This window comes from Rosa chinensis, chromosome 5 (genome assembly GCF_002994745.2).
Source record: "Rosa chinensis cultivar Old Blush chromosome 5, RchiOBHm-V2, whole genome shotgun sequence".
Taxonomy (NCBI): Eukaryota; Viridiplantae; Streptophyta; class Magnoliopsida; order Rosales; family Rosaceae; genus Rosa; species Rosa chinensis.
In genome coordinates this window covers 85,328,199-85,399,328 of record NC_037092.1, presented here as the reverse complement: position 1 = coordinate 85,399,328, position 71,130 = coordinate 85,328,199, and the positions used below count along the sequence as shown (strand labels likewise).

General features: G+C 40.3%; 3 protein-coding genes, 1 long non-coding RNA gene and 1 pseudogene across 24 annotated transcripts; 2 read left to right on the top strand and 3 right to left on the bottom strand.

Moving 5' to 3' along the window:
• Nucleotides 1–3,301: 3,301 nt before the first annotated feature.
• LOC112164344 lies at nt 3,302–4,051 on the top strand (annotated as a pseudogene).
• A 23,238-nt stretch (nt 4,052–27,289) lies between these two features.
• LOC112164343 (ATP-dependent DNA helicase PIF2-like) lies at nt 27,290–29,085 on the bottom strand. Its single transcript, XM_024300552.1, has 2 exons — nt 28,248–29,085; nt 27,290–28,137 (listed from the first exon to the last, which is right to left on the bottom strand). The coding sequence occupies exons 1-2, from the start codon at nt 29,083–29,085 to the stop codon at nt 27,290–27,292; spliced, it is 1,686 nt and encodes a 561-aa protein (XP_024156320.1).
• Nucleotides 29,086–31,681: 2,596 nt separating this feature from the next.
• Nucleotides 31,682–38,282, bottom strand: LOC112202304. 2 transcript variants are annotated; one of them, XR_005810927.1, is made up of 6 exons: nt 38,087–38,282; nt 37,676–37,965; nt 36,957–37,021; nt 36,794–36,861; nt 36,571–36,646; nt 31,682–31,928 (listed from the first exon to the last, which is right to left on the bottom strand). It is a non-coding gene; the product is annotated as an uncharacterized LOC112202304 (long non-coding RNA). The 2 variants fall into 2 exon arrangements; XR_002937266.2 differs by lacking the exons at nt 37,676–37,965; nt 38,087–38,282 and adding an exon at nt 37,119–37,180.
• A 501-nt stretch (nt 38,283–38,783) lies between these two features.
• Nucleotides 38,784–54,814, bottom strand: LOC112166925. Of its 16 annotated transcripts, none has more exons than XM_040519739.1 (15): nt 54,577–54,814; nt 54,366–54,455; nt 54,166–54,258; nt 54,035–54,095; nt 53,859–53,926; nt 53,609–53,672; nt 53,365–53,429; nt 53,202–53,269; nt 52,906–53,055; nt 52,312–52,433; nt 41,227–42,630; nt 40,431–41,135; nt 39,546–40,333; nt 39,384–39,461; nt 38,784–39,263 (listed from the first exon to the last, which is right to left on the bottom strand). In XM_040519739.1, exons 11-15 carry the CDS (start codon nt 41,657–41,659, stop codon nt 39,072–39,074), a joined length of 2,196 nt encoding a protein of 731 aa, XP_040375673.1. In that variant the 5' UTR covers nt 41,660–42,630; nt 52,312–52,433; nt 52,906–53,055; nt 53,202–53,269; nt 53,365–53,429; nt 53,609–53,672; nt 53,859–53,926; nt 54,035–54,095; nt 54,166–54,258; nt 54,366–54,455; nt 54,577–54,814; the 3' UTR covers nt 38,784–39,071. The 16 variants fall into 16 exon arrangements, with proteins under 16 accessions (XP_040375673.1, XP_040375671.1, XP_040375670.1 ...); XM_040519737.1 differs by having other exon boundaries at nt 52,312–52,513; nt 52,980–53,055; XM_040519736.1 differs by having other exon boundaries at nt 52,980–53,055.
• Nucleotides 54,815–55,007: 193 nt separating this feature from the next.
• On the top strand, nt 55,008–69,553 carry LOC112202369 (probable disease resistance protein At4g27220). Of its 5 annotated transcripts, none has more exons than XM_040519733.1 (15): nt 55,008–55,305; nt 55,418–55,628; nt 55,767–55,872; nt 58,012–58,069; nt 58,161–58,254; nt 60,209–60,389; nt 60,534–61,802; nt 61,897–64,746; nt 65,513–65,680; nt 65,925–66,102; nt 66,227–66,728; nt 67,619–67,769; nt 68,034–68,208; nt 68,636–68,795; nt 69,135–69,553. In XM_040519733.1, exons 7-9 carry the CDS (start codon nt 60,535–60,537, stop codon nt 65,538–65,540), a joined length of 4,146 nt encoding a protein of 1,381 aa, XP_040375667.1. In that variant the 5' UTR covers nt 55,008–55,305; nt 55,418–55,628; nt 55,767–55,872; nt 58,012–58,069; nt 58,161–58,254; nt 60,209–60,389; nt 60,534; the 3' UTR covers nt 65,541–65,680; nt 65,925–66,102; nt 66,227–66,728; nt 67,619–67,769; nt 68,034–68,208; nt 68,636–68,795; nt 69,135–69,553. The 5 variants fall into 5 exon arrangements, with proteins under 5 accessions (XP_040375667.1, XP_040375668.1, XP_040375669.1 ...); XM_040519734.1 differs by adding an exon at nt 58,536–58,621 and having other exon boundaries at nt 65,513–66,102; XM_040519735.1 differs by adding an exon at nt 57,389–57,466 and having other exon boundaries at nt 65,513–66,102.
• Nucleotides 69,554–71,130: the final 1,577 nt, after the last annotated feature.

The following is a 71,130-nucleotide window of genomic DNA, read 5'->3' as shown; positions in this document are numbered from 1 at the left end:
ACCGGTCCAAGTGGTGCCTAAGAAGAGTGGAGTAACGGTTGTGAAAAATGAACAAAATGAGCTTGTGCCCCAAAGAACCGTAACTGGCCACAGAGTCTGCATTGATTATAGGAAGCTCAACACCACCACAAGGAAAGATCACTTCCCTTTGCCATTCATCGACCAAATGCTTGAGAGGTTAGCTGGTCATTCATTCTATTGTTTTCTTGATGGATATTCTAGTTATAATCAAATTGCAATTGCTCATGAAGATCAAGAGAAAACAACTTTTACTTGTCCTTTTGGCACATTTGCATATCGTAGAATGCCCTTTGGTCTTTGTAATGCCCCTGGTACTTTCCAACGTTGCATGCTTGCTATTTTCTCTGATTATATTGAAAAAATCACTGAAGTTTTCATGGATGATTTTAGTGTTTTTGGAATGAGCTTTGATGATTGCTTGCATAACTTGGATTTGATTTTGAAACGATGCATTGAGACCAACCTTGTTTTGAATTGGGAAAAGTGTCACTTCATGGTGACACAAGGTATAGTGTTAGGTCACATTGTGTCTGCTAGGGGAATAGAGGTTGATAAAGCAAAAGTGGATCTTGTGCGCTGCTTACCCTCTCCTACTTCTGTGAGAGAGGTTCGTTCTTTTCTAGGACATGCAGGGTTCTACAAGCGTTTTATCAAGGATTTCTCAAAGATCTCAAGGCCCTTGTGCACACTTTTGTAAAAGGATGTGGTGTTCAAGTGGACAAAGGAGTGTCAAAAAGCCTTTGACACATTGAAAGCAGCCTTGACATCTGCACCCATCATGATGCCCCCAGATTGGATTCTTCCTTTTGAAATCATGTGTGATGCATCAGACTACGCATTTGGAGTTGTTCTTGGACAAAGGAAGGAAAAGAAGCCTCATGCCATATACTATGCCTCAAGGACATTGAACGACGCCCAACTCAACTACTCAACAACTGAGAAAGAACTCCTTGCCGTGGTCTTTGCCCTAGATAAGTTTCGTTCATACTTACTTCAAACTAAAATTATTGTTTACACTGACCATGCTGCTTTGAAGTATTTGTTGTCAAAGAAAGAGGCGAAACCTAGGTTGATTAGATGGATTCTCTTGCTTCAAGAGTTTGATATCGAAATCAAGGACAAGAAAGGGAGTGAAAACGTGGTTGCTGACCACCTGAGTAGGCTTGTGCATGAGGAGGATGTCCTACCCTTAGAGGAGAAATTTCCGGATGAACAACTCTTCGGAATTGAGGTAAGTATGCCTTGGTATGCTTATATTGTGAATTATCTAGTAACTAGGCAAATCCCAAACACTTTAACTTGTGCTCATCAAGAAAAACTCAAAAGTAGTGCTAAGCAATATGTGTGGGATGATCCTTACTTGTGGAAACATTGTTCTGATGGGTTAATAAGACGTTGTGTGAATGAATCTGAGTTTAATGACATATTAGCGTTTTGCCATTCTGAACATTGTGGAGGACATTTTGGTTCGAAAAAGACTGCTGCTAAAGTGTTAGAATCTGGTTTTTATTGGCCTTCTTTGTTTAAGGATGCTTATGCTTTTTGTATGAATTGTGATAGATGCCAAAGAACCGGAAATCTAGGACCTAGGAATCAAATGCCTTTAACTGGAATACTCATTGTTGAAATTTTTGATGTTTGGGGCATTGATTTTATGGGGCCCTTCCCATGTTCTAATGGTTTCCTTTATATCTTGCTTGCTGTGGATTATGTCTCAAAATGGGTGGAAGCAAAAGCCACCCGGACTAATGATTCTCGAGTTGTTGCAGAATTTCTTAGGTCTAACATCTTTGCTAGGTTTGGAATGCCGAGAGCGATCATAAGTGATGGAGGATCTCACTTCTGCAATAAGTCAATTGAAGCTTTGCTCAAGAAGTATAATGTTACTCACAAGGTTTCCACACCTTATCACCCTCAGACAAGTGGGCAAGCTGAAGTGTCCAACAGACAAATCAAGCAGATTTTGGAGAAAACTGTTGGACCATCTAGGAAGGATTGGAGCCAACGAATTGATGATGCATTATGGGCATGTAGGACAGCATATAAGACGCCTATAGGGATGTCACCCTTTAGGTTGGTGTATGGGAAAGCATGCCATCTACCCGTGGAATTAGAGCATAGGGCGTGGTGGGCGGTTAAAGCCTTCAACATGGACCTAGATGAAGCTGGTTTGCATAGAAAGTTGCAAATTAATGAGTTGGAGGAGATACGGAATGATGCTTATGAGAGTGCACACATTTACAAAGAAAAGACGAAGGCTTTCCACGATAAGATAATTCGTGGGAAATCCTTTGTGGTTGGTCAGAAAGTTTTGTTGTTCCACTCTCGCCTCAAACTCTTCCCAGGTAAGTTACGATCTAGATGGGTTGGACCTTTTGTTGTTACTCATGTTTTTCCCCATGGTGCAGTTCAAATAAAGAGTGAAGTAACAAAGAATGAGTTCAAAGTGAATGGACATCGGCTCAAACCCTATTGTGAAGCATTGGTGGGCAAAAAGGTGGAGGAAGTACCCCTCCAAGATGCACCACCTTCTGAAGCTTAATTGGCGGTACACGTCAGGCTGAAAAGACGTTAAAACAAGCGCTCATTGGGAGGCAACCCAACTTTTTCATTTTTTTATTTTATTAGTTCGCTTTAATGTGTTTTGTGAATATGCAGGTGCAAACATTAAGAAAGGCAAGGAAATTTCCTTCCTTCTCCTCCTTTTTCCCCCATCATCACTTCTTTTGGAGTCCATATTACACAGAGCTTACGTTTTGGAAGTCAAGGCCTTGTGCCTTGAAGTTGGTGTCTAACTTTGGTCTTCTCCATAGGTCGTGAGCATTGGGAGGTCTTCAAGGGGGAGCTTTTCTATAATCTTTCTTATTCTTTCTATTTGCCTTTTGGATTTTCCTTCTCTATGCTTTTCTTGTGCATTGTGAGTTATATTGCCATACATTGAGGACAATGTCTAATTTAAGTGTGGGGGAATTAGGGAAATACAAATTTGTCAAATAGTTACCTCCTCGAAAACCGTTCAGTTTTCCCCACGCGCCAATAATCCATTCTTTTCCTAGATTTAGAGCAACTTTAATCACGTGGTACTGACACTTACTTTGACTCTTCTTTTTGACCGTCCATCCAAGGGTGGATATTTGCATGCCTATATCTTCCTCCACATTATAAACCCGAATTTCCAATCCCAAAATCATTCATCAACTCGAATATTTCTAACATCAATCTTTCTTAATTACTCATCATCATCACTCTTCAATTCTCGCATTCTCTCAATCCATCACCAATGGAACCACAAAGCCGGCATCCAACCAAGGATGGAGGAAGTAACAAAGTAGCCAGGAGTAGTGATAACATGCTTCGCAGGTAGAGCAGTACTCTGTGGATTCCCACTACAGATCATATAAGGATCCTCAAGGAGCTTTTCTACAATAAGGGATTTAGGTCCCCAACTATAGAGCAGATTCAGAGGATCTGTCTCCAGCTGAAATAGTACGGTAAGATCGAGTTCAAGAACGTCTATTATTGGTTCGTGAACCAAAGGGCTCAGGAGAAGCAGAAGAAGAGGTCCACTTCGGATGTTCATGTGCCCATGCAAAGATCAGGGCTTGTTGGTGATGACAATGTTACCAATTGGAAACATGAGGATCAGTATATTAACTTTGGATCTTCTGCACCTGCTTCTACTTCTTCCGCTGGTGTGATGAGTGCTTTTAACGGGCAGATAGGGAACTATAGCGGTTATGGATCCATGAACATGGAGAAGGGTCCTAGGGATTGTTCAATCTCAGCTGGAGGGGGAACTAGTTCTACTTTCTTTGACATGAATGTAGAACAAACTTTCATGGAACAAAGAGGAGAAGATCACCAGGAGATTGAAACCCTTTCACTGTTTCCCGTGCATGGTGAGGACATCTTTGGCAACATGAAGACTACTTCTGATGGAGGTGGCGGTCACGATGGTGGCTCTCACACTTCCCTTGAGCTCAGCTTTTCCTGTGAGGGCAAAGCTAGAAAAAGTTTCCGGAGCCGCTGACTCGGCTTAGTAGCTTCGCTAGTGTAGGAACACTTAGAATTGCCCCCTAAGAGTTGTATTTATGACTCTTTTTTTTTGAAATAAATATGCAACTCTTTATAGACAGTTGAAAGGACATCCTAAGACTCAAAATAAAACAAAAACAAGAACAACACATAAAGTGACGCAACATACAAGAAAAAACATTTTGGACTTAGGGATATTTCTCTTCTCCTTTCGGTAACTCCTTTGGAACATGAACAGGTGAAGAGAGGAACGATTTTGGCGGAGCTCAGCTCACTTGATTGACAGGGGACGAGACCCTTTATCAGCACTTCTCGTATCCAAACTAGACTTAGACATCAAATCCCATTGGATGTGCCTACGATGAAGAAGATATTTACCCAAAATTCATTTTGACTCTAATAATAAACAAACAACCAACGAAATAAAGAACAAAGATAAACAAAAACCGAAATATGAATATAAAACCTAAAACAAAGTTAACGAAAACTTTTTTTGTTTTTTGTTTTTTGTTTTTTAAGCTAAATGGGCTTAGTATTGTATAGTGCTGCCCTCCTAATGTTGCTAGGCATAGCAAAGAAATGATTATGGGCCTCAAAAACAGGCCTTCATGAATGGGCTTTGCGAGTGTAGGAACACTAGAATTATCCCCCATGTCTTATGCGAATAAACTGTCTACGACTCCTCCGAGTCCCAGACATTGGGAAAGTATTTCTTCAAGTATCTCCCATTGATAGGGTTATGATGGACATCTCCATCCAGGTCCTTGAGATGAAAAGCTCCTTTCTCTAAGATTTTATAGATGATGTACGGGCCTTCCCATCTTGGAGTCCATTTGCCGCGACCATCTAATTTTTCACCAAGCAGGAGAACTGCTTTCCAAACCAACTCTCCTTCTCTGTAACTCCATCCCCGCGTCCGCTTGTCATAGGCGCGAGCGACTCATTGCTTTTCCATGACCAAATTATCTAAAGCCTCCAAGCGCTTTTCGCTAAGGTCTTCATGTTCCTGCCACATAGCCTGAACGTAGTCTTCTCTAATGAGATGATGTTGCTCTTGAACTCGTAATGATTGGACGTTGACTTCCATCGGCAGGACTGCATCATGGCCAAGCATCAAAGCATAAGGTGTTGTCGCGGTGGGATTCGGCTTAGAGGTGCGGTAGGCCCAAAGAGTTTCATAAAGTGTCTCATGCCACTGTCGTGGATTAGCTTCCAACATTTTCTTCAGCAAATTGATAATGATCTTGTTGCTGGCCTCCACTTGACCATTAGACTGAGCATAATATGGATTGGTCCCCATTCTCTTGCCAGTTTATCAACATCACCACCCATGAAAGCTGCCCCCCGGTCCGAAACAAAAACTTATGGGATTCCAAATCTGCAGATGATGTTTCTGAATAGGAATTGTCGCAACGTGCCACTAGATGCTTCCTTCAAAGGTTCTGCTTCAACCCACTTTGTAAAGAAATCAGTCGCGATGATGATGAACTTGTGTTGAAGTGATGAATGTGGGTGAATCATCCCAATTAAATCCAGTGCCCATCCTCTTGCGGGCCAAGGCTGTATAATGGGTGCATTGGAATATTAGGAACATGCTGGAACGGCCCATGAGCTTGGCAATCCAAACAACCTTTAGCGGACGCAATACAATCCTTCAAGATACTGGGCCAAAAATATCCATGTCGTCTGAGCAACCATCGCATCTTTAGACCTGCTTGGTAAGCTCCACAAATGCCAGAATGAACTTCGCGCATGAGTTGTTTCACTTCGCGGTAGTAAATGCATCTGAAATCCACGCTATCTTCTCCTCTTCTGCGAAGTTCATCACCTCTGAGAAAGTAGTTGAGGGCAAGATAGCGAATCCTTCTATCTGTGGTCTGATCAGGATGCTTGAAATAATTGATCAAATGGATGCGCCAATCCACGTCAATGGATTCCAGGGTCGAGACTGAGGTTTCGTCTGGAGGATCTCTTCTCGCCATCCATGAAGGAAGCGTGCGATGCTCGACTTTAAGGATTCTCTCCCGTACGCCATATCTCAATGTTACCCCTGTTGCCAGCTGGGCCAACTAGTTCGCAGCAAAATTACTCTCGCGAGGAATGTGCTCAAGATGTACGTTATCAAATTGGTCCAACAGTTCTAATGTCCTGTTCCAATAAGGGACCAACGTGAAGCTATTGCATCTAAACTCATTGCACAACTGATTGATAACCAAGAGAGAATCGCAAAGTATCTGTTCTTGACCCGTCAAAATATAACACCCAGGGCTGGAGTGAGACTGTGGCTTGATACAGCGCAGCGTACTCTGGTAAGCACGCCAAATCTAGGCAATCTAAAGTTGTGGCAGCGACCTCTAAATCTCTAACCACGGGGACATCCAGCATAGGGTGATGTGCCAGAAAGTCCACGATCGCTTGCCCCTTTTCTACTTTCTGTGGGACATACTGTAGTGAGAATTCTGATAAGGCGAGCACCCACTTGCCAATACGGCCTCTCAGGATAGGTCGTGATAGCATATACTTGACTAGATCGGTTTGAGCAATGATGCAAGTAGTAAAGGACAACATGTAATGCCGCAACTTGCATGCTGCAAAGTATAATGAAAGACACAGCTTTTCCATTGGAGTGCACCTTGTTTCGCAATCTGTGAGTGTCCTACTGAGGTAAAAAATGGCATGTTCGACACCCTCTTCATCATTCTGAGCGAGGAGGCTGCCAATGGAAGCCTCAGCCGCTGAAACATACAACTTTAATGGAAATCCAGCTCTGGGAGGAACAAGTACTGGCGGGCTCGCCAGATAGGCCTTGATTTTGTCGAAAGCCGCTTGATGTTTAGGTTCCCACACAAACTCGTTTTGTCCTTGCAACTTCAGCAGTGGGGAAAATGGCTGGATTTTGCCGGCAGAGTTAGAAATGAATCATTGCAAAAAGTTGATCTTACCCAGTAGTCGCTGTAATTCTTTCTTCGTTCGCTGGGGAGATGCTTTGATGACCTCGTTTGCCTTATCCTCAAGGACCTCAATGCCCCTTTGATGGACAATGAATCACAGGAAATCGCCTACTTGAACTCCAAAAACGCACTTGGCCGGATTCATCTTGAGCTTGTGTAGCCGCATGCGCTCGAAAACTTTTTTGAGATCCACGAAGTGATCTCCACTCTTCTTAGACTTCACGATGACATCATCAATGTAAACCTCTAAGATCTTCCCAAGTATGTCATGGAAGATCAGGTTCATGGCTCTCTGATATGTTGCTCCGGCATTCTTCAGTCCAAAAGGCTTGACCACATATTCAAAAACTCCCGTGAACCAAGGGCAGCGGAATGCGGTCTTGTATCTATCTTCTTCAGCTATCGGAATCTGGTGATATCCCGCTATGTCATCCATGAAAGATAACAGTTCTTGCCCTGCAACTACGTCTACCAACATGTCCGCAACAAGCATGGGGTAGACGTCTGTAGGTGTAGCCAAATTAAGGTCTCTGTAATCCACGCAGATCCTCATCTTGCCATTCTTCTTGCGAACAGGCACTATATTGGACAGCCACTGATTGTACTTGGCTACCATGATAATGCCCGACTTGTGCATCTTTTCGACTTCCTCTTTGACCATAACTTGGGTCTTCGATTTCATTCTTCGCGGTTCTTGCTTTAAAGGCCTCTTATCAGGCAGCGTTGGTAGTTGGTGGCATACCAAGTCTGGTGATAGGCCTGGCATGTCCTCGTATTTTTCCGCGAAACAGTCCTTGAATTCCAGCAATAATTCGACGAGCCTCTGTTTCTCGCTAGGCTCTAAGTAAGTGCTGATAGCCACTTCTATAGGCTCATCAGTTGTTCCCAGATTGACCTTTTCAGTAGGGTCCCTAACCTTCGGAGGTGTGTTATCCAATGCCGCTGGAGCAAGCTTAATCTCTACTTCCTCCTCTTCTTGGTCCGTGAACTCTTCATTAACAATTTCTAAGGTCGCGACTTGATCGTAGGCCTCTTTTTCACCAAGTATGAGGATAGCCTCTCGTACAAGGAATGGAAGGCCTCTATCCCTTCCTCTGGAAGGTCGTAATCCATTAATTACCCATTGCGTGGGGCACAGCATGGCCAGGCCTCGCTAGGTCTTCTTTTGCGAGCGTGAGCCCCCACTGTGCCAACTCGGAAGCCGTCACCCCTGTGGAACGGTCCTTATTGTCGATGCTACTGACTTGCAATGGAGTAATTGGCTCCAAATAATACTTGGCATCTACGTAATTCGCGGAAACAGAAAAAGGGCGAGGGTCTGCTTTAATTATCTCAGCCTTATTTGTCACCCTATTCCACATAATAAGCTCTTGGTGGAGTGTTGACGGAACATAATAGCTCCGATGAATCCAATCTCTTCCCAGGATGACACTCTAGGCCGCGTAACAATCCGTAATGAAGAAAGCATAAACGCTTTTAGCGGGACCCACCTTGATTTTTAGGAACAGTAAACCTAACGTCTTAGTTACTGTGCCCGTGAAGTTCTTCAATGTGAGAGAGGTAGACTGGATCTTCTCCTTCTTGATTCCCAAAAGCTGCATGGTCCTTGTAGTAATGACATTTATAGCCGTGCCCGTATCAACCATTATCTTTTTTACCTTAGTCCCATTAACTTCCGCTGTGATATACAAAGGTCACATGTGTTGCACCATAGCAAGTGTGGGTCTTGTGAAGCTCATGAAGAAACCCTTGCTGTTAGCATCTTCAGTCTCAAGGAACACTGCTTCTTTCACTAGCGTTGTTGAGGCTGAAGTGATCTGCAACTGCTGTTCTCCAATGACGTTAGCTTCTACGCATTCCTGCGTAGTGATTGGTAAGGCATACTTAGCAGGGAGCACATAAACCATATTGCAAGAGGTATCCACCATTTCTGTTTCGTCCATGTCATCATCAAGATTGAGCTTGGGTTCATCTGCTGGGATATCGGCATTGAACTGTTTAACCATGAAAGCAACCAATGATTCCTCTACTGGGATCACCGCCTTGGCTTGTTCGTGCTCCTGTACTATAGGAACCTGGTTCAGTGACTCTAAAATTTGTTTCGCCGCTGGCACTTCCTCTGGGAGAGTGACCACCAAGCTTTGAACTTTCGACATAATCGCTGACCGATTGTCTTTGCCCCCTAGCCTGTCAAAGATGGAACGCTCACTATTTCTTCCTTCGCGAGATATTCTCCGCCAAACATTGACTTTACGAGCTGGCGGCGGTTCTTGCCTCGCGGGAAATAGAAACTTCTCCTAAGCACTGCTCTTAGGGGCACATGGCTTTTGCTCTTGGCGCGTTACTTTGGGCTGCGGTTTCTGAACTTGAGGGGAAACGAATCTCTTGGAGGCCAGTGCCTCCAACCGTCTCTGATACTCTTCTGAAGGTTTCAGTATTTACGATGGTTTGATCAATCCTTGATCTAGTGCTTCCAAGGTTCTCTTTGCTTCTCCAAACCTCCGCTAGAGTTTTCTCTTCCTTGAAGAGCTCATCTCCACCGCCTTGCCCTTCTTCTGTGTATACCATCTCCTTTTTTTGATGGAGAATGTCGACACAGGCGGAATGTAAGGTATGGTAAAAACCCCTTGCCGCTTATCTGCTTGCCCTTCTTCCCTCGCCGTCTTCAACTTTTTGAATAAGTTTGAGTCCCTTGGAGAAGGAGTTTCTGAACCACTGTGTACTCTTGGGCTGCATGGTTGGAAGTTTCTAGAGGATGATACTAACGGTATTAGCTGCAGAGATCCAAAGCAGACAGTCTGGGATGTTTCCTCATGCAGGGCTTGAGTGTCACATTCTTCCTTGCACCGCGAGCATAGGACGATAGGTAAACGAGTCTTGGATTCCCGCTTCACAGCTTTGTCTCCAGCCCTTATCAAATCCTTAGCCGCGTGGTCTAGAATTTGATTCTGCTGATCTTTTTCACCCCATGCCACTTCCACCATGTTGATGCCGGTATCTGGGAAGGGATTTAGGTCCACCAATGCTGCTGCTGTTGTTGGCGCCTCTACTTACAAACTACCGTTGTTTAACCAGATTTGGATCTGATCCTTCAGCCTAACACAATTGGCTGTATTATGATTCCACATATTATGGAATTTGTAGTATTTCTTCCCCCTTAGCTGTTCTGGTTTGGGAAATGGGTCGAAGTCGGTTTTCACCATCTTCGCGGCGATCATTTCATCCAAGATTTCATGCGCTTTGTTCGCGTCATAAGTATAACTTGCGAACTCTGGTTTGGTGAAAACCACCGACTTGAGCTTCACCGGCTCTTTGCACAGCTTCAGTTGCTTTAGCGTTGAAGCCTTTTTTCCTGTGAGTTCCAGCGCAGCTATCTCGTCTTTTTCAGACTCGTTAGCCTCTATTGTACTAGATTCCTTACTCTTGTAATAAGGATCAAAGGGATTGGATTGATGGCTGAGCGCAGCCACTATTCGGCGTTTCCCTGAGATGTATGTTCCCTCCGAAGAGTTTTTCATAGCGTCCATGTCCCTGAGCAAGTGCTCTAAACTTACTACTTCTGTGATCAGTTCCCCCATGGAATTGAACATGCTTCCATGCTGTTTTTTCCGTTGGCGGGGCTCTAAGACTTTGATTGCCAACTTCACCAGTTCTTTCTCCGGCAGAATCAAATTCAACTTTCCTTGCTGGATCTGAAAGCGCTGAAGGTACATGACAGCGGATTCAGTTGGCTGCTAAGCCATCTGAGTGAGTGAAGCCAGATCTACTTCCGGCTCGATAGTCCCGAAGGTTTCCTTAAACAGCTTCTCCATCGCGGGCCAACTTGCAACTGATCCCGGTTGCAGCTTAGTGAACCAAGTGAAGGAAGACCCCGATAAAGAAGTAGCGAAGATGTTACACTTCAGATTGTCGTCGTTCTGGTACTGGCCACACTGTACTCGAAACCTAACCAAATGGGCCGTGGCATTTTCGACTTCCTCTCCCGAGAAAATAGAGAACGTAATGTTCTTATATCCCCTAGGATAAGGTGTCTGTGTAATATGTGGTGGGAAGGGCCCCTGGTAGGCCTCCTCCAGGTTTGGCCTCTGGTTCGCTGCCCTGATCATTGCTTCTACCTCCTCTCTCCTTACATATCTTAGATCAGGAGGAGGTGGGTGAACCACTGTATTATCAACTGGCCAGATCAGCGGTGGCACCTATGAAGCCTGATTAACGAAAGATATGCCGCCTCTATGGGTCATTTTGTGTCGGGTTGACGTCTGTGACGTAAAACCCACTGTTGGCTGACCCTTTGTGGCTGCGGCGCTGGACTTTCAACCTAGTCGATACCATAATGGCTTGCTGGAGTTTGATCGTGGTGCACGTATTCAACTCTGTCGCTGTCATATTGGGGAAACAGGCTATGATATGAAAGGGCCCCTTCATTGATTTTCAAAGTCTTGGTCCCTTGCTTGACTGATGACTCGGCGTTGTTCTTCCCACCCATTGCCGGAGTAGTCTCTTTACCTCTGACTGACGCGGCAGTAGCGGATGTGGTCGTACTGCCGCCGCTTGCTTTTTCTCGAGCATTTGGCAGTATGTACTTGCCAGATATGGGGGACTGACCTAGAGAGCCCAGAATGGCGCTAGGATCTCCCAGTGTTTTATGTAGAACCTCTCTGGCCTGATCGAGGTCAGCCTTCTGCATGGCCACCTGGGTCGCGACGTTGGATCCTTCTTTGCGAATCGTCGCAACTTCTGAAGCGATGTGTTTGCTTGCCACCAACAGCTCTTCATGGTTCTTCTGTATTTTTTGGTTCATGCCATCCAATTGCCCTTATGTTTGCTGTGACCCTAGCTCAAGCCTCTTGACCGAGATCGTGAACTCATCAAGACGTCGACTGTCCTCCCCAAGGGCTTTTTCCATCTTCTTATGGTATGCGGCAGAATTCTGTTGAAGGATATTAAGCCACTCTTCTATGGTCACATTTTCTGGAACGAAAATAGGCACAAAGTCAATAGTTGTAACTGCGCTCGCGGCTACCTGGGTGATGCTAGACGTATCGCCAGCCTGATTAGGCTGGGCGGTGGGAACTTTCTCGCCTTCAGTAGTAGGATGTCGATTTCCTCCTCGTTCAGTTGACATCTCTGTTGATGGAGGGTGGGGAGAAAATCTTTGGATTACTTGTTCTTCGGAAAGACCACGATAGTCTGACGCGAGTGCGGTCTGTAACTGGAGGTCTTATGTTTCAGGCAGTTAATGTAAACCTTTTGATAAGGGTTTGTGCTTGACTTCCCAATGGCTTCTGGAAGTCTGAATTGAAAGTAGCTGAATTCAATAAGACACTGTGAATCAAGGTTTAGACTTGCGGCCCAAGTATAATCGCCTAGACACAAACTTTCTTTCAAATCCTTTGGGCAACCTTACTGAAATGGCCAGGTAGGGGAGGGCGAACAAAAGAGGCAGAATCCATTTTGGCATGAACTACTCCCACATAATGGTTTAGGCCCATTTGCATGTACTTTTGGATTCAATAACCTGTTATGAACATTGTCCACTTTCTAGATACCATTTCACATAGGCTATACTTACTAAGATGAGAAAGATCATAAGTGTGAAGACAGTTCAACAAGTGTGAATAAAAACCGTCCTTAACCTTAAAGGACCTGAACTAGGCACCAATAAGGAGTTTAGGTCAATATTAACAAAAGAGACTTCACCTATTCCGTTATGATTCACAACCCCTTACCAACCTTAACTTCTTAATAGTGGTGTGATTTACAGCTCACATTATGTCCCACTCGGCGTGCCAAAATGTTTGGCTCCAGTTTTCCTTGAGCTGGTCAACAGTCTCTTTTCTGCTCGGGCGTGCCAACACCTTTCGGATGCGGTCGTCGGGGGTGTCCCTTGACCTGACTTCTTTCAAGCGATTGTGGACGAGGAGAGCACCAACCTCGTCGTGGGATTCTTTGTGCCTCATGGCGAGGACTTTTGCTGAGCTTCTTCAAAATCACAATCGATACTCGATGTTGTAGATCGAGCAGAGCGAGAACTACTAGGAAGTGAGGAAAACTTGCTAAAGCGTGACTTTAGCTTGGCTGGAAGGTTTGGTAGCACTAACAGTTGGCTCTTGAGGAGACTAGGACTGGAGTATGACTACCAGTAAGAGAAGGAGAGGGTTGCTCTAGAGAGGCTTGGATAATCTTAGAGATTGTTGTTGTGAATTGTGTGTTAAAGTGTTTCATTGTAACCTCTATTTATAGGCTACCATGCCAAAGTGTTTATTCTTAAACAAATGATAGTAGAGATAAGGAATGATGAGTTTTAGAGATAAGGAAGCATAATTGGAGATAAAGAATGATGAATTTCGGAGATAATGAGATAAGGAAGCATAATTGGAGATAAGGAATGACGAATTTTGGAGATAAGGATGCACTTTTGGCTCCTTTATTCCTTCAATTATATCTCCATCAGGAATTCAGATTTTGACCGTGACTTCTTCATAAAAAATGTTCCACTATGATGTAGATCATCCTGGTAAAATTTCAGAGCTTTTGGTATAGTGGTTGGGCCGGAAACGCTGCTGGACCTCTTACAGGTCCAGTTTTCCAGTTTTGCTTCTGCAGAAAATTGGACTGATTGTTTGAAGGTCTTCCACTCAAAAATAACTCTGGTACTCTTCATAAGAAATGATCCTTGGGCTTTTTAGATTTAATCTAGAAAGTTTTAGCTCATTTGGATTTCGTTTGGTTAGTCTGCAGCCCCTCCTTCCTTGTTTAGCTCGGTTTCCCCTAGCCGAAGTAGGAAAATGTGCTAAAGTTGACTTTTCATGCTTCCATGCTTCCATGCTTCCATAGTAGGCTTTATTTAGCCTCTAAATATATATTTCAAACTTGTCGACAATATATAGCTTGAACCACTGACATTGGCTCAATTTCTCCAAGACGTGCCTTGTCATGCCAAAATGCTCATTTTGGGTCCAAACAGTGTTGATGGAATCGATATGTCTATTTCTGGTTTTGATGGAAGGATTGTCGTGCTTGGGTTAAGAGTGTCAAGTCCTGGTGGCTATGAAGATACTGTTTGGATGGAAACCTAGTTGAGGAAGAAGGTAGTGTGGAAGACCAACGGCGTTGCAAGAGGAACCTGGCTGAGGATGGCGGTAGAGATGAGTGGCGGTGCTAGACTGGGTGTTGATGCTGATTTCGGGTTGTTAAATGGTTGGGTGCCTACTGCCTAGAGCATTTGGGCAGCCCAATTTTTGTAAGAGGTCAAAGGGTGTAATTCATGCCTGGGATCCATTATCACATTTGGGCTCTACCATAATGAACCTAGCTGCAATGATTATGAGATTGTTGGAGAGAAACTTTGAACAACCAAAGAGGAAGAGTGGTTGTACTATGAGAAATTTGAATAAGTTGCCTTATGGTACTGTAGGGACGGGTAAGAATGCCAAAAGTGATACTGAATCATGCGAGAAGACTACGACCAAGAGCCGAAAGACCAACTTGATACCGAGGTTGTTGGCTACTATGGAGGCTAAAGATTGTGCTAGTTCCAACCCTAGGGGAAAGGACAAGCACTTCTTTAAGTTCTCTAGGCTTTTAGACATTCTGGACTCAAGCCTTTTGAAGTAGTGTAATTTCTATTAGCTTTTCTAAGACGTTTTTAGTTGACATTTGTACCACAATTGCGTGATTGCCAGGTTAGACTAGATGAATATATTTCTTTAGAGAGCGAAATTATTCTTGCTTAGTTTAGGCTTGCTGTTTAGCGAGGGTCTCTTTAGACTTTAATGAGTTTAGTTGTGGCTTAGATAGGTTATCCAGTTTGTTCCGGAATTCCTTATGTAAGTTCTGTTAGATCCTGACCTGCTTTCATGACTTGATACCATGATAAGGGTTTGCCATGCACTGTTGGGTTTTTGTTCGTATTCAAATGATAGCCAATTTGCTAAAGTAGGGTTTTCCTAGTTTCCAACCTTCTTCTTATTCTTCTTCTTCTTCTTCTTCTTTTTTGGTTTTATCTCGATCGTCTTTTTTTTATCTGAAATGAAATGACTCTGATGGCTCTCCTAGCTTGGACCTCCGACTCACCAAACTAATCAAATCAATTCCTATTCAAAAAAAAAAAAAAAGAGTTCAGTTTTAGTGTTTTGTATGTTTTTGAGTCTAGATTTGCATATTAAGCATAATCCCATGTGGGAGACCCATTCTTTCCTATACTAAGATTGACTAACATTTGTGGTTGTAGAGATTTATTTATGCGCTTATTTTAGGTGTATCAAGATTCAGCTAGCAACAAAGAAGCAAAAAAATTGTATTCCATAGCGTATGTAATTAAGAAAGCTGCTAGATGTATGCTTAATGTCCTTAACAATTTTTCTTTAGCTTCTGGACAAAAAATCAATTTCCATAAGTCCTCTCTCTATTTTTCACCCAAGGTTCCCAACATTATGAAACTGGATATTGTTAATATCCTTAATATACTGTAGAAGGTTACTATTGGCAAATATTTGCGCATACATAATGTTATTTTCTGGAAATATCCTATTAATGCAAAGGATCTGTTGGTGAAAATTTCAAATAAGTTAGCAGGTTGGAAGAAAGGCACCCTCTCAAGGGCTGGAAGATTAACCCTTATTAAAAATCCAACCTTGCTGATATGCCAAATCATGTTATGTCTTGTTTTAAATGTCCCAAAAAACTCACTAACAGTTTGAATAACAAAGCCATGGATTTCTTTTGGGGTTCAAATACAAAAAATCCCCCAGTTGCTTGGAACAAAGTGTGCACTCCAAAGAATATTGGGGGACTTGGTATCAGGCCAAGTGCTTTTTTCAACAATGCAGCAATTGCCAAATTGGCTCGGAAAATCTTAACAGATGAACATAATTGGTGGTCTCAAATTGTCAGGAAAAAATAGCTTAGAAATGTCTCTTTCTTTCAGGTCAAGAAAAAACTGTCGAACTCTCTAGCTTAGAAAGGCATACTGGATGCAAGACAACTTATCCTCAAAGGTATGCATTGGATTGCTGGAAACGGCAGGACAATTAATTTCTTGATGTTCAATTGGGTGTGTGATTTTCCTCTAATTGATCTTATTCCAAATGATCTCATTCATATAATTAATACTAATGAAATAGTGACAGATTATATAGTTAATCATGCCTCATCAAAAAGCCCGCGGATCAAGTGGGCCGATGGAGGCCAGCCAAAAACCCAGCAAAAACCCAGCCCGGCCCGCCAAAAGCCCGCTAGGCCCTTCCCGTAAAAGCCCGTAAACTATTATATATATCTATATATGTATGTTGATGTGCTCATATTTTCTTATATTTCTATGCCTCTTTCTCTTGGTATATATGTTTAGTTCTCCTTAATTATGGTTCATTTACGTTAGTTTAGTATCTTTGTAGGTGTGTTTCAAAGAAAGAAGAAAATAAGCTAAGCTGAAGTAACTAACACAAAAACTGTTGTGCAGAACACCTAACTTTGCTGAATTACTGGGAACTGTTTGGATGGAATTAGGAGATATACCCTACATGCACGGAAAGCCCCATGTAGATGTTTCTGAGGAATTTTACGGTTTGCTATTCTGACTTTTCTAGAAGGAGTTATGGCAATTTAAGTGAAGGCAGTTCAGTTTGGACGGGAATCTGCAACATCTTTTACAAGTTTATGTCTAGAACCTAACTTCGCTAAATTACTGGGAACTGCTCAAATGGAATTAGGAGCTGTACCCTATATTCACGGAAAGCCCCATGTGTCTAGTTTTTGAAGAATTTTACGGTTTGCGATTCCGACTTTTCTAGAAGGAGTTATGGTAATTTAAGTGAAGGCAGTTTAGCTTGGATGGGAATCTGCAATAGCTTTTACAAGTTCAGGTCTAGAACCTAACTTCGCTGAATTACTAGGAACTTCTCGGATGGAATTAGGAGCTGTCCCTATATGCACGGAAAGCCCCATATGTCTAGTTTCTGAGGAATTTTACGGTTTGCAATTCTCACTTTTCTAGAAGGAGTTACGGCAATTTAAGTGAAGGCAGCTCAGCTTGGACGGGAATCTGCAACATCTTTTACAAGTTCATGTCTAGAAGGCCCATCACATATATTTGGAAATCTTCAATGTGCCACATCATCATTATTGAAGATTCAGGACTTTTTGACATTGGAAGTTCTCATACTTCTATATAGAATAAAAGAAAATATGCAAGAACTTGCAATAGTATATAAGATATACTATAAATTGATAAGTACCACCATAGAATCTAAGACAAGGATATCTAACATCCCAGGTCTTATTGCTGGATTCCTCACCAGTCAGAAAAACCACTCACAACAAATTCACAAGGTTACTTGGAATAAAGTAACTTTTCCTATAGAATGAAAATTATCTGGTCCAAAGAAGCCACCAGAAAGTGCCAAAGTGGCAATATATGAAAGCAGATTGACTGGAGATATCAGTCTAAAATTTGACGATCACAAAAAAGTGATATATGTCCTGAAAATGTCAGGATAAACAAAAATCATCTCAGAAGATGCTACAACACTAGAGAAGCTAGTGTTAGTGGTACCAAATTCACTATTGAAGAACCAACAGATCCTATTACTGAAGAAGAATTAGAAGCTGATCTGAATAGACTAGTAAATATGCTTAGAGCAAAAAAGCTCTATGAACTCTATGATGAAGCAGAATCTTGCGCAAATACTGAACGATTAGAACAACTAATCGAAGAAATGAAAAAGTTCAAAACAGAAAAGGTAAGAAAAATCCTTCCTTATCAAGATATAGAAATGGAAGACGGAGAAAGCTCCAATTCCAAAACCTTTATCATCAGAGAAAAGGGAAAATTGAAACTCCCTATACAAAAAGCCCCTATAGGCGAAAAAGAAGAAAGAAATTGTCAAAGATTTGTCCCAGAGGACAACATTCCTAGGGTACCAATCACAAATTATGAAATATGGCTAAATCTAGACAAGGCTCTAGATAAAAGAAAAGCTATTGACCAATGTGTAGATAGCCTCATGATGGCCTCTACTCTTACCCTTGGAAAGTGTGAAGCACCAGATCTTCAGGTGTACTATGAAACTACTCTCACTAGAGTAGCCAAAAAATACTATTTGTCTTTCAAAGAGACTGCCAGAGGGAGAGACTGGCTAGAAGAAATAAAAAATTCAAAATCGCCATATGATTTTGCAGTACCCTTGTATGATCAATTCTGTGGAGATCTCTCAAATTTGAGTAAAAAGGCTAAAGAAACGGCCAAATCAAATATCTATGCTCTCAAAATTTGTGACATGAGATATTTTGAAGAATATCTAAATGAATTCCAAGAATACTACTGTACAATAGGTGAACTAGAAAACACTGATCTAGTAAACCTGTTACATAGGAAACTTCTTGAACCTTGGAGAACAGCTGTGAGAGAAAACATAGCTGAGAAACCAATTGAAAGATTTTCAGTCGGAGGAATTGCCGACAGAATCAGGTAATTACTAAAGAACAATGCAAAGCAAATCTTAGAGCCAAAATGGCCAAAAAACAACTCAATTGAGTTGAAAACTTCTGTTATGGAATACTGGATACGCCTACCAACTATAGTATATTATATTTACTACATTTTTTTTTTTTTAAAAAAAAGAGGATCAAAGAGTTTCACTCTTGCCCACATGGTGACTCAAACCCATGACTTCATACATAGATAGTAGGTGCTCTAACTACTGAGCCAACACCACTTCGTTTATTTACTACATACTAAAAGTAGTGTTACCGTTATATACTAAAGTTGGTGTTACTGTTACTAGCCTTTTTGCACGCGCGATGCGCATGGGGAAGGGCCGCGCTCGCGCGTGCGTATTGTCCTTCCTCTCTTGCTACGCATGTTTGAAATGTTACCCATGAGTGCAATATAATTTCTATGTTGCATATTACCTAACTCCTATTTTTCATGTACAGATTTTTTAAAATATTGTATATGTCTTTAGCAATCCATTAGTAACAAACATGTGAGCCCCCGAAAATTTTGTCTAATTTTTAGAAGGTAATTTTTCGCCAATAAGATTTTCACAAGGCGATTTAAGTGACGAAATTTATTTCAGAAATTGTTTTGGTGTCAAGACCACCTATTAGGCCGAAATTTAAAACTTTGGACCAATGTTCTTTCATTCGGGCCTACGGCGAAGTCGCGAAATAAATTAGGAGGTTTCCGATGAAAAACGAGTAAAAGAAAGGTTACGAGCCCAAAACCCGAAAGGAATCAGCAAGGAGAATTCAGTAATTCATCGCAAGGGCAAAATGGACATTTTGCATACGCAAGTATAAATAGGAAATTGTGGAAACCCTAGCTCATTTTTCTCCTTCCTCTCCCTCTCGGCCGCATTCTCTTTCTCTCTCCCCGACCTCTCTCTCTCTCGTTCTCCCTCTGCCATCACCGGAAAATACCATCTCCGGCCACCATCTCGCAAAACCACCACCACCAATCGATCCAGCACCCAAATCCGACCCAAGCCTAAGCCTTACCGTCGACATGCATCGCCCATGTTTATACCTACACTAGCAAGCTAGTTCTCTACATCACCAAGCATAAGTAACACCCACTTTGGGACATTCACGAGACATGGCAAGGCCCAACCGAGACATGCATCTTGTAGCCCTATGTTCAAGCTACGCCACGGTATCCGAAAGAGGCAAATCCGTCGCCGGGAAGCCACCTTCCCGGCCTTGCCAACATGCCCTCACAAATAGGCTTTCTAGACTAGAATAGTGGGTTCTTGTCCCACATCTAAGAAAATGTAAAGGAGGAGCATTCCTTCACCTATAAAAGGAATGCCTCCTCCCACTTAAACACCATTCAACACACTCCATTACACACTTTGTAATGCACTTGGGCCGCAAGGCTCGACACACTAGTATAAGCTTTCAAGTGGACGTAGTCTCCCGCTAAGGCGGGAGGTGAACCACTATACATCTCGTGTCACTCTCTCTCTCTCTCTCTCATTCTTTACGTTAATTAGATCCCAACGGATCCAAGCGTTAACATTGGCGCCGTCTGTGGGAAGCCGACACACAAAGGCTTTATCACCTACCACGAACTTCGACCCGAAAATGTCAAGTCGACGCTCATTCAACATCAAATTGGGGCTGGTCAACGCCCGGCGGGGCCAGTCAACGCCCAACATGGACGGTCAACGCCCGGCGGAGCTGGTCAACGCCCAACATGGACGGTCAACGGCCGGCGGAGCTGGTCAACGCCCATAAGGCTTGATCAACTTTTGGTCAACGCCCAAAAAAAAAAAAAAAAGTCAGCGCCGAACTATTCACTTGGTCAACGCCAACTACAAAAAAAAAAAAAAAAAAAAATGGGCGGCAAAAATTCTCTGGACACCCAGCCATCTTCTCTGGCCACCCATGGGATTCTTTGCTCATCAGCGTCCTCTCTCTTCTTCGAGCTTCGATCACAGCAGGGCCAACGGCTCCAGCCCGGGAACTTCCGCTAACCAGCCCCGAGCTCCGGTCCAAGCTCCGCAGCTCCGGTCCTCCGCTGGGAACCAGCTCCGCCAGGTGTCTCCGCTGCAAGCTCGCTCGGCCGCGCCGCTTCGCTGCACGCTCGCTGCAGAGCTCCTCTGCAGCTACCTCAGCTGCACTCCTCGGCCGAACTGGTGCTCCACCGCTCAGCCCAGCGGACTGCAGCAACTCTTCGTCGCAGCTCCGCCGGGGATGCTCCGCTGCACTGATGCTTGGCTAGCTCCCCGCGCACCATGCTCCGCCGGACATCAATACCGCACTGTGTGCTTCAGCGGATACTATCTCCGCTAGCCTGCTCCGCCGGCCATGGAAAGACCACCGCTGACCAAAGCTTAGCGGACAAGCTCCGCCGACCAAATCGAACTCCGCTCCACCGACTCCACCAGCTTCAACTAGCTTCATGCTCCGCTGGCCTACTCCTCCGCCAGGTTGCAGCTCCAGGCCCTCCTCCGGAGAGTCGTCCGCCAGGGGACCCCCGCTGGCATCCTCCACTGGTTTTCTCCACTCAGCTCCGCCAGACACACCGCTGAGCACCAGGTCCTCCGCCAGCGCTGGATGCCGGCACGACTCCGCTAGCTCACTGCTGCGCTCTCCGTCCACTGCAACCTCCGCCGACCATCAACTCTTCACCCCTCCGCCATCCAAGGCCTCCGCTAGCCAGTACGAGTTTCCGCCGGACTCTTGAGCACCAGAGGCAAAACCTCCACCCACCAAGACTACCGCCGGCGAACTTCTTCCGCTGATGGTTATTAGCCAGCCATACTGGGCAGAGCACCATTTCTGGGCAGCGTTTCAATTATGCCAACGAACTGTAGGCTTGTACGGTGGCCAGAGAGCAACTTGAAAAGCTAAGTCTCTACACCTCACATATGGACACGTCGTGGATTTTCCTTTCATTTAGTTATGTGTTCCAGTTCACATGAGCACTTTAACCAAGTGCAAGTCCTACGATACAATTCATGCATGATCCTCACCATTAGGACAGACATGTCAAGCTCTACTCTATGCCACAATTTATATATGCCAATTGCCATGCATAAGGAGAAGTACAATATATTACCATGCCTCAACCATCGTTACTTATAGCGCCTTCTATATGCCTCCTGCCAATCTGAAAATTCAAAGCAGCATTGCCAATATTCAATATGTTTGCTGCCACCTACAATTTTGCATATACACTTTGTTTCAAACTTTATCAAAGTACCTATGTTGATGTTGATTTTACAAATCCACATATTAATCATATATTTTGTTTCAAGGAAATTCAATTATTTCTATCGAGCATTCAACCTCAACTACGAGTTGACATACATTATCGGAGCACTTTATCCACCAAAGCAATGGACCGCCATCTTCGGCCAACTCCGCTAGCCTCCAAGTCGGCATAAGATAAGTCTTATCTCTTCCGTTCTTACAATTTGAGCTACCGCCGATGCCATGACTATACATGTCTCCATGACCCTTAAGCATGTCTACAAAATGTTATTAGCAACTTTACTACAAGTACATGCTACACACATACATGCTTAAATTCAATTACTTGTGACATGCATCTAGAAGCTTGTGACACTTACGACTTACTAAAACATGCTCGGATAAACGACTTGTTCGGGTTACGACTTGCTTGGGTATCGAGTATGGCCACGACTTGCGCTTGGGCCACGCCTCGCATGCTCGCACAACGCCTACACACTCAATTACACCCAACTTGCTCAAACAACCCAACTTGCTCGATCATGTCCAACATGTTTTACTTAAGCCCCAAGTTCACAAACGCTTCATTCTATGTCACCGGGACTATTCCCACAAATTACTTTGGACACCCATTACACTTGCCACTATCTATTGTGCGTGTTATATGGCCATAAGATCCACATATACAACTACCAATATTTTACATGTTCATACACATTAATGGAATATTGAGTTCTTCTACCGTTTGTTGCTTGCAACAAAATGAATTCTTTTCGCATTCCATTAATACGAGCGGTAACCAATACAACAAGCATTCTACATATGCGCGTTTTTGTCTCATTGTGTAGGTTAAGCGAGTCCCTTCTTGCTTGCGGAGCTCGGGGACTTGTAGGGGCCGTGCGCCTCTCGGATATTACTTATGCTTGATGACTTCATGATTTGAACTCCCCAACCAAGAAGCTACTCTTACTCGGGGACTTCGGGGACTTGTTTATACCTACACTAGCAAGTTAGTTCTCTACATCACCAAGCATAAGTAACACCCACTTTGGGACATCCACGAGACATGGCAAGGCCCAACCGAGACATGCATCTTGTAGCCCTATGTTCAAGCTACGCCACGGTATCCGGAAGAGGCAAATCCGTCGCCGGGAAGCCACCTTCCTGGCCTTGCCAACATGCCCTCACAAATAGGCTTTCTAGACTAGAATAGTGGGTTCTTGTCCCACATCTAAGAAAATGTAAAGGAGGAGCATTCCTTCACCTATAAAAGGAATGCCTCCTCCCACTTAAACACCATTCAACACACTCCATTACACACTTTGTAATGCACTTGGGCCGCAAGGCTCGACACACTAGTATAAGCTTTCAAGTGGACGTAGTCTCCCCCTAAGGCGGGAGGTGAACCACTATACATCTCGTGTCACTCTCTCTCTCTCTCATTCTTTACGTTAATTAGATCCCAACGGATCCAAGCGTTAACAGCCCACAGCCACCGTACACGACCACCACCGTCGCGACCTCACTGCCACTCCTCCTTCGTTGATCTCCGATCATTACCTCGCCACAGTGCCACCACATCTCCACTCAACAAGCGACGAGGAGTAAAACCCAGAAGCCCTGCCACCCACCGAAGCTGAATGACGCCAAACACACATCATCGGAGCCCTCGGCTCTGCTCGTCTCGGTTTTCCGGCCTCCAGTCCAAATCGAGCAAAATCACCTCCAGAAATAGGATCAGCGCCTCGTCAATCACCACAACCCCTAACCCAGACCTTTGACTCCAACCAGAGCCGCCGCACACCGCCGTAGCTCCGCCGTGTACACCGCCGATATATCCAATCTTTCTGGTAAGCCAACCCGAGGCCCCTTTCCTTGTCCCATTGAGTTTCCAATTTCGAAATAATGGGTCTCTGATGCTTTGTTCTTCGATTAGGGATATTTAAACATTGGGTACGGAGGAGACAGAGAAGTACAGACTAGAAGGGAAGGCTACTGGTCTTGAGTTCGAATGTGTTCTTAAAGGAATGATGAAGAGATGATGGCGACTGCAAGATACAGCACGTAGTGAAAGATGTGGTCTCGGCAGACTAAAATGGGTAAGGAACACAGGCTTTCGAATTTTTAATTTGATTGTTGTTGGGACATTGAGGTTAATTAATTAAGGATGTTGTTTTGTGGAGGAAATGAGGTCTGCAGAACTGCAAGCTTTAGGAGAAGGGAAGTGTTGGGTCAATTCCATTTGCATTAAGGAATTGGTAAGAAACTCAAGACTTTGTTTTGGATATGGATTGATTGAGAATGGATTATTGATCCTATTTTTGCGTACTAGGGAATCTGAAGGATTAATGGTGGTGAAATGCAGCTTCCACGATTTGGCTATCTAAATTGGAAAAGAACAAGGGTAAGGGTCTTGGTACTTCTACTGTGAATTATTGGTACATGGTGAGGTTGTGGCCTTGTGGATTACTTGAGATGAAATTGATTGAATGTATGGACAGAGTTATTTTCTCAATTAAGATGATGTATTTGGTTTTGGAAATGTCCTTTTGCTGATGGGCTTAATTTGGTGGTAATTGAGAATTAAAACTCGATGTGTTGAATGAGGTCAAAGGGATTAAGTAACCACAATTGTTTGAGAAATTGATTATGAAAATGGTGGATTTTATTTGATTGAGCTAAATTAGGATATTGGATCAACGTTCATGAAATAAGGTTAAAAATCGGAGTATTCTAGTGTTGCCATATCCCGAAGTTATCGTAAGAATGTAATAATTCGGGAATGGTAATTACTATTTATTTGCTAGAATTTAATGGTTAAGTAAAAAAGGGTCAAACCGGTTGACTTGGAATACATTAAGAAATTAAGTATAATCACCATATCCCGAAAGGAGTTTGAAAGGCGAAATCATTCGGGAATGGAAATTATTATTTAATTGCTTAAGGTTTAAAGGCTAAATAAAATGAAGTCATACCGGTTGACCGAAATTTTAACATGGAAACAAGTATGATCACCATATCCCGAATGAGCTCACTACGTTAAGTGAATTGTTCGGGAAGGGTTACCATTAAATATCGATTCAGAATAAATTGGTAACTCATAAAGAAATTGAGCAAATGAGTTATGAATTGGTTACTTATTGGTTTACTTTTATTATAAAGGACTCGTGCGTGTGCCTTTGGAAGTGGACAAAGTGTCGAAAGTCGAGAACGAACCTAATTGTGGATGGGCACTCCAATTCCAGGTAGGGTGAGCTGTCCCTTCCTTGTTAGAGGTTTTCGATATATGTGGAATGCTATACTAAGATAGTATGTTGCCTGCAAGTGCGTTTTTGGTTGTTCATTAGTCGATGCCTCGTGATACATGTGTTTTCAGAACTGATGATTGCTAATTGCGAAAACCGAGGCTAGACTTGCATGTTGAGATACTGTACCCTTGTATGTTTATACTTGTGACCTGAAAGTGAATGGGACCTAGACGCGTAGATTCCTAGGAATCCCACGGTGTCGATAACCGTGAACCTCCGGAGGGGGCCGTGCTCCTATGTTTGTCGAGGAAGAGTGAGTACAGACAGTGAACCAGTCATAGGAGACTCAGGGCCAGGAAATGGACACTTTCGCTACTTGTAGTCGGAAGTACTACAGAGTAGTTGGCCGGTTCTCGAAGGATGACGAACCGAGTCGGTCACCGTTGTGTTTGAGTTTAGCCGGCAGGTAAGTATCTCGGAGCTCCAAGTTGTGTGAAACATACTGCATATGTTTTATAAAAGCGATAAATGTTTGTGGTTGCCTCTTTATAAAGTATTTTCGATAAACGTGCACAATATTATGTAGTAAATATTTTCAAGTGTATTATTATTTTCAAACCTAGCATGGTTGGGTCGGCCCTTACTGGGCATGCGAGGACGAAAGCTCACCCCTACTATAGTGTGCAGGTTTCGAGCATGTGGTCGGGAAGCGTACAGGGGAGGCACATGGCCCGGCTTGGCGCATTTCTCTGTAGTTTTATCAAAAGGAAGGTTTTGGTCCCTTATCGGATTTTGAAGTAATTTGGTTATTTATTTCCCCACTAATTTATTTGTTTTCTATTCGCTCATTCACAAAATTTCGAGAGACCCGTAACCCTGGGGCGCGTCTCTCATACTTGTTTTCACTTCGTGATTTGTTATTTTCCAAATTGAACTCCGATTGTAAGCCCAAAACTCCTAGCCCATTTCAAATTCCGCTTTTGAAAATATGTTGTTCGGTTGCTAGAACGTTTTGAGACATTTGTCCAAGAAAGTGTTTTGTAAACCAACAACCTGAACCAAAAAGGCCTTGTGATTTCGGGTTAATGAGTCATCGGGATGTCGTTAGTGACGTGTCGGTTTCTCATTGGCTCGGGGTCGCGGCGCTGTGGGACCCCTATCTCGGGTCACCACAAAACATAAAACATGCATCGATATATACAAATCTTTACAATCGAAACATACTTTTTAAAAAGAAACTTCAACAAAGTGCCAATATACATATTTGTTCGATAAAGTAAAGTCCACATGCTCCAATCAACTCCATCTCAGCCACCCATTTGTCATCAGTCGTTGCCCAAACTACAAATTGAGAGTACGAAGAACAGAAAATTATTTTTAAAAAATAGAAAAAAAATAACAAAACATAAGATAGTGTGTTTGGTTTTTTACTACAAAGTGAAATGGGTCTACTAAGTGAAGTACATACCATGTAGTTAGATAATTCCTTTGCTGCAACACATTTGCTCCAATTATTGGATGACGTTAACTTGCTGGAAGCAAAATCTCTTTATAAACAACATTTGTTGTGAACACCCCTTCCTCGCCTTCAAATGAGCCTTTCTTGACTAACACTTTGGTGGTAGCCTCTGAAATTCCTCGTGATAAAGCGACATATAACTGCCCATGACTGAATACATGATCTGGAAGGTAGATGCCAACATTCGGTATCGTTTGCCCTTATGATTTATTTATAGTAAGTGCAAAACTCAACTTTACAGGGAATTGTTTTCTTGTCATCTCAAAAGGGAGTCCAGAACTCTCGGCACTCTTTAGAGATATTCTTGGTAACAATACTCTAGTTCCAGCAAATTGACCAGTTAAAATCTCTGCGTCAATAAGGTTGTTATATGATCCACAGCAAGTCAATCGTGTACCATTGCACAATCCCATCGTAGGGTCAATATTTCTCAAAAGTATAATGGGAGCACTTTTTTTTATAGTTAACTGATGTGGGGGCATACCAGAAGGTGAAATTGAATTTAAGAATTCTTGTTTGTACATATTTCTGGTGTCATCCTCAACTGAGTCGAAAGAGTACAGGATCCGTTCAAGCCCTAGAAATTGCTTTAGAATCATCTCATTAAGCACGTCAACATCATCATTCTTTGGAGTGATTATTGCCCTTTCAACCATGTACGCTGCATCATTTACATGAGATTCCAAATTAAGAAAAACTTCATTAACTAATCGGTTGATTGACTCTTCACCCTCCCATGGTATGGCCATACACGACGGTAATCATATCATGTCTTCAACCACAGATGGTTGTCCTCCATTACCAACATTAAGTAAAAACTATGAGAACTCTGGATCATTGATAGATCTCATATTTTGCCGCAAACGAAGAATCCTCACATTTTTCCAAAATGAAGAGTTAACCAGACTGGCTTGGACCATCTGAGACCTTGTACCCTTATGGACAACAGGCAGAACTTGTCGGAAATCTCCCCCAAAAATAATCACTTTGCCCCCAAATGGAAAATCACCACCTATTATGTCTTTAAAAGTCCGATCAAGAGCTTCAAATGCAAATCTATGCATCATTGGTACCTCATCACAAATAATCGCTGATGATCTTCGTATCAACTCTGCTAAATTAGATTGTTTACTAATAGAGCATGTAGAAGATGCATCAAGATTGAGTGGAATTTTAAACCTGAAGTGTGTCGTTCTCCCACCAGGTATTATTGTTGCTGCAATTCCAGAAGTTGCTGTTGCCAGTACAATATGATCATTGCTTCTCAAGGTTGCTAAAAGTGCACGATATAAGTATGTTTTTCCAGTCCCTCCTGGACCATCAACGAAAAATATGGCATTGTCATTGCACTCAATAGCTGATATTATTGCGTTGTATGCAAATGACTGATCCTCATTCAAGAGATGAATTGCATCGCAGTCTTCTTGAGGAATGATAATTGAAACTTCATCCTGTATTAGCCTAGGCATTGACGAATCTTCACCATAATCTTCAGCCATTTCAGGCAAATCATAATCACAAACAGATTTACTACGTTGCACCAGCAATCCGTTTAAGTCTCGTAAGAGTCTGTTTGTGATACGTGCACTGACTGCAGTGCTTGAAGAAGCATAATCTTGTATCATAAATTGGTAAAATTCATCCATAAACTTCGTACCCCATGAGGCTCGCAATAAACCAAGATAGTGACAAACAATCTCCTTAAAGATGAAGGCATATGTATGCTTGAAGCCTCATGTAAACATTGTCGGATACTATCATCGTCTTCTAACAGACCTCTTTGTTCAGCCGCTTTCTTAAATGTTGGTTGCGAGATGCCATCTACTGTCCTCAAATCCTCGTATGATGTAGGCCCTCTAACATGGTTCAAAAGAACACGTAAGTAGAACTTTTCTCCTTCTGAAGGAGATACCGTATATATTCTTCCAATTACTTTTTGGTTAGTCTGTCTTTCCTCCCATGTCTTATGTTTGCCAATCCATCTGAATCTTTCAGGAAACTCTCGATATAAGTATTGGCGCGCACCTTCATAATACTTGTTCTTAGTAAAAAACTCTGTGAGCATCGTCATTGAGTTTCTATCATTTGCGAGAACATCTGTTACCCTTTCATTAGCATTAAAGAAAACACTCTGTCTATTTGGAAGATGAATTTGCAATCGTTCCACTGAAGGATACATACGATTCATTACAAATTTGAATATTCTCCATAAAGCCTCTGGTGCACAAACCCATCTTGCGTCAACAAAATTCCTTATTTCATCTTCATTAGCTTCGGGTCGAACTTCAAATGTTACTCTATCTGGACCTTTGTAGACATATTTGTACAAATACTTAACACTCTTAATGCTGCAACAGACTTCTACATTGATATGACAATCATATTTTGTGAGTAGCCAAGGGTTGTACGGCATAACCCAACTATTATCTACTTGTCTACTTTGATTGAAATCAGATTCTGCATTTGGGTGAACATCTCGCCTACGGTAAATGGGATAAGAGTCATTCTCTTGAAATGTGTTGGCTGAAAAGGGCTTAGGATAACCTCGTTTACAACTCCCACGTTTCATACATGGGGCATTACGCTTATGTGCTCCACATAGACCATATATCATGTGCCTCAATACGGCATTGTACAACTCTGGTTCTTCATCTTAACTTGGTATTTCAGCTCGAACAATTTTGTCATAATCATCCGAGTTATTCAACTTATCATCGTCATTTAACATGAGAAGCATACGAACATATGGGAGACCACGTTTTTGAAATTCGATGACATAAACATGTGCAACAGCAGTACCTAAGACCCCTTTTTTGATAACATCTTCCTTCAGCTCTTCAAATTTGGCACGAAAAATCCGGGTACATAAATCAGGGCGATCTTGTGCCACTTGACCCAGTAATAACTCTGCCTTTATTTCTTCCCAATTCGGGTTGCATGTCATTGTGAGGAAAATATCTGGCTTCCCGTATTTTTGGACCAAAGCCATTGCATCTTGGTATCTCTGGTGCATATCACGTGGACTACCGATCAATGAGGAAGGTAAAATAGTTCTGCGACCAATGTTACCTGTTTTGATATTGTAAGTGGGATTAAACACCTGTTTTTAAGCATACTAAAGTCAACATAAAAGTTTATAGTTATATAATAATAATAATAAAGTTCATACCTGCATTGTTTTCACCGGCATTTAGCGAGTCTTGGAGTCCATTATGACAATGTGGACATAATTTTGGTGCAAGTAAATGACATTTTGTGATTCCAATGTTCTCATGAAAATTCCGAGCACAATTATGAGATCTGCAACCTCTAGCTCTAAGACGTACTTGGACAACACTGTTATTATAGGTCATGCTATTTTGAGGAATGACATTTTCAGAGGTTCCTGTTAAAAAAAAAAAATCGATGTCAATAATTGTGCTAGTTACTAAATCAATATATTTATCAACAATATATTTAATATACTAAATTTGTTACCTTGATTGAGTACTATGTGATCTTCATTATTCGTAGCATTTTGGTTAACTCCACTATTAGGCATTTGCGACCTATTTGACCGTGCTAGTTGCCTTATATGACTCAAGCGCATTCTAGAATTTTCATATGTTCCTATTATGTAAAAAAAAAACAAACATGAATAATTGCAGTTTCATTACTGAAACAATACTCATTGATGTTTGTCATTTCTTACCTTCATTGACCGCTATGTGATCACCATTGTTCGTATCATTTTGATTAGCTCCATTACCAGGCACTTGGGATCCATTTGACCGCGCTAATTGCCTCATATGTCTTAAGTGTATTCTATTTGGAACTTGAGTATTATCCTCATGATTTGATGTTTGCCCGCGATGACAATGACAATTGGCTCGTCGTCGTGCTAAATATTCATCACGTTGTATTGAACTCATTGAAGCCCGCCAAATGCTTTGACTTGTTCGCAATCTCGCTCTTTGATTCTCTCTTTCAAACTGTGGTGTACTTTGGTGATCAGCATGATTTTGTTGTTCAACACCTATGATTTTCATGTACTAAAATATTTGAACATTGATAAAACATTGGTCCGTAAAAAGTGAGAGAAATTAATGGATGTGAATTTCTCACATTTCTTTTCCATTTTAATATGGCATTTATGCATACACATTTACTCAGTTGGGGTCCACCTTTTGCTAATGTAATTTTCTTTTTAAGTAGTTATGATTTCAATTCTTCCCTCTTTGGGGAAGTTCGGTGACAAATTCTCAATGTTCTAAAATTCTTCTTTAAAGTATTACCAAAAAAAAAATTCTTCCTGAAAAAAAAAAATATATTTCTATCAAAACTGATAATTTTTCCAACCTACATGTATAGAATATTATTTTTGTTCATGAAAGTAGAAAGAAAATTATGCAAAACACGTATACAATACATTGAAGATGTTTGTGTTTCAGAACATACACTCAGTAAGGTACCGGCCATTGCTTCCACTTGATTTGATACACTTTGGCCTCCATTTGCTGTCTTTGATAATTGGCACGTCTTCGGGCTAAACTTTCCTCTTGTTGTGAAGAACTCAATAATCGTCGTCTCTCTCTTTGACGATTATTTCTACGCTGCCTTTCACCCTCTAATGCATGAAGCTGAGCATGTCCCTACATCGTACACCGCATTAATATAAAAAAGAGAACAAATTCAATTTTAAAAGTTTTCCCATCAATTGTTTTACTCTAATGAAATGAATGGAAATCTACCTGGTCTTCATTGGGTCGGGAAGAGTGTGATGAAACAGAGAGCGAAGAACTCATTGATTATCTCGTCTCTCCCGAGGGATTATTTCTACTCTGCCTTTCTGCCTCTTGTACATTGATAGGGTTAGGTCCCTATATGGTAAACCACATTAAGTCACAAAATTTATTTGGAAAAATGGTTCCTATCAATTATTAGACTTTTATCTAACAAAGGAAGCAAGTATAATGCCAAGCTACATGGTCGTCATTAGGTGTGTGAGAGCGTGATGAAGGAACCTGTCCCATAATAATCTGTAAAGATGAAAGCCATAATTAACCAAGCCAAAAGAGAATCAGCCAAAAAAAAAAAAAAAAAAGAGGTAAACGACCAAAAGAAAATAACAAAAAAGGCCTTGACCTTCTAGTGCAACAATTGATTCAATAACCCAATTCTGCAGTTCCAAGAACAGTAGTACAAAATATTTAAAAAATGTAGACTTTTCTATTCAATTGAAAACGTGGCACTATGATCAAAGTCACAAAACCAAATTTAGCTGAAAAAAAAAACATGGAAGATCATGCATGATCTCTTCACAAAGAAGCCAAATAAAACAAAACATCACCTGCAACTTTGGTGCTTCCAGCAATACTTACTATCTTCTTTTACTTCTTGAAATATATATATATATATATGCTGACCAGTAACCAATATATTCTCCTTTGCTGCTTCCCTCTGCGGTGGTCGATCTTACTAAATCCAACATAAGTAACTCATAGTCAGGAACAAAAGCCGAAGAACCTAAACATACTACAATCTCACCGGCTCTGCACCTAAATCAAACAAATATAAAACAAAATAAAATGCAACACAAAAGTGAGAGTCTGAAATGCACAAATTTCATTGAGGCCATCATGATATTCGAAAACAGTAAGCAGCCTGGAACAAAAGAAATTAAAAAGAAGCAGAATACTACAATAACATTTAGTAATGAAAGAGACCAACCCCTTCTAAGGGCAACTCCAACCATAGGCACCATTTGGGGGTGCTATTCTCATTTTAGCACCCCCTTGTTGCACTATTCATATAGAACTCAATTCTCATCTCCAACCATGAGGTGCTATATGGGGGTGCTATTTTCACTATTTTTGACTAAAATATAATATGAGTATAATTTTGATGAATATTATATTAAAAATATGTTAATTTAATTAAATAAGGTAAAAAAAATAATTTAACATTTTATCATAATATTTAAAAATTATTCTGATTATTTAATGAATTTAAAAAAATAATTTTTTTTTGTTGGCATATACGACAAAAGTGTCGGCACATACGAGTAAGAATCTAACTATTTAGATCATAATATTTAAAAATTATTCTTATTATTTAATGAATTTAAATTTTTTTTTTTTTTTGGTCGGCATATTCAACAAAAGTGTCGGCACATACGACAAAGAATCTAACTATTTAGAACATAATTTTGATGTTTTGTGTCGGCAAATATGCCAAACAGCCGAATTTCGATGTGATTTCAGCGCCACGTGTCAATCTCTAATTGGTTGTCCAAATTACGGTTGATTCTTTGTCCGCCACGTGTCATATCTTATCTAATGATATGAACTCAAACCGTCCATAAATATGGGGTCATTGTCATCCTCATCTCTCACAAATTCACAAACACTTCTCATACCCAAATCACACAAATCTTTCTTTCTTTTCCGTTTTGATTTTGTCAAACCATTTCTGCAATGAATCGTTTGACGAAATGGTTGCAGAAAGATCAAGAAGAGGCCGTCACGAGAAGTCGTCGACGAGCCTTGATGATGTCTGCCGCTTGCAAATCCAAACTCTGAAACATGAGGATTCACAATGGGGTGGTTCTTCAGAAGGTCGTACCTATAAGGCGAGGGATCGAGAGTTGATGGATCTTCGACTCAAAGCTCAATACTTCACGGATCCGTGCAGGTATGAACCAAACATATTTCGTAGGCGATATAGAATGCAACCTTGGGTCTTTGACAGGATGATGCGCGACGTGGCCAACTACGACCTATATTTTGTTCAAACAAGAGATGCTTGTGGGAGACTAAGCTTATCCACTGAACAAAAGCTGACATGCGCCATGAGAATGCTCGTGTATGGCATCACAGCTGATTTCTGCGATGATTACCTAGATATTGTGAAGACCACTGCCATTGAGATTTTTGGGCACTTCACAAAAGCAATCTGGAATGTGTACCATGAGACTTACCTCCGCCGACCAACACCGGCAGACTTGCGAAGGCTGCTTGACAAAGCTGAAGAACGGGGATTCCCGGGGATGGTCGGTAGCCTTGATTGTATGCACTAGCAGTGGAAAAATTGTCCCACCAGATGGGCAGGGCAATATACTAGCTACAGAGGGAAATCGACAATCATCTTAGAGGCGGTGGCCTCCTACGATACTTGGATTTGGCATGCCTTCTTCGGACTTCCAGGTTCCCTGAATGATATTAACGTCCTTGGATGTTCACCGTTGTTCAATGCCCAATGCGTTGGTGAAACCCCTGAAGTGAGCTACCAGGTACGTAATAGGCATTATCGTCAATGTTATTACCTAGTTGATGGCATATACCCTAAGTAGGGGTCATTTGTACAAGCAATCCGAAACCCGAGGTCGCCGCAGACACAACATTTCACAAGGATGCAGGAAGCATACAGAAAAGATGTGGAGAGAGCATTTGGTATTCTCCAAGCTCGTTGGGCAATCATAAGAGGACCAGCTCGTGAGTGGAGTAGGGAGAACCTTCAATACATCATGATGACGTGCATTATCTTGCACAATATGATTGTTGAAGATGAGCGTGATGAAGATGCAGCACAGCCATTTGATCCGGATGATATCCCAACCAGACCAAGGAAAGCAGAGATATATAAGAGACCAGAAATGGACACCGATGTTCATCGCAATCTGCAACAACTAAATCAATTCTTGCGTCGTTATAGGGAGGTTAGATGTCTAGTGATGAATAAAAACCTCCAAGACGATCTAGTCGATCACCTATGGACCATGAAGTTACAAGCTGATCAGAACCAGCAGTGAGGAGTTTTTTTTTTTTTTTTTGTGCTTTCAATAAGTGGTCATGGCCTACTTTATTGTGTGCTTTTAATTTGTGTTGTGTGCTTTTACTTTGTATTGTGTGCTTTTACTTTGTATTGTATGCTTTTAATTTGTGTGGTGTGCTTTATTATGAAAATAAAAATTCAATGTTTTTTTTCGAAGATGATCTACTCAACAAAATAATTGTCATTATCATAAATTAAAACACAAACCATTCAAAGCAACTAACAATATTAATTACATCCAAGATGTCTCGCCAAGTGGATCATAAGTGGTCAAGCTTGTGTTGTCTCCTTCAGGGGGTGTAGAATCTTGAGATTGTTCCGGGATGCTTGAAGTTTCTGCCTCCTTATCAATTATTTGTTGTTGCTTCCTCTCTCAATAACTCCTCTTTCTTGGGGTGAAAATTGATGGATCCACCTGCATCGTGCGAGCATCCTCAGCGCGTTGCTCAATTAGTTGACCTTCCTCAAACTGTCTTTGCCTTTGTTGGTACTCACGTTCTGTTTGTTCATAACATTTCTGCATTTGAACTCGTAGGCTATCCGCATCCTGCTTATTGCTTTTTTTCTTAGCCAGCTTCTGTGCTTTCTGTCCTTGAGGACGTGCCTTTCTTGATGACGGAAGCTCATCCTCAGTAGTGGGTGTTCCATCGTCATCCAAGTTGACATGATTAGGAACACTAAAGTAGGTGTTATCCATTGATGGCGTTTTCTCAAACTTTTCCGTACTTTTCAAGTATTGCCAACAATGGTCAAACAAAAAATCACAACCTTCCGAGTCGTAGTACGTTGATTTAACATTCATGAGCTACATATAATATTAAGTAAATAAAATATTAAAAAATGACCTTGGCTTAGTATAAATCGATCAATAAACTAAGCAACTAACAATTTTACTTTTAATTAACAACTACATGAGAAATAAAAATATAATCATTATTAAACATATTTCAATATAATTACCTCGTCCTCCATATTTTCGCCGCTTCTTCGTTGAAAGTGTTCGACCTTGTTAAGAGCTTGGCGCCACTTCATACATGCCGGACTTATTTTCTTCCAACGAGCGTGGCAACTTGAATGTGTTCTATCCATGCAACCAGCCGGTTTGTGAGCAATGTACTCCTCCGCCACACGACTCCACAATAACTCCGACTTTTGATCTTTTCCGACTCAACCATCACCCCCAACGGTGATCCAAGCTTGGCAAAGAATAACTTCTTCATTGTGCCTCCAAGAATCCCCTCTTGGAGCCATTTTTTCCAAAACAAAAAAAAAGAAAAAGGAAGATATATTTAAGAACAAGAAGATGGGTTAATGAATAAGAAATTGTGAAGGAGATGGAAGATATTTGGTGTGAGAAAATAGAAAAGAATGGGTTGGTATTTATAGAATTTCCTATATTTTACTGTTCCAACGGATATATTTTTTTCCCATAATTTTCTGGTATTTTTTTGGAACAAAAATGAAATAATAACCTTTCATTTAATAAGAGCCGTTGATAAGTTTTTTTCCCTCAAATATGAGCCATCAGATCAAAATAGATCCGTTCAGTGTTAAAAAAAAAAAAAAAAAAGCCAACATCAGACCGTCCATTTTAAAACAAAAGCGATCTCAGCCGTGCATTTAGTGATCGTTAGGACACGCAACGGTCGGCAGCAGACAACATTCACCTTGCGGGGCCCACTGGAGCAGACCACCTGCAGTGATATTTCTCTCTCTAGCGCAAGTGGGCGCATCTTCCTTCAGGGGAGTTCTCCCTTTTGCACGTGCTGCCCACCCAAGCCTTCCAGCGCGTCACTTCGCTTGTTGGGCTGGGGCATCAGAACATGTGGTCCCGTTTCACTGTTCTGAGTTCTGGTCTTGGATTTGTCTCAAATTTGAGACTCCAAATGAGCCCAAGTCTCATATTAATAAGACCAGATCCACTAAAAATACAAGGTTGGAGAAGCAAGTCCTATATTTGGCAAAATTTTGGTTTGGCACCCCATGGTTGGAGTTGCCCTAAGCATCAAATTATGCAATGACCTTAGTATATCATACACATGAAATGAACAATCACTAAGAGGTAACCAAATATAAAAAACAAGCATGCATAGATATTGGGATTAGAAAATGTAACTGTTAAACACTATATCCCAATCTCTTCTTGGTCAGATTGAAATAACAAATATGACCCCTGTGTTCTTAAGCAAGGCACTAAAAGTGAGAATACATACATCTCACTGGCACGTAAGAAAGAGTAAATTAGCAAAGAGAATTGAGGCACACTGATTGACAGAGTGAAGAGTACCCCTAATTGCAAAGTCGTTCTTGAGCTCCACGGTCACTTCTCGGCCCACTATCCATTTTAAGTAGAAGAAGAACAACTACACACACCCAAACAAAGCCAATTGAGATGAAGTATGGAGTACTGAGGAAAAATTAAAGAAATTAAAAAAAATAAAATGCAATGACAATGGATAATCATGTAATATGCAAAAACCACCGAAAGAAAGGAGGAGAGCCAAACATACCTGAGCAAACCGAAAGAAAAAGTGATCTGGAACCAATGATCAGGAATATGCAACACAAAAGGGAGAGTCTGAAATGCACAAATTTCATTGGGGGTTCATAATGATATCCGAAAACAGTAAGAACAGATTGTATATATTAACAGAAGTGAAACAGAGATATTACCAATGGTTGATTACTCCTCAAATCAAATTTTCATTCAAACTGAACATGATTCCACTCACTCTTGGCTATTTGAAACAAAAGAAGGAAAATTAAAAAATAATAATTTCTACTATTAGAAATGGAAGCGCCTGTTTTGGCTACCATTTCTAATATTCAAGGTACCTTGAATATGGATCAACAGGTCCTTATCGATCTGCTTTCAGTGCTACCCTTATGAGTTCTCTTTCTACACAAACCAAAACTAACTATATTCAACAGAAGAATTTTAATGCACGGAAGTATAGGTACCATAACCCCAAAGAGAGATGGTAGAAAGACAACCAATTCTCATTCTTCCTAGTGTAACAATAACAACATACACAGAGGCCTTAAAAGCATGATTCAAGGCAAGTGAAAAAAAGTTTACTACTTACGTATGTTAGTTCCTTATTCAGCAAAACCAATTTACTGCAGATTCTCAATCAAATAATACCTTCTCTACCTGATACCAAAAAAAAAAAACAATGAGATTGAAGCACCTGCTTCCCCCTAAATTGCAGACCAATTGATTAATTGAAGGAAAAAGAACATAGGAGACAGAAACACTACCTGCAACTAATATTAGAGGAAACCAACTTTCACAATGTCTAGAATTCTCCCATACATTTACCTGCAAAAATTGAAAAAAAGTCAAGCGGTAACAAAGAGGATTGAAATCGTAACGGTAACAAAGAGCTTACAGGAACTGTGTCGAGAGCCCCTGCCTCATGGATTAATTTTTTGGAAGCATAATTTGCACGAAGAGGTCATGAGCAACTCCCGGTCACCACCCACTGTTTGAAATTTGCCCAACGACAATGATTAACACATGGAAACTCAGTCGAAATCGAAAACCCAAATAAATGAAATTTGAAATCTGGAAACAATAATCAAGCATAACCTCCACTGAATCTGCCACTCTGTCCCCCGAGTTACACCTATTTTACTCTGCCTTTTGGGTTTGATTGAGAATCCACTCTGCACACAATACCTAACAAAGGTAATCTAATTCCAATGAGTAACATAGAAAACCAAACTTAACAGAAATAGGATACCCAAATCAATGGAAAAAGAAATCTGGAAATGACCCAATAACAATTGGCTGGTCTGACCTTATCTGCAATCACTGATTTTGATACCAATTTTTTCCTCTTTCTGGGTTTGAATTTGCTCTGCTCCTCTTTCCCTTTTCTCCTTTTATATGAACCGTAGATTGAGAGTGGGGTGAATAGTGATGAAGCCATCTCTTCTCCGATCATCTCCCACGTCCGTCTTCAGTTTCCAATCGGGCGCCCTGGCAGTCGTTCTTCTAGGAGATCATGGTAACTGCTGGAAATTTTGGTTTTCATCTAATCATACCGTATTATATTTTCTCAATTGTTTGCTGTAGTTTACGTTGTTACCCTTCCTTGATATTTTTTATAGGATTAATTCTAGATTACCCACTTCAACTTTGGGACAATCTTCATTTTAGTCTTTGTTCTTTTAATTTCATCAGCTATACCCCTGTGCTTCCAAAATTAATCAACCGTGTCCGATTTTGTTAATTCCATCCAAAAATTCCGTCAACTGATGACGTGGCAGGAGGGGGGATGCAGAAACGGGCCCACAAGAAGGGCTAAAATGGACAATTTATATTTTTTACCAACAAAAGTAAAAAACATCCTACTATTCAAATACAACCGAACTTTTGTCTCTCCAAAAAGCTTCCTCTATTACATAATCAAATAAAAGGAAGAAAACTTCATCTTTTGTGGGTTAAACTGGGCATATGAACACTGCACTATTGTAATAAAACCAAAGACAGAGTTTAAAAAGTAGTAAAATAACACAACCTGCTCTTCATTAATAATAGGAGTAATACTGACATTGTCTTAAGAATTAGCAGCCAATAAGATGCATTTCACTGTTTCGCATCAAAACAACAACAAAAAAGTTGGAAATAGTTGCTTTGTCCAGATTAGCTCTAATCATCATAACAAAAGATTAGACCCAGCAACCTTGTGACACAGCACAAGGTTGCACAAAATAATGCAACATTTCATCAATCAATATAAAATAACCTGGCTTGCTAATCTCAGCCTCCTAGGTCTATTTTCATGCCTCCTTTCCAGCTCTAATCCTCTGTGATGATCTTGTTGGTGTTGAAGACTTTGCAGAGGTAGAAGCTTTACTGTTTGCTCTAGCAGCTTGTGTAGTGGTTGAAGCAGTGCTCGACTTTGTTGTTGCTTTAGCAATGGTTGTTTTTGCAGCAGCAAAAGCTGCTGCCTTATGTGCATCCCTCTTATTCTACAATGAGACATTAAAGCACAAATTAGAAACCTTGCATTTTCAGCAGCAACTACAATTTATAGAAACCACAATAACCAAAATATAGAATAATTCCAACACACAGTCCCAACAAATTACCTTCATCTTTTCTGCTTTCTGTATAACTTTGTCCCTAAGCTCATTCTTTGTCAGAGGAGGCTTTTTGGTACCCTTAGCCTACATTCAAAAGTACAGTTGTCAAATTATAAATATAATGCAAATTGAACCATATAATGCAAACATATCCTGAACTTTAAATACCTTGAATTGATTAGTGGTGTCCTTTCCACTGTCTAGCTTCCTCTTTTTGCTTATCTTCTCCTTAGGTGGCAAGTGCCTATGACAGGTCTTGACATTGTGCCCCAAAATCCCACATCTGCTGCACTTCAATGATTTCTGGACCCTTCCGAGCTTTGTTCCCTCAGTAGCTTTCTCTGAAGCATCCTTAATTCTCTTGGTTTTTGGCCTACCAGGCTGTCTGTTATACTGAGGAGGAAGAATTGCAGCATCATTAGACCGTTCCCAAAGATCCATTCCATTTACAGGGCTGATGGTGTTTGAGTAAGTGGCCAAGTATGTCTTTGTCCAGTAGCAAGGGTGTACATAATCCTCAGGTTTTTCCCTCATGAAGTGGATGGCAGATACAGCATGTTTGCAAGGGATCCCACTCAAATCCCATCTCCTACAAGCACAACTCCTCCTCTCAATATCAACTATATATCTAGCTCCTCCAATACTTTCCACTTCGATTTTTGGGCTACCTGAACCATATGGAATGCAGTCTGTGGCAGCTTTCACTTTGTTCTTCTCCAGTATTTCTCTTAGTTTGGGGCAGATTGGATCTTGAACCTCCATCATCTTGTCCCTCCTAATGTGAATCCTCTTCATCAACTTAATCCTTATTTCCTCAAACATGCTGATAACAGGTTTGACTCTTGCAGGCAGTATGAAGGCATTAAAGCTTTCACTGAGGTTGTTGAGCAGAATGTCACATTTAAGCACTGTGTTGAAATGTGACCTAGACCAGTGCTTTGCTGGTCTTTCAGGCTCTACAAAACACATAACATTGGTAGTTAATGTAAGCCAAAAATTTAATGACAAGAATATAAAGTGAAGTGAAGTGACAGTAAAGAAAGCATTACAAACCTGTTAGATAGTTATAAGCCCCTGGCTCCATTTGGTTCATTAGGACCATTTCCTTGGTAAAGTAAGCCAATGTGGTTGACTTAGCAATAGCCCATAGTTGGTCCTTCAATGCTTTCCCTGGAAACTTCTTGTTGAAATTCGTCCATAAATGCCTAACACAGAACCTGTGCTCTGCACTTGGCAAAACCACCTCAAATGCTGGTAGCAGGCCCTTTTGCTTATCAGATATAAAGGTCCACCCAGCTCCATCACTCTTAATGTCCAAGTCATTAGCCAACTCTAGGAACCATATCCAACTATCCTTACACTCCTGCTCCACCATTGCATAACCCACTACCCAAGTACTATTGTTAGCATCCACTCCAACAGCTAACAAAAGCTGGCCTCCATAAGGACTCTTCAGATGACAACCATCTAGTCCTATCAATGACCTACAACCTGCTTTAAATCCCATCTTCAGTGCACCAAGACACACATACATCCTCTTGAAAACTGGTTGCTGGCCAGGGTTGTTGAAGTCGCACTTAATGTCCACAGTCGTGTTTGGATCAACCTTCTTCAACTCTGCTGTGTAGTCCTTGACCCTGGAATACTGTTCTGCATGTGAGCGCTCAAGTATACTCAATGCAGCCTTCTTGGTTCTATATGCTTGCTGAATTGAGACTCTTGCCTGCACTTTTGCTGACATAGTTTGGGCTAGAGAATCTGTGGCACAAAAACAGGAGAAGGCATTAGTTGTAAATAAAGCTTAGTAGTCATGGAATTGAAATAAATTGATCAGTCTTAGAGAAATAACCTGTAGACCAATCAGGGTTGAGCTTTATCTGATCAATAAACTTTTCAGTCAGATAAGGGGTCCTAACCATGCTATTATCTAGCACTCTTGCACAGTTGTGTTCAGCATTGTATGTCTTGATCATTAGAGTGTCTTCATGCTGCATCTTAGAGGCATACAGCTCGAAAGGGCAGTTTTCTGCTTTATAAATCACCCTAACTCTTACTCTATCACTCTTCACAAACATAGCCTCCCAACCCTTTTGTATTGCCTTTTCTCTTACAGCAGCTCTCAGTATCTTAGCAGATGCAAACCTCATACCCTTACAAAACTGAAGGTTCCCCATGTCTGTCTTGGGGTTGAACTCTGGAAACCTCTGCATATCATCTCCCTCATCATCTGAGTTTGCTTCATGTCCAATCCCCTCTTCATCAGAATCCATAGCCCCATACATTGGCTCATTATCTTCAACCTCTATGTTCTCATCTATATCAACATTTGTTCCAACACTAGCTTCCTTTTTCTTCTTTCCCTTCCTCTTTGCAGCACTTGTTCCTACAGATGCAGTAGCTTCCTCATGATTCTCAACAATCTCTTCATTCACTTCACATTCCACATAATCCAACCAGTCATCATCAACACCATAATTAGCATAGTCTTCATCATCCCTACATGGTTTATAGTCTGCATCTTCACTAGCATCATCTTCACTGATCACATCTATGTCTACTAAGTCTTCAAAAATCTCAGCTTTATAATCTTCTTGTTCTTGCTCAAAATCAACTTTCTATTTACCTTTGTCTTTGCTGTCACACACTGGAGCCTTGCTTGCTTGAGTTGGAACCTCTTCTTCCACCTCTCTAATCACAATTCCCACTGCCTTTTTTTTGTTTACACATACTTTAACCCTTCTCCCTAACTTTGGATCTCCTTTCAAAACTTCAGGGTTCTTTTTAGGTGAATCTGGCAACTCTTCGATCTTTACAGAGCATTTCCTCCTTGGTGAATCATGAAGTTCTTCAATCAACACCCCTGATGAACCAACTTGACTATACCCCCATGCAGTTGGTTCATTATCAAACATCTCTACATCATCTGTATCAGATTGGTAGTCACCATGAAGATCTAAATTATCTAAGTAGATAATTACCAACCTGATTTGAGGTACACAACAACACATTTGTATGGCATCAAAGTCTGTGGAAAGCTTGGTCAGAGCATCATCTTCACTCCCTATTGAATACCAGTAGTCTATCCTCATTCCAGCATACGCAGGGTCTACCCCTCTCACCATAGAATCCACCTCAATTAGGGACATCTTGTCCTTGTCCACATTATCATAGTAGCTGATCTTTCCTCCTACATATTTATTCTCCCTAATAATTCCACCATGGTACATCTTGATTGTGAATAACTCAGGATGCACTGCAGGACAAACATAAATCGACAGTTAGCATCCTTATCCAAACTTTAACCCGACAACACTAAAAGCCATTTATTCCGTAAACAACAACAAAAATATAGTCCTTTTGGACCACAACAGCACATCTTTGACAGACAGAATATTGAATAGCACAAGACACAAACAATAGTATTTTAGCTAACCTGTTTGGTCCACATGCAGATAGCTAGGCAGCAGTGATATTTCATACTTTAATGGATCCTATTTTAATCACAATTTCCCTAAGTAATAAACACAAGAAGACAAACTTTCAATAAAGAAACCCTACATCCCACCAAACCCAGATTCAATATATACATATATAAACCAAAGTGTAGAGCCACTAACACAAACATCACCAAGTATGAATCCTACTTTAATAAAGAAACTTTAACACAATTTCGGTAAGTAATGAACACAAGAATACAAACTTTTAATAAAGAAACCTACATCCCACCAACCCAGATTCAATATATACATATATAAACCAAAGTGCAGAGCCACTAACACAAACATCACTAAGTATGAATCTTACTTTAATCACAAGTTCGGTAAGTAATGAACACAAGAATACAAATTATTAATAAAGAAACCCTACATCCCCAGATTCAATATATACATATATAAACCAAAGTGCAGAGCCACTAACACAAACATCACCCCAGGCATAACTCGAAACCACCAAAATAATAAGCTCCTAAACCCTACATCTCATTGTTCATCGAAATCCCAAATGAAAATTTTTGAAATCCTCAAAACCCGACATTCAAAACCAAAGTTCTAAAATATGAAACCTTAAATCTCAACCCTTATCAACCCAGCTAAACCGAAACCCACCGTAATTGGGGATTTCATCACCTCCTTCTTCCGTTCTCGGTACCCACTCTTCAATCTCATTACCAGCCATGTGCTTTCAACCTCAAACTAGAGATTGGGATAGGTAGTCTGAAGATGGAGCTATAATGGAAGACGAAATCCAAGTTCAGTTGGGTCTTCAAATTTTCAGGACCGTAATGGGACCGTAATGGATAGGAGTCAAGAATTTAGACTGAATTAGTGGTAATGGGAGCGTAATGGATAAGAGTTTAGGTTTTTGGGGATGGACGCAGAGCTGGATGGGGGGGTGAAAACTTTTCTGGGGATGCACGCCAAAAGGAGGGAAAATAATCTAAAAGGGTATTTTTGACTTTTTGCATCCCCCTTCCTGCCACGTCATCAGTTGACGGAATCTTTGGACGGAATTAACAAAATCGAACACGGTTGATTAATTTTGGAAGCACAGGGGTATAGCTGATGAAATTAAAAGAACAGGGACTAAAATGAAGATTGTCCCAAAGTTGAAGTGGGTAATATGGAATTAATTTATATAAATCTAACTGTTCTCATATACGATGGGTAATATGGGGAGTTCACTTTTTGGTGAAGCTGTTGACACCAAAACAGGCGCTTCCATTTCTAATAGTAGAGATATGCCATTCTATTATTATTATTATTGTTATTATTATTCATTTTAATTCATTTACGAGAATGACCTCGGGCTTAATTAACAATAACAATCACTAACAATTTGGGCTTAACCCAAATGAATGTCTTGAAGCCCTACTCATAAACTCCATTCCCAACCCAAGAACAAATAAAAATTTTAGTTTATAATTAATATTTCCTTTGGGGCAGGGTATTATATACGTCCACTTAGAAATGCTACAATGAGTGAGGCTAAGTAGCCTTTGTAGTAATGCAAGTGTGGGGATCATGGATCCCATCATTTCTAAGTAGGGGAGGACTCCCTTTTATAGCTAAAGAGGTCCCTTCCCATTTACAAGTTTTGATGTGGGACACAATGCACATATTGCTTCTCTTGAAGTCTTTTGGAGAGCATGGGAGGGTGGCCTCTCGACGACGGCTGACCTCCACTATAGCAAGGTAGCTCTGGTGTTGGTCTATCGGATGCATGTCATATGCGGGACTAACCATGTTATAGGGACCACCTACGAGATCGTTGCTTGTGCTTGGTGGTATGTAATATAGGTGGCATGTACATTCAATACCGATATTGCCTAGCTTTATTCATAATCTTGTAAACTTAGTGACTTCTAGGTGAGAGTTGTGCAAGAACATCACTCTAGGTTCTATTCTAGAAGCTAAGCTAAACTACACACATCATGCACTTAACATACCAAGTAGGAAATGTTAATAGGTTTGGTTCAACACACCATTGACTTATCTTGAGTAAGGATATCCAAATGAATTAAACATGTTAGTAATACACCAATTTAGTCATTATCTAGCGGTGAGAAATAGTTCCTAGCGAGCTTTTTATCATTAATTTCAAACCCTAAAATATAAACCCAAAAAACAGTTTTCTATTTTCTTCACTTTTCTGTCATATGTTTTTCATAATTTATTTAGTGTAGTAAATCAACTCTGATTTCCCTGAAAATTTTGTGTGAGTCATATTCTATGTGTCTAGTTTTAGTCTGTAAATTTTCATAATTTTTCATTGAGTATAAGTAGGATTTTTTTACATTTCACCTTTATTAGAGGTTAGTTTTAGTACTATAATATACATAAGGTTAATCATTATGGCAAAATGAATGACCATAGCACGTCTGCCTCTCCCCCGTGGAACCCTAGCGACGCCAACTAGAGGAACTGAGCATGAAGAGGCGGTCTTTGCCGCCCTCGTAAAGAGCACCAGACTTGCTCTGGCGTAGGCTTTCTCCCCATGTTCTTTTTATGGCTGTTTTGTTTACACTTGGCTCTGATTTCGATTGAACCTCTCCGATCCCTTACTGCAGCTCCGATCTTGAGCGAAAAGGTTTTTGTTGATGAGTGCCTCGCCTTTTGGGATGACGATGGTGGGACAACATATGCTATTTCGGTATGGCCTCCCTGCGATTTGTCTCGACGGCAGATACTGGTGTTTGTTTGGCTCCAATTTTCCTTGAGCTTGTCAACAGTCTCTTTTCTGCGCAGGCGTGCTAGCACCGTTCAGATGCGGTCGTCGGGGATGTCCCTTGACCTAACTTCTTTCAAGCGATTGTGGACGAGGAGAGCACCAACCTCGTCGTGGGATTCGTTGTGCCTCGTGACGAGGACTTTTGCTGAGCTTCTTCAAAATCACAATCGATACTCGATGTTGTAGATCGAGCAGAGCGAGAACTACTAGGAAGTGAGGAGAACTTGCTAAAGAGTGACTTTAGCTTGGCTGGAAGGTTTGGTAGCACTAACAGTCGGCTCTTGAGGAGACTAGGACTGGAGTATGACTACCGGTAAGAGAAGGAGAGGGTTGCTTTATAGAGGCTTGGATAATCTTAGAGATTGTTGTTGTGAATTGTGTGTTGAAGTGTTTCATTGTAACCTCTATTTATAGGTTACCATGCCAAAGTGTTTATTCTTAAACAAATGATAGTAGAGATAAGAAATGATGAGTTTTGGAGATAAGGAAGCATAATTGGAGATAAAGAATGATGAATTTCGGAGATAAGGAGATAAGGAAACATAATTGGAGATAAGGAATGATGAATTTTGGAGATAAGGAAGCACTTTCGGCTCCTTTATTCCTTCAATTATATCTCCATCAGGAATTCAGATTTTGACCATGACTTCATAACAAAGGTTCCACTATGAGTGTAGATCATCATGGTAAAATTTCAGAGCTTTTGGTATAGTGGTTGGGCCGGAAACGCTGCTGGACCTCTTACAGGTCTAGTTTTCTAGTTTTGCTTCTGCAGAAAATTGGACTGATTGTTTGAAGGCCTTCCACTCAAAAATAGCTCTGGCACTCTTCATAAAAAATGACCCTTGGGCTTTCTAGATTTAATCTAGAAAGTTTTAGCTCATTTGAATTTTGTTTGGTTAGTCTGCCGCCCCTCCTTCCTTGTTTAGCTCGGTTTCTCCTAGCCGAATTAGGAAAATATGCTAAAGTTGACTTTTCATGCTTCCATGCTTCCATAGTAGGCTTTATTTAGCCTCTAAATATATATTTTGAACTTGTCGCCAATATATAACTTGAACCACTGACATTGGCTCAATTTCTCCAAGACGTGCCTTGTCAGGTCAAAATGCTCATTTTGGGTCCAAACATTGCCCCCCAGACCTTGAAGTCAAAGGTCTTTGTCTTGACTGAAGAGGTCTTGAATCAGCACTACTCTTATAATGTTGTTGCTCCAAAGTCACTTGTATTGGCTTGACTGATTCCATATAGGCCTCTAAATAGGCCATAAAGCTTGAATGCCACAATCTGAATTGCCTTTGTTATGAACTGACGCTTTATTTGCCAACTTTATTGCCCCTCCCCCATGGATCTGATGTCTGGTATGCAGTGAATTGGTGAAACTTGGGCAAGTTGTAGGAGATCAGAACTTTAGCGTGCCCCCCATGCCAATGAGACTGCTTTTGATCACGAATGAGGATCCTTCTCTTCCTTGGTGGCAGCTTCGGCATATGTAGAGCAAAAAGTATCTGCCTTGTTTGCTAGCTCTCTGTTGATTTTCTCAAATATAGGTGTTGGAGCCGCTTCGCTGGCTAGATCAAGGCCTACAGTACTTGGCGAAATAAGATGCAAAATAGCAAACTGTTTGCTGTCATTTAATCCTTTACGAGTCTTATGTCGAAGAGGATGATTGCATCATGGCTATCGACATCATGACGTGTGACCAAGTGAAACCACCATATTTTGCTGCAACTTTAGCATCTAAAACCACATCAGTTTTAATCATGTTTTAAAAAAAACATCAGGCCACTATGTTGGACCTGCGGTGGTAAGAAAATGTGGAATATCTTCACTGTCGCCTTAGATGCGATTCTCAAGATGGAATAATGATTCATTAATTATCAACTAAGGCCACTCACTGGCCTAGTTAATAAATTAATCTCCAAAAATATCTGAACTATAAATCAAGGTGTAATGGAGAAGTATCTTCACTGTCGCCTTAGATGCGATTCTTAAGATGGAATAATGATTCATTAATTATCAACTAGGGCCACTCACTAGCCCAGCTAATAAATTAATCTCCAAAAATATCTGAGCTATAAATTAAGGTGTAATGGAGAAGTATTCCTTGCGACCTAGAAATGGCATCCAAGAAACAATTTGTTATCAATCACGCAGATGAAATCACTGAGAAAGCCGCATTCACCTGGCGGAATAACATGAGTGTTCGATGTAGAAGTCAGACCTGAGAGGAAAGAAGTCGACTGATGGGCTTTGGTGGCAGTGATAGTCAAGCGAGTCTAGGTCCCACACCTCGCTATCGTTTGCCAGATGATGCTATGGCCTATTATGGGCTTCCCATCCGCCATCCCATAGCGGCTCTTCGGCAGGTGCCTGGTGATTTTAGCAGTTGGGGACCAAGGAGGAAAGTGGGCTTCTGGCCTACCGTCGCTTCTGAGGAAAATGTTTGGTATCAAGAGGTCCGAGCGAGAGATTTGGCCCGATGGGATGCGGTGGCTATCACCCAAACCATCGATCTATTCTTATATCTTCCCCATACTACTAGTCCTGCACCGCTAGCTGCCGCTCTTTGCTTCTGGAACACCTCCAGCAATACATTCGATTTCCAGTTTGGGCAGATGAGCATAACTTTGCTGGATGTTCTTACCATTACGGGGTTGCCCATTGACTTTGACCCCTATGTGCATGGTCAGTTTGATGGCATTCAATTTTCTTTGAGAATGGATATGGCTGGTCGAGGGCATCATAGCAGATCCTACCCATTCTGGCGTGACTATTACTGCACCCATCGTGACCATACAGGAGGTATCGCATTCTTGGAATTCTAGCTTTGCAAATTTATCTTTTGCACTTCTTCCAACAAACCTACTGGGCCCCGGAATTCTCCGGCCACTGCTCTCTACAATGGTATTTGCGTTGGCCTTGGGCAACCTGTATTGGGTGTGTTATATTGCTCCCTTTATAGAGTCGTAATGCGCCCATTTGATACCGACATTAGTGGCCCCTTCTGGCTCCTTGCCTTTTGACTGCAGATTTATTTCCCTCTCTTCCGTCGCGGTGATATTCCAAAGGAACCTCTAGTTGATTCCCTTTTGGGGAACTGGCTTTACTGTAACTTAAGGTATCGAGCTCCACCCTACTCCGAGTGTTTTATTTACTTGTACTTGCTGGGAGAGATGCCGGACCCAAAAATAGTCCTTTCTAGGCGATTCCCTCCTCCCCTTGATGATGGCTTTTTGCCTAGTGGACGGGATCATAGTGAAAGAGCCCTCTTGGCCTTTCGTCGCGTCATCTCCTGCTTGGATATTCGTCTTGCCACCGATCACGTAAGTTACGAGCTTTACGCCCCTAACCACTTTGCTCACCAATTTGGGTTGGCCCAGTCGGTACCCTGGCCTCTGGTTGATTCTGCCAATTACTACACCTCTTGGCGGAGATTAGCCCTGCCTGGGTCTGCCTCCTTTCAGATTCAGTTTACTTTGATAGTGATTCCCTCTTGGGTCAGAGTGCTATACCCCCTCAACGATGTCGATGATGACTATGCTGATTGGTGGAAAGAAGTGTCAGTGAACTGTTGGGATCTGCCACATGACGAACTCTTCGTCCTAATCTTTCGTGGCATAAGTAGTCCTGGTCCGGAGGACCGCAAGATTCTTGAGCGCTTCTCCAACCCTACAGCACAACCCCCACAACCTATTCTACCTTCTCGCTCATCGCGTCCAGGGATACAAATCCACGAGCCTAGGGCAACAGTAAGTTTTTGTCTTTCTTCACCATTCGTTTTCCTTGTCTTGATTTTCCTACTCTTATTCCTGAGTGTGTTTTGCAGCAAACTACCTGGAGTAAGACAGCCTCTGTTCAGGCAGGGAAACAAAAGGCAATAGCAGAGGAGACTCCTGAGGGAGAGTCTTCTCATGATGAAGATCCTGTTGAGGAATTTGGTTAAGAACGATCCCAAACTTGCATATTTGGTGCTTTCGCCCTTTTTGAATTGTGATTCTTTTCTCGTACAGGCCACTGTTGTCTTTGCTTGCAAACGCGATCGATCTCAATTCGTCGAAGAGAGTTTTGAAGATGACGAACCTCTGGGAATGCGATTGATAAACTCCGGCCCCGTCTTATTCTATTTAAATTTTAGAATATGGGCAGGATCTTCATTATGTATATTTTGACAGGTCCGTCAGAGGACCACTGATCCCTCTCGTCTGAGCGAGGCTGGATCCTCAGCCACTGCAGAAAAGCCAACTCTCTCGCTAGTTCAAGCATCAACTAACCCAGTGGCGCCTCTTCCGTCTCCCACATCTATAGAGCATCTGCAAGGTCCTACCATTCTAATAACGATCTCCGATGATGACTCCTCGGAGCATGAAAATATGGAAAGCCACTATGAGGCTTCTGCCGCTTATGAGGAACTGATGACGACAGAGATTCTCGCGGCACTAGAGGTCCAAGAGGTGAATGAGGTAAGGCATCTTCCTCTTGGAGACCATGTACCAAATATTGACCCGACAGCTCAAGAGGTAAGCCACTGTTAGCCAATGCTTTCCATTTCCCTTTCTGATCCAACCCCGCTCTCGGACATTTCTGAATCTGACCAGGATTCTGTTTGTACCAAGGAGGTGGCTGCAAACTCTGAGGGTCCTATCGGAGGGACAGTCACCCCAGAGATGGAAAATGATACTGACGGTGGTGGTGCCCCCCAAGTCTCTCGAATAAATGAGACAACCGTCGAAGCCGAGGGCCCTGTGCTTGAATCTGCTCCACTAACCCATGGTGAACTCGAGTTGAGTTTCTAAATTCTTCTACGGATGAAAAGACAGACCAACCTGTTGAAGATTAAGAAACTAAGGAAGTTGTCCACCCTTTTGCATTGGTGGCTCGTGATCCTGTGGCGCCTCTGCTGCCTCCTCCTCCTACCAGATTCGAGAGATTGATGAGGGTGTTGGAGGCAACTGCTCTTTCTGCTATGGATGAGGCTAAGATGGTGCTTCACGAACATCTGGGTCCTCAGGTATGGGAGACTGACATCCTCCTGCGAGTCTTGGAAGCTCTAAGGTATCTTCGCCAGGAGAAGGTTTTGACTCTGTGGCAATTTAGTGCTATCGACTCTCTGCTGAATGAACTTGATATGGCCCGCCGACGTCAATGGGCCGCGAACACCCAGGCTCACGATGCTCAAAAGGCTTTGAATAGTGTCTCTCGAGAAATAGACATCTCCCGCGATATTTTAAATGAACGAGCCATCCGCCTGCAGGAACTACAAATCCAAAGGTCCGACTTCAAACTTCAGATCAAGGACCTCCAAGCCCATTTAGCCTTTGTTGAGAATGTGATTGTTGCAGAAGAAGCTCAACTCGATGAACCTTTGGCTTCTTCTAAAGAAATGGGCCGCAACCTGGCCCGTATCAGAGAACGGGCCACTCAGGCCAAAGCTGGTGCCATTGCGGCGAAACGCCACGTGGTGGAACTTTGTTTGAAATTGAGCTTTGCGGGCCAATCTCTGTAGGCCTCCTCAAAAATCGTTCAGTCTCCTCACATGCTATTAATCCCTTCTTTTTCGAGATTTAAGGCACTAATCACTCGTTGAAAAGCAACGATCGTAAAAAAAAATCTCGTGAATAGAATAGTTACCTCCTCGAAAACCGTTCGGTTTTCCCTATGCGCCAATAATCCATTTTTTTCCTAGATTTAGGGCAACTTTAATCAAGTGTTACTGACACTTAGTTTGACTCTTCTTTTTGACCGTCCATCCAAGGGTGGATATTTGCATGCCTATATCTTCCTCCACATTATAAACCCAAATTTCCAATCCCAAAATCATTCATCAACTCGAATATTTCTAACAGCAATCTTTCTTAATTACTCATCATCATCACTCTTCAATTCTCGCATTCTCTCAATCCATCACCAATGGAACCACAAAGCCGGCATCCAACCAAGGATGGAGGAAGTAACAAAGTAGCCAGGAGTGGTGCTAACATGCTTCGCAGGAAGAGCAGTACTAGGTGGATTCCCACTACAGATCATATAAGGATCCTCAAGGAGCTTTTCACAAGGGATTTAGGTCCCCAACTATTGAGCATATTCAGAGGATCTGTCTCCAGCTGAAATGGTACGGCAAGATCGAGTTCAAGAACGTCTATTATTGGTTCGTGAACCAAAGGGCTCGGGAGAAGCAGAAGAAGAGGTCCACTTCGGATGTTCATGTGCCCAAGCAAAGATCAGGGCTTGTTGGTGATGACAATGTTACCAATTGAAAACATGAGGATCAGTATATTAACTTTGGATCTTCTGCACCTGCTTCTGCTTCTTCCGCTGGTGTGATGATTGCTTTTAACGGGCAGATGGGGAACTATGGCGGTTATGGATCCATGAACATGGAGAAGGGTCCTAGGGATTGTTCAATCTCAGCTGGAGGGGGAACTAGTTCTACTTTCTTTGACATGAATGTAGAACAAACTTTCATGGAACAAAGAGGAGAAGATCACCAGGAGATTGAAACACTTTCACTGTTTCCCGTGCATGGTGCGCCAATTCTGTAGTTCCAAGAACAATAGTACAAAATATTTAAAAATGTAGACTTTTCTATTCAATTGAAAAAGTGGCAGTATGATCAAAGTCAGAAACCAAATTTAGCTGAAAAAAAAAAAAGACATGGAAGATCATGCATGATCTCTTCACAAAGAAGCCAAATAAAACAAAACATCACCTGCAACTGTGGTGCTTCCAGCAATACTTACTATCTTCTTTTACTTCTTGAAATATATATATATACTGACCAGTAACCAATATATTCTCCTTTGCTGTTTCCCTCCACGGTGGTCGATCTTACTAAATCCAACATAAGTAACTCATAGTCAGGAACAAAAGCCGAAGAACCTAAACATACTACAATCTCACCGGCTCTGCACCTAAATCAAACAAATATAAAACAAAATAAAATGCAACATAAAAGTGAGAGTTTGAAATGCACAAATTTCATTGAGGCCATCATGATATTCGAAAACAGTAAGCAGCCTGGAACAAAAGAAATTAAAAAGAAGCAGAATACTATAATAACATTTAGTAATGAAAGAGACCAACCCCTTCTAAGCATCAAATTATGCAATGACCTTAGTACATCATACACATGAAATGAACAATCACTAAGAGGTAACCAAATATAAAAAACATGCATGCATAGATATTGGGATTAGAAAATGTAACTGTTAAACACAATATCCCAATCTCTTCTTGGTCAGATTGAAATAACAAATATGACCCCTGTGTTCTTAAGCAAGGCACTAAAAGTGAGAATACGTACATCTCACTGGCACGTAAGAAAGAGTAAATTAGCAAAGAGAATTGAGGCACACTGATTGACAGAGTGAAGAGTACCCCTAATCGCAAAGTCGTTCTTGAGCTCCACGGTCACTTCTCGGCCCACTATCCATTTTAAGTAGAAGAAGAACAACTACACACACCCAAACAAAGCCAATTGAGATGAAGTATGGAGTACTGAGGAAAAATTAAAGAAATTAAAAAAATAAAATGCAATGATAATGGATAATCATGTAATATGCAAAAACAACCGAAAGAAAGGAGGAGAGCCAAACATACCCGAGCAAACCGAAAGAAAAGGCGATCTGGAACCAATGATCAGGAATATGCAACACAAAAGGGAGAGTCTGAAATGCACAAATTTCATTGAGGGTTCATAATGATATCCGAAAACAGTAAGAACAGATTGTATATATTAACAAAAGTGAAACAGAGATATTACCAATGGTTGATTACTCCTCAAATCAAATTTTCATTCAAACTGAACATGATTCCACTCACTCTTGGCTATTTGAAACAAAAGAAGGAAAATTAAAAAATAATAATCTCTACTATTAGAAATGGAAGCCAAAACAATAAGGAAAATTAAAAGAAGGAAACAAAAGAAGGAAAACTAAAAAATAATAATCTCTACTATTAGAAATGGAAGCGCCTGTTTTTGCTTCCATTTCTAATATTCAAGGTACCTTGAATATGGATCAACAGGTCCTTATCTATCTGCTTTCAGTGCTACCCCTATGAGTTCTCTTTCTACACAAACCAAAACTAACTATATTCAACAGAAGAATTTTAATGCACGGAAGTATAGGTACCATAACCCCAAAGAGAGATGGTAGAAAGACAACCAATTCCCATTCTTCCTAGTGTAACAATAACAACATACACAGAGGCCTTAAAAGCATGATTCAAGGCAAGTGAAAAAAGTTTACTACTTACGTATGTTAGTTCCTTATTTAGCAAAACCAATTTACTGCAGATTCTCAATCAAACAGTACCTTCTCTACCTGATACCAAAAAAAAAAAAACAATGAGATTGAAGCACCTGCTTCCCCCTAAATTGCAGACCAATTGATTAATTGAAGGAAAAAGAACATAGGAGACAAAAACACTACCTGCAACTAATATTAGAGGAAACCAACTTTCACAATGTCTAGAATTCTCCCATACATTTACCTGCAAAAATTGAAAGAAAGTCAAGTGGTAACAAAGAGGATTGAAATCGTAACGGTAACAAAGAGCTTACAGGAACTGTGTCGAGAGCCCCTGCCTCATGGATTAATTTTTTGGAAGCATAATTTGCACGAAGAGGTCATGAGCAACTTCTGGTAACCACCCACTGTTTGAAATTTGCCCAACGACAATGATTAACACATGGAAACTCAGTCGAAATCGAAAACCTAAATAAATGAAATTTGAAATCTGGAAACAATTATCAAGCATAACCTCCACTGAATCTGCCACTCTGTCGCCCGAGTTACACCTATTTTACTCTGCCTTTTGGGTTTGATTGAGAATCCACTCTGCACACAATACCTGACAATGGTAATCTAATTCCAATGAGTAACATAGAAAACCAAACTTAACAGAAATAGGATACCCAAATCAATGTAAAAAGAAATCTGGAAATGACCCAATAACAATTGGCTGGTCTGACCTTATCTGCAATCACCGATTTTGATACCAATTTTTTCCTCTTTCTGGGTTTGAATTTGCTCTGCTCCTCTTTCCCTTTTCTCCTTTTTATATGAACCGTAGATTGAGAGTGGGGTGAATAGTGATGAAGCCATCTCTACTCCGATCATCTCCCACGTCCGTCTTCAGTTTCCAATCGTGCGCCCTAGCAGTCGTTTTTCGAGGAGATCGTGGTAACTGCTGAAAATTTTGGTTTTCATCTAATCATACCGTATTATATTTTCTCAATTGTTTGCTGTAGTTTACGTTGTTACCCTTCCTTGATATTTTTTATATAAATCTAACTGTTCTCATATACGATGGGTAATATGGGGAGTTCACTTTTTGGTGAAGCTGTTGACACCAAAACAGACGCTTCCATTTCTAATAGTAGAGAAGTAGGGATAGATAAGGCTGAAAAGACCATTTTCCTCCTATTTTTCCCTTGACTTACGGGCCTGCCATTGATGTGCTGATAAGAACCTTGATCGGTGGTGTCGGCTGTTTGGTGTTTCGGGGCAGAGACAGAGACAGACAGTGAGAGCGAAGAGTGGAGAGGAATAACAGAACAGAGACGAGAGACCTCACCACGATATCAACTATTGAAGCTGGAGCTGGAGTAGAAAGGAGAAGAGGAGGAATTGGTCTGGGTTTGTTTTGGACGATACTCAATTCGTCCTTTTTGTGGGTTTGGCAAGGGTGAAGATCGGAGGTCTGGAACCCCCACCCCACCTCAATTTTCACTGATTTCTGTTATTGTTTTATTAATTTTTGCGTGCTTTGGTTTTGATTGGGTTTTTTTGTTTCCCTTGGTTTTGAGCTAGGGTTCATATTGCTCACTACTCGATTCCCAGAGCAGCCTTGCGGCTTCAACGTGCTAGAAGGAAGAGGATGACCCGGATGAGTGTTTGGATGCCGAAATCAACTGGGCTTTAGAGCAGGCCTCCAATTTGAAGCTTGATGCAGTGAGATTGGGGATTACGGGCCGCTTTCTGGTTTTTCCTTCTCACAAGATGGCAAATTGCTTGCCACCTCGTATGTTCTCTATACTAAAGTGTTTACATTGCACAGTTTAGTTTATTCTAGGGAATTATGAATGCTTGCTTTACGTACTGCTATTTGGTTTTTGATAATTGTTTTACTTTGTGATATTGATGGGATGTATGTGACTAGGAGGTGAAAAGGGCTCTTTCGTAGTCAGGTTGATCTCCCACAACTCTTCCTCCAGGACACACTGATTTTGTTGGTTTCTGAAGACTGATGCTGGAATCATGCTTAGGTATAATCTATGTGGTTTTCCCTTTTTTGACTTTGTTTTCAGTTTTGATCCCCAATTTGGTAGGGTTTGGGTTTTTGTTTCATTAGACCTGATAAAAGCTTTTTTCTTTGGGAAGAAGAAGAAGCAGAGAAATCTGGGTAATTGGGTATTCATCTGAAGCACCTGAGTTTTTTTTTATTTTTAATTGGTGTTTTTTCTTAGGTTCTTCTTCTGGGTTTTGTGGTTTGATGCAGATTGACCCAACTTCCATTATTTATGTGCTGTTTCATTCATTAGTGATTTTGGTAACTCATTTATATGAATTTATATGATGCTAGAGCCTAAAGTTATACTTTGGACACTCTTCTATATCTTTTGGTAATACTAGCACAGTTGGACATTTGGATCTAGGTACCAAACTACGTAGGAATCTACTCTGAAATGACAATGTTATGGAACCTTCTAATAAAAGGATATCCAAGTATTCAGATCTGTCATCATCACTTTAAGTATTCACCGTCATGAGTGATGATTTATACTGTTAAATTACAGTTTAATATTAATGTTATTACAAATGTTGAACCTGGGTCATTTTAGGAACAGAATTGCAAAAGTTTCTATGTTTAGTTCAAGGTCTTGAAAACAAACCCACTGATGACCATGTTCAAGGTCTTGGAAACACTTCAGTCACTAAGGCAATTTGATTTTGAGCTTTGACAAGTCTATAGTACTTTAGGATATGTAGTTTTGGTTGTATCGTTTGCTCAAATCTATAAGCCAGGTAAATAAAAATCTTTGATTTTGTTTCACTCTCTTTTGTCTTACTCTCCTACTTATATAGCTCTGAATATTTCAAAAAAAAAAAAAATATACATAATTAATGATTGACATGTTTATATTTTGCTGTAATAATTTAGCACAAAGGTACAAAGGTAAGATGAAGTCAATAAGCGTGAAGATACTTAGAACCAAGATGAATTTGACGAAGTCCCCATAAGAAATTTTTGTTGATTCTGTCAATTATCAGTAAATGAAGTTCCCTTTTTTTTTATTTGATATGCATTTTTGTGTATAAACTGGTATGATGAAATGTAAAATACTGAATCTTTGTGGATGTGAATGATTTTCTGCTTGCATCTATTGTCTCTGTAACTGTTCTTGTGCTTATATTACTCCGAATGTTTAAAAATGAAGCAAAAGTTTTATTCAGACTACTACATGTGCGGTAATTCGGTAATAATCGATTCACCCTATCAATTGATAGGACAGGAAACGCACTCTGTCAATTGTGAATAATGAAGTTTCATTTTCCAATTTGATATGCGTTGTTGTGTATAAATTGATACGACAAAGTTTTAAAATATTGAATCTTTGTGAATGTGAATGATTTGGTGGTTCAGTCAGTGGTCTTTATAATGACATAGTTCTGATCATTGACATATTTCTAATATAAAGTCAGCTAGCACAAATAGATTTCTATATTTCTGAATAACTCTAGCTTCCATGATATTGGTCTTTCACGTTTTCTATGTTATAGAAGAGAACATGAAATACAGAATTAGATGAACCACCTTCTTGGATGTGACGAAATAAAGAAGAAACAAGCTGGAATCTGGTATCAAGACTTTTCATAATCTCTTCATTTGCAATGTGACATGGTATCTTTGTATAATGTAGATAGATTGAAACCAAAACTTGTACTGGTATGGTGATGATCTCGAGCTTGACAGTCAATTATTGAGCTTCAAAGTGAATAACTGCATGCCTTACCAAATTTCTGAGCCTGTATGTGTCTGTCTATTTAGGAATGGAATCGTTATAGCTTTGTGCAAAATCCTCTTGAGCTTTAAACAATCAGTACAGAACGAGATAGAATTTGGATATATTCCTGGTTTTTTTTTTTTTTGGGACGTGTGTACTTTTCTTTGTGTGCTGATTATAGAAAAGAGTACTGTATGGGTGGGGGTTAAGCAGTTATCTGAGTTTTTGGTTAATATTTCGGCTCTTGCAAAGTGTCCCACAATGCTCAATTTGACATCAGACTATGACTGCATTTATAGAGGAACTTCCTCACCTGGACGCCTTTGTTCTTATAATTACTATGTCTGTAATTCTGTCTTCCTCTTCTTTGATATGAGTAACTTATATCTTTGTTTTTAGGCCCTTGACTGTGGTGGACAAGGGAAGTTTTTGTTTGGGAATTTAGAAGCACATAGAGGTAATTATGATCGGATTTAGTTACTACCTTTGTTTACCCTACCAAGCCTGGGATAGATTCTGTTTCTAACAATAGTCTCTTTATTGAGTAGGTCAACCTCTACATCACGTTGATTGACAAGTTCCGGATTGCAGAGTATTGGTTGTGTCAGCTACGAAACCACATTCCTTTGCTTCAGCGATCATGTAAGTTCCACACTTTTGGTCACTGAGTGATTGGATGAACTGTTGCTAGAATATTTTGGTAATAAGTAACCACTTCTTTAATTTGTACATAAAGAACATCTTTGGTTGGAATATCAATTTCTTGAAAAATGTAAATATACAAGCTTTTTGCTTAGAATTTTCTTTTTTTGTAATGTGTAAATACAAGTCTGGTTAAACACAAGGTTTTTTAACACGTAAAATAATAACATGTTTGGATAAGTCTCTAATGTTATGATTGTTCTATTACTTATCGAATTCAGGGAAAAAAGGAAAAAAAAAACATAAATCTGCAGGACCAGGTGACTCGATTACCTAGTTTGGAACTAAACAAACGAATGATAATGAGGTAGACAATTGGTCTATATTATTTATATTATGCAATTGGATCTCTACATTTGGATGAGAATGGGCGTAAATACAGAATTAAATGTCATCGATCACAACTATTTTTACGGTGTTCTTTGCTCATCAAAAAGACTTCTGGAGTTCTGGTTCCATTTATGCACTCCAGAACCCCAAAACTAATTCAGGACGTTAAAGGTGCATTTTAATAGATCAAGAAACATCTGGTGGTCTCTCAACTGAAAAAAAAAAATAAATAAAAAAAATTCTCAAACGATACCCTATGTTCGGTCCCAACTACGACTCTGAAGTTATTGCATCATGATCTGCTAACTTGACATATATTATTGCACAGTCTAAATTTTCTTTGCTCAAGGTTTAAGAAGTAAGTTATTCTAGGGCTTCCTCTAGTAAGGACTTTTACAATAAAGACTAAATAAAGACTTTTAAATAAACGATCGGATGAATTTCTTATATTTTAGTTTATTTTCAAATTTGCAACTTGCAAGTGATTTAATTGTTGATTTAAAACTCCTTACTTGGCGCTTATTGTAAATGTCTTCATCAGAGACTCTCCCAAATATTCTATTCTCTATCTAGCTGTCCTACACATGGTTACAGTTATTAACATCAATAATTAAGAATCACAGGCGTGTAATACTGTATCATTCCTCTCAAATTCCCAAGTATAAAAAGTTACTGGAAAACAATAACGTCATTTTTTTTTTTCGGAATAAAACTTTTTGGTCTTTTTGTTTGTTTCTTTTTTTCTCTTTTGTTTTGTAGCTGACAACTGTTAGGAAACACAATAAAAGATGGAGTGCTGAACTAAAATCAGCAGAGTATTTGGCCATAATGCATAATCTTTTGTCAGAGTCCGCATGAGAAGGGAAAATGTAATTAACTCTGAAACACTTAATATCAACTATGAATCATATGGTACGAATCTAATTAAGAAAACTGTGAATGATATTGCCTTCAAAAGCTGACCAAACTGCTTGTTATTAAAGAGACTATGAATAGGTCTCTACGAGAGGTCGTGTTCCTCCTCTTCTGTTGTAACCTATTTCAGTTTTTCTTAATAATGGGTTGGAGAGCTTTGCTCTTTCCGGTGCCCGTTCTATCAAGAAAGAGAGACTGATTAGTGATGAAAATTTAAAGCAACTAGTGCCTGGGTGCTGCGATTCCAAGTTTTAGTGTAAGCTTTGATCGAATAATATCCTTTTTCTCATTTGGACTCCCTATCCCAGAGAGAGAAAGCAACGTATTTCGTTTTCTTCAAATCAATGGTCAATGTTTTCTTTTAGTGCAAGCTTTACCTAACATGTGCTAATATATTAAGATTTGGCAGTGAGGCAGATGTAGTATTTTGATCGACTAAACAAATCACAGATACCTGTTACTTCCTATAAAAGATGCCTTATACCATTGATTAAAACTAAAATTAATCAAGGAGCTCACTGTCCATTATTTGTCTGGAATCTAGATGCTAATTGACCATCTCCAAAGTTTTATCTATTAAACCTTGTTTCCGTGGTTGAAGTTTTTTACTTGTTCTTGAGACTTTGCTTTTCTTCCTTGATTGCTATAGAGGCTGAAACATACTGTCAATTTAGAGGATAAGCTGGAGAGGTTGTATTCTGTCTTGTGAATCAAGCTTTCTCTTGCTCAAAAGTCTTATCAAGATCTGTTCAATATTCCAAAGTCCCCGCACAAAACCTCTCAGATTCCATATCAGCTAGCGGAAGCCAACGAAGCTCAATTCTTTCGAGGTTAGTAATATAACCTAGTTTTCTTGGAATCTTGTAGTATTCCATATTGCCATGATGTTTATCCTCCAATGTACGTTGTATCCATTTTCAGTTGTTTTTTATTCTTTTGTTTGCTTTTTCTGTGTGTTTGCATAAAAAATATAGGATGGAGGGGAAACCAATTCTTGCGGTAATTGTTGCATATGTCAGTTACATGGCGATTAATAAGTGGGTATGGACTCCAATGAAGCGGGGCCCAAAAGCAATACGGAAGGAAGATGATGATTCACCAACTGTTCCTTCATCATTAGCTGAATCTTCGTCATTGTTATCACCTCCTTCTCCTGAGCGGAAGGATGATCCAGCATCTCTTCCTTCATCATCAGCTGAAGTATCAATATCGGAGGTTAATCAAAAATCGGTGGACCTCGATCCCTCTGTATCGCTTCTTTCTTCAGCTGAGTCACCATCAGCTCCCATGCTGAAAAACTCTGAGCCAATATCAGAGGTTAATCAAGAATCGGTGGACCTCGATCCCTCCACATCCCTTCTTTCATTAGCCGAGTCGTCATTATCAGCCTCCATGCGGGATAACCCTGAGCCAATATCGGATGTTAATCAAGAATTGGTTGACATCGATCTCTCTGCATCTCTTCTTTCTTCAGCTGAGTCATCATCAGCTCCCATGTTGGATAACCGTGAGCCAATATTAGAGGTAAATCAAGAATTGGAGGACCTCGATCCCTCTACATCTCTTCTTTCGTTAGCCGAGTCATCATCATCAGCTTCCATGCTGGAAATCCCTGAGCCAATATCGGAAGTTAATCAAGAATCAGTTGATGTCGCTCCCTTTGCATCTCTTCTTTCTTCAGCTGAGTCGTCATCATCAGCTTCCGTGCTGGAAAACCCTGAGCCAATATTGGAGGTTAATCAAGAATCGGTGGACCTCAGACCCTCTACATCTCTTTTTTCAGCTCCTTTGCAGAGGTATGATGTTTTTCTGAATTTCAGGGGTGAAGATACTCGTAAGAATTTTGTACCCCACTTATACAATGAATTGAAAGAGGTGAGAGGAATTGAAACGTTCAAGGATGACAGAGAGCTTGAAATAGGGGACCGTATTTTTGCAACTCTGCAAAAGGCAATTGAAGAATCAAAATGTGCAATTGTTGTTTTATCAAAAAGATATGCCGAATCTCGCTGGTGTTTGAAGGAACTTGTAAAGATTTGCCAATGCATGAAAGACAACAACAGGATTTTACCAATTTTTTATCACGTCGAACCTTGTGAGGTACGATTTCAGAAGGGTTGTTTTGCAGAGGCTTTCACTAAGCACCAAAACTCAGGGCGGCAAAGTTCAGAAGAGGTTGAGGAGTGGAGAAAAGCTTTAAGAACAGTTGCCGATTTCTCTGGGTGTAATACAAAGGATCATGGGTGAGCATCATGAGATAATCTTAATTACCAGGAATTATACATGTTCTTTTGGATTTACTTGCTCACATGATGATTTTGACCGTAATCCTTGCAGGGATGAAAGAGAAGTTATCGATCACATTGTGGAATCAGTGTGCAGTAAAATACAAACCATTGAAAGTGATCGTATATTTCCCTTGGGAAATTTTGTATCTTTTGAGGCAACAAGAGAAGCCATGAATAATGTAATGAAGGCGCTAGACGGTAATACTGCCGTTGGGATCTACGGCATGGGAGGCGTCGGAAAGACAACCATGGTGGAACATGTCGCTCGAGAAGTACTAAAGAATGGGCTTTTCCATCAGGTGACTATGGCCGTGATATCCCAAAAGCCCAACTATTGGAAGATTCAAGAAAGATTAGCTTCCATGTTGAAGGTGAAACTACAGAGTACGGACGAATTTGCAAGAGCTGCTACATTGCAGTCAAAGATTTGGGGCAGAGAAAAAATTCTTATAATCCTGGACGACATTTGGGCAGAAATACAGTTGAAACACATAGGAATTCCCAGCCTCGAAGAGCTTAAAAGACGCAATTCCACGGTCCTACTCACCACAAGGAATGAGGATGTTTGCTCTGATATGTGCTGCCAAGAAAAAATTCATCTGAATACCTTAAGTGAAAAAGATTCTTGGATGTTGTTTGAGAAGAATACAGGAATGTCTTTTCAAGAAAAAACCCAGTTCTGTTGCGTTGCAAAGGAGGTAGCAAGAGAATGTGCTGGTCTTCCGATTGCGTTGGAAGCAGTTGCAAAGGCACTTAAGAATAAAGATTTGAAGCAATGGAGGGCAGCTGTTGGCCGACTAAAGCTCTCCAGAACGCCCCATCCTGAATCCAACAGAGTTGTGTTCAACAGCATAAATTTAAGCTATGAGTACTTGAAATCTAATGACTCCAGATCATGCTTCTTGCTTTGCTGCCTATTCCCAGAGGATTATGATATCCAAATAGAAGACTTGCTGAAGTATGGGATTGGGAAAGGATTGTTTCAAGAAGAGTCCGACATGCAACAAGCCAGAGATGCAATATGCCTCGTGGTCCAGTCCCTTAAAGATTATAGCCTACTTTTGGATGGTAAGATGGGCGGGGGATGCGTAAGAATGCATGATGTCATCAGAGATGTTGGCTTATCAATTTCTTTATCTAAGGATGGATACAGAGATTTTTTTGTAAGAGCTGGTTGGAAATTAGAGGATTGGCCACTGAATGATGCGCCTGAATACTACACTGCAATCTCACTTATGAGGAACAAAATACCTGAGCTTCCTGAAGAGTTGGGATTTCCAGAACTCCAGATTCTCTTGTTACAAAGTAATTCTTTGAATGGGATCCCAGTTTCTTCTTTTCAACGTCTAAAGGTATTAAGGGTCTTAGATATTAGCCAGACTAACATTTCTTTACTACCCTCATCATCCAATCTCCTAACCAGCCTCCACACCTTGTACCTAGATGGTTGCTTGTCAATGGAAAGTAACATACCCCTACTTGGACAGTTGAAACAACTTAAGATTCTTAGCATGAGAGAATTTCCTCATCAGAAATTGCCGAAAGAAATAGGACAGTTGACCAAACTAAAGCTGCTGGACTTCACTAGTCAATCTGTTGAAATAGTTCCTCCTAAAGTGATAGGCAACCTCAGTAAGCTAGAAGAACTCTACATGAAGTGCTACTTTGCGGACTGGGGGAGTAGTGTTGAGGGGAGTAAAGTGAAGGGGAGTGAAGTCGAGGGAAATATAGATGAGGAGAACAAAGCTATGGGAGTAGGAGAGGAAACTAATGCTTTCTTTGATGAGTTAACTAACTTGTCAGGTCTACACATTTTGAATGTTGTCATTTCTGATGCAAATTGTATGCCTATAACTGTTAGGTGTAACCCGAAATGGATAAGCTTTGACATATGTATCAGCAGTGACCAGTCAGTTATAAAATGGCATTTGGATTCAAGTTCTTCACCTGACTATCCAAAAGCCTTGACCCTTGGCATAACCATGGATACCTTACGGAAGTGGGAGTGGTTTATCGATGTTGTGACCAAGAAAACAGAGAAGCTACAGTATAAAAATTGCCGAGATTTAGGTAACATCCTTATGGAATATGAGTGGGGGAGATTACATGAACTGAAGTATTTATCTGTTATTGGGCCCAATGAGAAATTGAAAGAGTTGATCAACACAAAAACATGGGTTCAAAATGAACCAGTGTTTCAGAACTTAGAGGAGTTGCATCTCATTCAAGTGGATAGCCTGAAGGAGTTATGCGTTGGTGAATTACCACTTGGGTCTCTATGCAATCTTAGGTTATTGAAGGTGAAACATTGTTATGAATTGGTGGATGCACTTCTATCTTCACAATTGCTGCAGAGATTACAAAATCTGGAAAAACTGATTTGTGAAGAGATGGATGAATTGGAATATGTTTTTGGATGTGAAGGGCTTAAGCCAGAACATATTATTATGACAGAATTGAAAGAGATGAGATTGGAAAATCTAGGGAAACTAATAAAGATATGGAATGGTCCTGCCCCTTGTGCCATTTTCCAAAACCTTCAGAGTTTGGTAGTTTCAGGATGCTTTGATTTGGAAAATCTCTTCACAGCTGATGTTGCTCAGTGTCTTTTGCAATTGCAAGACCTTTCAGTAGAGCTTTGCCCATTATTGGACAGAGTTATTGAGGAAAGCAAGGAAACAATAGACAGCAAGATTGTTTTTCCAAAAATGAAGAGCTTAGCTTTGATACAGCTACCACAGCTCACAAGGTTGTATGGTAATACTGGAAGTGCTATTGAGTGCCCTTTATTAGAATACTTGTACGTGGAGAGGTGCCCCCAGTTCTCAATACCTGACTTCCACAGCAGGAACAGAGTACAATTCAATCGTCAACAACATTTTGACATTATAGAAAGAAGGTATGTTGCTGTGTCATCAACTTAATTTGTCTTTCCTTTTCTTCTTGGTTCCTTTCTTTGAAGGATTATGATTGAATTCAGATTTTATTTTTCAAAAGGTGTTAAAGAGCTGCTCCTGAATTTCTTAATGTCAGTGCTTTATCCACAATTTCAAGTGCCTTTTTCTTGTCATCTTTGGACATTTGAAATTGAGTTAGAGCTAACTTATTGCTTTTCTTCGCTATCATTCATACTAACTATTCATTCTTTTTCTTATCTGGGTAACTAACTACAGCAGATGATGGATTTATGCAAAAAATATAAAATAAATCAATAAACAAAGGGGTTGGGTTGAATACCGCCACTTTTTCTACACAGCTTCTTACACAATTTGCTGACCATTGAATTTTTATAACTTTCAATTGTCCAGATTAAGAGTGACAAAACAAGTATATAATTTTCAAATAAATTAGAAATTTAATCTTAAATAAACTGTTTATTTTCTCTGTAATTTTTTAATTAGATAATTTAATTAGGTAAAGAACCTTCACCCCAAAAAAATAAAAATAAATTAAAAAAAAAAGGAAAAAGAAAGAAGAAACTTCATCATCTCCCCCTCTATGCATCTCCTGCTGCTGCAGAGACAGTTTCTATGTGCCTTTTGCTATTTTTTTTTTCCCAAACTATTCTTCTTCTATTTAATTTTCACAATTTCTTTGGATAAACCCTTTAAACCAACCTCTGAGCTTGAATCCTTAATAATTATTTATTTTAAATTGATTATTAGATTGCTGAGAAACAAAAGAAGGCCCTGATGGGAACAGAAGATAAGAGATATTCGATGGTCTTTTCGATGAACATTTTGGCTTCTGGTTTGTTTGTTGGCCGGGTTGTGCAGTTGCCTCCAACTGATATTGGAAACACTTTGTTTCAGCCAAGGTGATCAAGAGTTGTGGTGAGTATGTAATTTTAATGCTTGTTATTTTAACTAGGCCTATCTACGATCTTTGTTCGTGGTAATCAAGAGGCCAGCGTAGACATGCCTAATGTTTGGCTGTATGTGGGTAAAAATCTTTGACAGAAATATCATTTAGGTGTGCTAGTGCCAAGAATTATGAAAATTGAATAATCTATGCACAAGTCTCTGACTAAAATAAAAGTATTTGATGGAAGTCATGAATCTGAAATTCAAATTACAGAGTATGTGGTTATTTTTGTGATTCCTATGTGTACTTGGAGGAGTTGATGAACACAACAAGACGAGTTCAAAAAGGACCAGTGTTTGAGAATTTGGAAGAGTTGCATCTGATAGATCTGATCCACCTTAATGAGTTGTGTGTTGGTGAGTTACCACCTGGGTCTCTCTTCAATCTCAAGGTATTGCATGTGTCTTTTTGTAATATTTTGAAGAATGTATCAAAATTGGTACAGAGACTACCAAATCTGGAGAAACTATATTTAAATTGCATGGATAACTTGGAATACGTGTTTGGATGCGAAGGGTTTGAGCCGAAAGAATCAAAACTGAGAGAGATGCAGTTGTTGGGTCCAAATTCAGTGAAGAGCATTTGTAGTGGTCCTGCCCCATGCGTAATGTTCCAGAGTCTTAAAAGTTTGACCTTTTACCGTTGCGAGTTGCTGCAAAGTCTGTTCGCATATGATGTAGCCCAGAATCTTGTTCACTTGGAAGACCTTTTAGTAGAATGGTGCCCTTTGTTGGAAAGAGTAATTGAAGCAGTGAACAACGAGAAGACAGTTCTTCAAAAAATGAAGAACTTGGTTTTCATGGGACTTCCCAAGTTGTATGGTTCAAGTGCTGCTGTTGACATTGAGTGTCCTTCATTGGAACACTTGATAGTGGTGGATTGTCCCCGGTTTTCATTTTCAACCTCTTCCTTAAGCAGGAACCAGTTTTCATTTTCAACCCCTGCTTCTGACTACCTTGGCAGCAGGAACCTAGTCAAACTCAATGATCAACAACATCTTCAACTTCTATCATCAAGGTATGAAGCTGTGTCATGAACTGAATTCCTTTTTCTTTTCTATTTTCTTTTAATTGAATGGTGGCGATGTCATAAGTACTTAGAGTTCTGCATATGTTTTCATTATTTATTTGCATTCCAAATATCTTAATAGTGCAAATGAGTTCTGCATATGGTACAGCAAGCAAAGTTTAACTACCCTTTTCTTTTTCACTCTTATATTCTTATTTTTCTTTGTTATCATAATCATAATCATCAATCATTCCTTCTTTTTAATTTTGATAATTAACTGATGTTCGAGAATAAATTTGTGAAAAAAGATGCTATCACACAGTAAAGTAGTTCATGTGCTTGATGATTGTTTTGTTCCACTACTTAGTACTTATACAAACTACTTATGTAAAAATGTAAGTTTGAAACAAAATTTCAAAGAGGATCATTGCAAGTGGATACATTTTTTTTTTTTTTTGGGATCTTAGTGTGGCCAAGTGTTGTTAGTATAAAATATATTATATCTGTAGAATGACCTATATTTTTATATTATAGTATAAAATATCTGTAGAAAACCAGAAAGTAGCTTTTGTGTGGCAAGTGTTGTTCGTCATCAATGTATATTGCAGCTAGCCATGGGAAGGAAGAGAAGTGTAAAGTGTTAGCATTTTGAAACTATTCTTTCTGGTCATGATTCTGCAGTCATCAAATATATGTGTTTACAACTTACAACTAGCCTGGGGATGAAGAGAAGTAGTGTTAGCATTTTGAATTAAAATTATTAACAACTTATGTCTTCTGCATAAAGATCCTCTTCCAAAGTTTGGAGTCCTACTACCACAATGCATAGCTAACTGAGTCCCATCCCTTGAAAGCAAAGTAAGCTCTGTTTTTTATATTATGTGTGAATGTGGGTGCAGGTTGATGAACTTGTGCAGGCTCAGTTAATACACTAGAAGAGTTGGTTAGTTTTGACTTTAAAACTGGATGTTGCAAAGATTTCTCGTAGTCATTCAAGTGAAGTAGTTAATTCACATTCAGGAGAATGTTTATGAAGATTCCCGCCAGAAGGTTTTGTCCAAAATCTCTTTTTTCTGAATTCATTTCTTGATCAGTATGTTTTTCATGCTCTTCGTAATTGACTTCATGCTGTGGTAACATATTCTTACCAGAAGATGTCCCAGACTCCCAGTAATCAACTCATATGATAATTGTAACTGCTAGAAGTGGGGACTTCATTGGAATGCAAACATACATTAGAACTTGCTATGCTACTTAAAGAAATAATTTTTGTCAAAGTAGTTCACTCTTTCACTTGTTTTCCATTACGATCAGGGTTGGTCATCTAGGTGAGGCTGCAAATCCGATTAATACGCTTGAAGCTGCATTGCTGGATCGTGACTTTCAAGACAGCCACAGGGATTATAACAGCCATTAATTCTAGGAACCTTGGAGAATGAAGAGATCAGTTGACATGCTCCATCAGGATGATATTTGATTCTTGCCACTGGTATGTGTGTATAAAATTGTTAAATAATTCAACAATACTTTGAATATATCTCTATGCTTAAGTTGTAACAACATTATTGAAGTGATTCACGGTCTCATTATGCTCTTACTATGGTAGTTGACTAGTTGTTCTAAAGGTCTTCTGAGTTTCAATTAAAATGCCTGACTAATGTACTTGAAGGTGTTTCTTATATGTTAGCCAGTAGCAGTAACAGTACAAATAAAAATCAATGCAATATCTTAGATCAATAACAAAGAAGGCAAATTTACATAAAATACTTCACATCAATGATGATTGTTTTATTTTTCTTTACTCTAGTAAAGTGGTGATGCAAATTACATACAATGTTTTAATAGAGTCACAAAATGTTGTTTTTATGTTATTTTTTAATTTATTAATAATAATATATATATTTTTTCCCAATTAGATGCAACCGTGTATCTGCTATGTACTGAAGTCTCTCAAAGGAGATGCGCAGCATGTAATGGTCCCCCGCTGACTTGCAATGGTCCCTCAGCTTCTGACTTCCAGAGCAGGAACCAATTCCAACTCCATGATTAAAAACGTTTTCATTTTCTTTTGTCCAGGTATGATGCTGTGTCATCAACTGATCAAATTCTTTTCTTTTCTATTATGTTTTCATTGAATGGTTTCCTCGATTTCTTGTAATGCCATAAATACTGAAAATGTTGTTTTTCTAAAAAAATAAATAAATAAATGATGATAATAATAATTTGGTAATATATATGTGGTTCTCCTTATTCATTTGCTTTCCCATTCTCATAATGCAAATGAGTTCTGTGTATCAGTACAGCAAGCAAAATTTAACTACCATTTTCTTTTTTCGCTCTTATATTCTTATTTTTCTTTGTTATTATACGTCATCTTTAACCAATATTACAACTAGCATGGGTTTTATTTATCAGGCGTGGCATATCTGCTTTGCAAAAGTATCCCTGTCGGAACAAGTTGATACATATATTCATCAAGAAATAAAAACTTGCGTCGAATAGCAGCTGGGAATACCGACTCGAGAGGTGTAGCAGAAAGAGAGTTCAATGGTGCAGAAGAAGATTCCACAATTGGCTTCGAAAAATGTTAAATGAATGTTATAAACTTATCTTTCGAGTTAATAAATGTTCATTCCTTTGATACACATTTGACATAAAACAGTTTGAGCTTTGAATCTTGTCTGTCTGAAGTTGCTTGATATAAGTCCTGTTTTCCTTGAGGCTCTGTTTCCTCTGTTCTAATTTGCTTTGCTAGTTGTCCTGTGAGTTCTTCAGAAATCCTGTACTCGGTTTCTCTTTTAGCTTTGCAAGATGGATTTATGTAGATGATAATATTTTGTTTGTTGTCCTGTTTTCTGTAATTTGGCTTGGCTAGTGGTGTTCTTGACTTCATTGGAAATCTTGGCAATTGGTTTCTCTGTAGCTTTGCAAGTTATGACATATTCATAACAAATGCTCACCTGCAGATTTCAACTTAACAAATCATCCGTCATCTTTTCAAATCAAAACGTTGTTACATGGAACTAAATTTATCTTGCTCTGCAATCTGACTATACTAGTATCGTGCAACCAAATTTGAAACTTGAACGCTTCCCAAATACAACTTATTTATCTTCAAAACTCCGAGTTTAAGATGATACTGGTATAAAAGAGATTCTGGGAATCTCTTTTTCGAAAATGGATTTAGGATCTTTTATGTATTTTATTTTTGAAAGGAGGGTCTTTTATTTATGGGTTTTTTTTCCATTTACCCCATTTATAGGGATTTTTTTCCCACTTGCCCCATTAAGTTTTTTTAATTCCCTCTTACTCAATACACTCTAAGGGAGTTTTCCCTAATACCCCATTAAGATTTTTTTTTTGTTTTTAATTTTTTTAATACCATTTTGCCCCTCACCCCTTTGTTACTTAAAGAGAGAGAGAGAGAGAGAAAAAAAATGGAAGAGAGATAAACTATAGGAGACTTCGCCGGAATCTGGCTAACTTTCGCCAGATTCCCGTCACCGGTTGCCGGATTCCGGTCACCGGCTGCCACCCATCGGAATTTGCTGAAATTCTCATCGGAAATGTTTTTTTTACCCCCAATAGACGTCTATTGCCCCAATAGTCTATTGCCCCCAAAAAGACGTCTATTGACCCCCAATAGACGACTATCAGCCATGTATTGCCCTCCAATAGACGACTATCACCCATGTATTGCCCCCCAATAGACGTCTATTGCCTCTCAATAGAACTTTCGATTAAAAGAATGTGAACTAATCTTCCTAAAATTAGACAAATAAAACTTTGATTAAAGAAAAAAATGAAGAGATTATATCTATTCAAAACGTTTATTGCCCTGCAATAGACGTCTATTGCCCTCCAATAGACATCTATTGTCCTCCAATAGACATTCAAAACTTTTTTTTTCTTTCCTTCTGTCCCATTACTTAAAAAAAAAAATCATTCTAATTTGGGCACCCAGAAAAACGATCTGGGCACCCACCTCCCCTTCTCATTCCGGTTGCAGACCCGGGATCGAAGTTGTCTTGAAGCTGTCTTACCGGAGCTGCACGACTCCGAGCTGCACAAAGTTGCCACCAGTGGCACGATCCATGAAGCCGCCTCACGACGATCGCCGGCTTCTGGGCTGCACCTCCCCGGATCGGGTCCTCACCAGATCGGTTCTGCAAAACGATGGCAACTGGTGGTTCTGCATCGTCGACAAGGTCGATCGAAGCAGTAACGACGAGTGGTTGTTCTGCAAAATGATCGGAGCGGTGGGTGGTTCTGCAAAACGATTAGAGTAGAGCCGGGAGCGTCGTCGAGAATCGCCTCCAGGTTATCCAGTCGTTTTCCGGCCATTCTGGTACGCTTCGAGCATCTACGATGGCGATGAGGAGAGAGAGACATGGGTGGAGGAGAGAGAGAC

Excerpts from the sequence above, each read along its gene's own strand:
- LOC112202369 (XM_040519733.1), top strand. The coding sequence starts at position 60,535 with ATGGAGGGGAAACCAATTCTTGCGGTAATTGTTGCATATGTCAGTTAC. Across the intron at positions 61,803-61,896 it reads TGTAATACAAAGGATCATGG|GGATGAAAGAGAAGTTATCG; the intron begins GTGAGCATCATG and ends TAATCCTTGCAG. Across the intron at positions 64,747-65,512 it reads TTTGACATTATAGAAAGAAG|ATTGCTGAGAAACAAAAGAA; the intron begins GTATGTTGCTGT and ends ATTGATTATTAG.
- LOC112164343 (XM_024300552.1), bottom strand. The coding sequence starts at position 29,085 with ATGATATATGGTCTATGTGGAGCACATAAGCGTAATGCCCCATGTATG. Across the intron at positions 28,138-28,247 it reads GAAAGCGGCTGAACAAAGAG|CCTCATGGGGTACGAAGTTT; the intron begins GTCTGTTAGAAG and ends GTTTATTGCGAG.
- LOC112166925 (XM_040519738.1), bottom strand. The coding sequence starts at position 41,659 with ATGTATGGGGCTATGGATTCTGATGAAGAGGGGATTGGACATGAAGCA. Across the intron at positions 39,462-39,545 it reads ACACCACTAATCAATTCAAG|GCTAAGGGTACCAAAAAGCC; the intron begins GTATTTAAAGTT and ends TTTTGAATGTAG. Across the intron at positions 39,264-39,383 it reads AGAAAGCAGAAAAGATGAAG|AATAAGAGGGATGCACATAA; the intron begins GTAATTTGTTGG and ends GTCTCATTGTAG.